Genomic DNA, 72089 nt, shown 5'->3' on the forward strand with positions numbered 1-72089 from the left:
ATGAGGGATTGCAACAAAGCCATGGACAATGCAGACGACTCTCCTGTAGCTCTACGCTTCTCCAGGAGTGAATGCTGCTTGTCAGGACTTTGGTGCAATCAACTGGTTCCCTTATATAGGAAATGTTTGACCAAATCTGTATAAATGATTGAACTTGACATTCTAAAGTGCCTTGAGATGACATGTTTCATGAATTGCCGCTATATAAATAAAATTGAATTGAATTGTTGAATATATTCAGAATCACTATCAGATGATGACGATAAATCCACGGAGCTCCCATGGCTGTGGCTATTTAATCCATCACTCTCTGCCTCGCATTGAGCACTGGTGGTCGCCATCTTGGATAATAGCGCAGTGACAAACAACAATAGAGCGTTGGGACTTGCTCCACAGCCGATTCCCGCAACATGACGTCACAAACTGGGAGGTGGCAGTACTGATCTGACCAACATGGATGCCTCCAGTAAAGCACATTCAAATGAAAATTACTCTTAATTAAAAAAACGTCTCATTTATTGAACAGTATGTAATAATTTTATATTTAAAGTACTTTCAGAAGTTTGAATTCTGAATATGACCGTGACTTCTCCTTTAAATGTGTGTAGATGTTCCCTTTCCCTCTTCCTCAGTGGGTCAGTCTGCTCTGATCAGCCAGTGTTTAAGAACCCTTTGTTTGTTGTGTGTCAGCTCAGTTTGTTAGTTTGAGGTTTTGTTTAACTTTGATATTTTGCCTTGAGTTAGTTTCTTCATTTGACCTCTTTTAAGGGCCCTGTAATTATTGTGTGGACTTTTGTTACTTTGGGGAAATAAAACCCATTTTTCTTGAAAATCACCACTGTGTCCTCATGCTTGTCCGGCTCGGTCCCTCACAACATGTTAGTCTTGGATATTAAACAGATTAATTGTCACTGTTGTACACATTGTTTATTTTGCACATGTGTTTACACCATCTTCTGTTAAAAACAAAACCTATTCATATAATTAAAACAAATAAAATAAAACAAAATCATTATCTGTATGTCAACTCTGTTTAAGAAGACTAGTTACTGTTAGAACACTGCAAAAACTTGTCATCTAAAAACAGGTTAAAAATGCTAGATATTAGTCTGAATCTCCTCAAATTAAGTGAAATAATCTGACAGTTCAGTGAGACAATTGATAGAATTATTCTTACTATTTATTTACTATGTTCATTGCATTTATCATATATTTACTACTAAGAAGTTTTAAGGTTTTAGATATTAAAGTGTATTTCATGTGGCTGATCTTTCTCTCATCTTTGCAGAAGGCCTGCAGAAAGCAGAGAACTATGTTGTGACTATAATAAGTGTTTTTATGAACTCTATTCAGCCATCTGGAGTGCTTACCCATAACTGAACTGTGTGAACTGCTTGGTATTATCTCCAAGGTCACAGTTGTTTTGCTCCCTACCCCTTAGCTGGACAATTATTTTACCACTCAGACTTGGACATCCTGGACTAAACAGGACTTTATTCATAGCAGGGAAACAGCAGACAGGTTAAAGAGAGTTTGGGGAAGATGAGACAATAGAACAGTTTTTTGTTTTTTTTTGCATTGTAGAAAAATCAACTAATTCAAACGTGAATAATATGAAAATAAAAAAAATCTAACTAAATTTTATTGACTAATTTCAGAAAGACTCAAGAGTAAAGAAGTAAAAGCTACCAGGACACTTTCTTTTCTAGACAGAATAATTTGTTTAATAGGATCAGGTTTGTTTTTGAGTGACAAGATGGCGGCCAGCTGCATGTATCGCAGCTGGCTGTTGTCAGGTTAAGTCAATGCCCCTCTTCGCCAACACGCAGCCACGTCGCTCTCTTCTTTGTCCTTGTTTTGCTGTGAGGCCAGAAGCGGGAGTGTTGGTGAAGCTGGAAGAGAGCAGCAGCTGCTGCAGGTGATGAAGTCTGGAAAGAAGTCCAGCAGCTGGAGGCACAGCGGAGAAACTGGAGGGAAGCAGGAGCTCAAAGAGCGGCAGGACGCAGCAGAGGAGACACCAATGATGGGGGATGTTTTCCAGCCCAGAGTTCTGCTGCACCCATCAGGTTTGGAGATTTCCTTCTTCTAAAGTGACCAGATTTCTGAAATCAAATCTGGGGACATTTCTTGCTCGTGGATAAAAATCAATACATCTCATCAAGATGAAATTAGGAAACGGGGACAGCAATGGTTTATTTTTACATATTTATTAATATTTAAACAACAAAAATCAAGTGTAAAAGCCAGGAATGTGCCTCTCCACACTTTTAGTATATCATAAGATGAATGAAATTAATAAATAGTGTTAATAGAAAACTAGAACTGTGTCTTTGGGTTGGGGCAAAGTGATGGGGGGTGGGAGTGGAGGGGTCAAGGGTGGTTTAGCAGGTCTTTTTAATTTTGTGTAGCCCAAAGAGCTCTGCCACCTCCTAAGGGGAGAGTGACATGAGGAAAAGAAAAAACAATAAATACAAACATTTAGACTGTGGCTCTCTGTGAAGACAGAGTTCCCCAACCTTTTAAAAAAGTGCAACAAATACTTATTCTGTTCACATCTACATACCTATAAGCAATAGATTTTTCTGCACCAAAAAGAAGTAGTGGTCAAGCCCACAGGTAAAGGATGATACATGTTTCTTACTGTCACCTGGCCACATCAGGGGCCTGTGCATCTCAAAGAAGATTCATTTCTTTCCATAATGGGCTATAAACACAGCTCCACTACTGCCTGAACTTCAGCAGCTCCTTTGTTTCCTGTCTTTCATTACTGGACAAGCTGATTAATCCAGGTGTGTCTGGCTGGTTACTGAGGTCAGACACACCTGGATTAATCAGTGTGACCAGAAATGAAAGACAGGAAACAAAGGAGCTGCTGAGCTTCAGGAAGAAGTGGAGCTGTGCATAGAGCCTGTTTGGGACAAGAAAATGGGTTTTGGTGATTTGAGGTGAAATAAAGGCAAAGACTTGGGGATCTCCTTGACAAAAATGCAAGTGTTTGTGTGTGTAGTGCAGCATGAGCATGTATAAACTTACATAAAGTGTGTATAACTACATTATGTGTATGGTAGTAGTTGATGTGTGAGTATATTGTTTGCTCCTATAAGGTGAGTTAACTCCGGTCAGTGAGTCAGCTAACATGAGATCATCTCTGGTTTCTTCAAGGCGTTCTGTGTCTGAAGAGCCATCAGCCCCGGTATCCAGAGGTCTGGATAAAATAAGAGGAGAAGAGAATGTATTATGTGCAGAACTGACATTTTTAAGACACAAGAAAAATATAAAACTAATCTGCCTCTTAGTTCTGCCACAGCTAGGGACATGCAGTGAAACTCATGTTCAGTGCAGAGACTCAGAAAGAGGTTATATCCTCAGACAATTAGGCTTCTTAACTCAAACCTGAGTCACTCTGTTTTACATAGAAAACTTCACACACTACATTACTCAATACGTTACTTTATCACTTAAATCATGTCAACGCTTTATCACTTGAACTTTAATAATACTCTAAGTAAAATTTTATCTCTTCTCATCAAGTGTTCTTTCCATCAATGTTCCCATTTTCCTCCACCCATTTAATCTCCTTGCTGACTTCCTATCCTCTTCCTCTCTCCTCTTGTATCAATCTTACATTATTCTAAAACAGACATTATATAATTAAAATCAGTTCCAAAAACATTAGAATGTACAACATGAAAACTTCCAATTATTGTTATTTTTATTATTATATCATCTGATTTAATACTATAAATCTAATTACCACAATATTAGGAGCTACAAGCAAAAACAACATAATAAATGGACATTAAACAGGTGGTTATCTCTTCCTCCATCGTTCTCAGATCATGTAGATCTTGTTTCATTCAGTTCTCCTGTTACTGACTCCTATTTTTTCATGAGGAACTTTTATATATCCAAACTGAGCAGTAGAAAAGCTAAACCTAAGCCTGGAAGTCTGTGCTCATAAATCCCAACCATAGATCAGCAAAACAATCTTGTAATAACTCTCTACTCCTAACTATCTGAAATATAAACTAAAGCTCATCAATCAGTTCTAAATCCTTTTTAAAAGTACCCTTGTTGATCCCTGGAGAACCAGCGTACCAGATTAGCGCCTTACAAAGAGTTTTCAATCATTCTGTTACATTTTATCCGAGTGTGTTTTACTCATGTCAGCAGCAACTCGTAGTCTTGTCTTACTTTTTATTGATAATTTTTAACCTGGACAAAAACCAAACATTTATCACAGGATCTGCCCGATCCAAATACTTACCATGACACAGGGCAGCTCCCCCTGTGACAACGAGTTTCCACTTCTTCTTCTTCTTCTGTTTTAAAATGGTGCGCTCTTCCTTCTTCTTTTTCTTCTTCTTCTTCTTCCTCTTCGTGTTTTAATAGCATCTGACATCCAAAATGATCACTACCGCCATCTAGTGGTGCGCGCAGCGCAACCAGCTACCGTAACACATTTTCCCCCGCGGTAAAATCGGGGACATTTACGGGGACAGCTTTAACCGGGGACAAGTGGTCCAAAACGGGGACAGTCCCCGGAAATTGGGGACGTCTGGTTACCCTACCTTCTTCGTGCTGTGTGGATGGAGCTAAAGTTTAGGGGCCGTTTTCAGCAGCTGATGGATTCCTCCTCTTCATCAGAACTCGTTGCAGGGTTTCCCCCAGAAAACTGGCTAAGCCTGCAGCTCTGCTTAGGAAGTGCTAATGCTAGCTTAGCATCTAGCATAGGAGGTGCTAATGCTAGCTTAGCATGTAGCTTAGGAGGTGCTAATGCTAGCTTAGCATGTAGCATAGGAGGTGCTAATGCTAGCTTAGCATGTAGCTTAGAAAAGCTAATGCTAGCTTAGCATGTAGCAACATTCAGCATCAAGTTATTTTTTTTTGTGCTTGGAAAAATTCCCCCGACAAACGCTTTTTGTCTTATCTTGTTTAGAAAGAGGGTTGCATGTTTTCTTCTGGCTGTTTTTTATGGAGGACCAATCCTGGCAAAATAGACCCCTTGCAACCACGTGACTCCGTTACCCAGAACCTCTTGCGTGGCGGCCATATTGGTTGGCACGCCATTTGACGAAATGACGAGTTCTCCAGGTATTTTTCTTCTTTAGATAACGTATCACAAGATCGTTTTAAGAGTAAGTTGATGGTTGATGGTATCAGATTGCCAGATCCACACAGCAAAAGCCTGAAGGGACGGAGCGAGCCTGTGAAATGCTGGCCAAGGGTTTCGTACCGCGACACAGCTGCTTTATAAACACGCAGGCCAGTACGGACAAGAGAGCACGAAAGCCCCTGAAACCACTGGACGGCTTCAATTATTTTATATCAGGAAAAAGGCTCCAGCAAACGCCCGCGACGCCATGAGGGATTAAGCGGGTCAGAAAATGGATGGATGGATGTTCAGACATGTTTGTGCAACAGCACAAAGCAGAGAGGAAGACCCGCCCGGTAGGTAAAAAAAAAACATCACTCACTACGGATTATTTTGGTGTTTTTGTCTTGTTAAAATGGGTGGAGGTGTCGGCGACATTGCAGCGTAAACACAGAAGTACTAGCGCCCGTGAACGGGCGGAGGGGAGGTGGCGATCGTTACACTGGCCGGAGAGCCGCCGCTGTCTGGAGCAGCAGGAAGCGGGTGCTGCTCCAGACAGCGGCGGCTACAGCAGCAACAGCGGCTTCTCCGGCCAGTGTAGCGATCGCTACAGCAGCCGCCGCAGCCGCCGCTGTCTGGAGCAGCACCCGCTTCCTGCTGCTTCAGATAGCGGCGGCTGTAGCGATCGCTACACGGGCCGGAGAAGGCCCGTCTAATCGCCACCTCCCCTCCGCCGCTATTTAAGTAGAACAATGACTAGAGCAGAATTAAGTTGTATTTACCGGAGATGAAGTGTAGACTGCAAATTCTGTTGTAGAATGATGGCTCCCCCAGTCCATTGGGAGGGTCTGCCTGCGCTCTTTTCACTGAAAATATCCATTTCTATCTTCGTCCTTCCTCCTTCGGTAAACGACAGAAACGTACATCCAACGATTTGGAATGCCTCTCTGTGCAACCGGGAGCACAACAAGTCGTAGGCATTGTTTAGATTCCAAAAATAAACTAACTAAAAGTACGCTCTAAATCACCCGTTTTGTCATGTTGTAGACGGGCTGTCAGGCTAGCGTGCCCACCAAGATGGAGGCGCGCACCCCCGATCACGTGACTGTGACGTCAGATGCAAGGGGTCTATTTAGAATAAATCCTCAAAAACATCAGTGACTCACTTAAATAAATACTGGGCCAAAAGTAGCTAATAATATAAAACTTTGTGTCATTAAATGCATCAAAACAATAACAACACATTTACTCAATAACTGTTTAATTAATCAGCTACGAGTATATATTAATATAACAAATATGTCCTTATAAATCAATGTTTAAATGTCATATTTTATCTCTTGTCTTTATTTAACTATCTAATTTAGTCATTATTAAATGTTTTAACAGAATATTTACAACAAATTTCCACACCAGAATGACACTAAAGTTACTGGTGATCATTTCTAGGGTGAAACTGTCAGTTCCTGAGGTTCAGTTTTCTCTTCACTGCTGATCAAATTTTTTCTTTAAACTGAATCTTTCCCATCGTTGTAACATTGTAAAGATCTAGTTGTTGATAAAGCATGTAATGTGTTTCAGTGTTGGCTGCAGATGTTAAAGAAGAGGCTCCTGAAGAACAGAGTCCTGAGGGGGAGCAGCAGGAGTCAGAGCTCCTCCACATAAAGGAGGAACAGGAGGAACCCGGGGCCCGTCAGGAAGGAGAGCAGCTCCTTGTGAAGGAGGAGACTGATAGCAGCTTTCCATTAACTGCTGCTCCTATCAACAGTAAGGATTGCTTTACTTTGTTTCTGTGTCCTGTGTTGCAGCTAAAGGCCAAAACTCTCTGGATTCATCAGACAAAATATATGAGCTAGAAGTTTTTCCTGTAACTGGTGGGTTGGCAGTTTGAACCCCCACACCGATCCTCTGTCGTTGTGTCCTTGAGCAAGACACTCCACCTGCTTTGGTTGCTGGTGGTAGTCAGAGGACCCGGTGGCGCCGGTTGCCTGGCAGCCTTGATTCTGTCAGTTTTTTACGTGTCCTGTCTGCTTGTGGAGCACCAAGAATTGCTGTCTTGATGCCAAGGAGAGGCCAACAGGTTTACTTTCACAAGTGGAGCATTACTGCTTTCACTATAGTGCTCTGTGTGATATGTTTGATAAAAACTTTATTAGGAGTTATTTTGGGCTTATTTCACATTCAATGAACACAAACTGAAAAGTGGAAGAGAAAGAAAGGAAGAGAAAAATTATTCAAATAATTTTTATTCATGTCAAAGATTTAAAAACAGCATAAAGAACATAATAGACAGGGAAATACAATCCCAACAGCACGTGCTGACAGATGAGATTCAGCTATCAGGTTCAACAAAGAGGTAAAAAGGAGGGGCTGGGTAAGATGTTACTTAGGGTGACCATATTTTCATTTGGGAAAACCAGGACACCTTGGAGCGTGGGGTGGGGGGTGGGGTGGGAGGGGAGAATCTCCGTTCCCATGCATAGAGATGTCTGTGGCATGCACTCACTTAACATAGGCCTACGTAATCCTACAATAACATGATATTTACAGTTGGTTTATTAAAAATGCTTTTCAGTAAAAGTCAACAGCAATAACTCCAATAACAAATGATAATTTTATTCAAAATTTATTTATTAAAAATTGCTTAACAATTTCTGTAATGAATGAATAGCACAATAAAGGCCTCCCATTTGTCTCGACCCGGTCTGAAAGCGGGGAAACTCTTTTATAAATCGTCGGTAAACATACATTTGCGCTTCGGCATGTTGTTGGCGTACTGACAGCCACGCTATCTATCTTCTGATTAAGAACAGGGCTGCCCGCACTGACGCGGCTCAGGGATTACGTCACACGCAGCGCTGTGCGCAGTGCCCTAGTGCCTGTCAATTTAATGGTCCAATAAAGGTAATTTAAAAAACAGGACATTTCCTCACTTTCTAAAAAAAACCCGGGACGCCCGGGACAGGACGTGAAATACGGACATGTCCCGGGAAATACGGACGTTTGGTCACCCTAATGTTACTCTTAAGAGAATTAAGTCCCAAAACATGAAATAAATGGCTGCCAGGTTACTCTAAGTCTATGAACAATCGCTGACAGTATGTTTCAAGCTTTAGATGGTTCATAATGCACCTTAAACTGCAGCTGGCCATGTCTGATGCAGATTGATGAGTGAATTCTTTCAACTGCAGCCTGCCAGACTTCATCCATGAAGGATTCCTCTAGTTCTTCATGTCATAGGTTTTTCAAACGGCCAACTGATGGAGTTGCCATATATGGTTGACACCAAGCCTTTACCCATTGTGTTCATGTCCAAATATTCAAACAAGTCATGTTTTTTAGGACAATGTTAAAGAGAAATTAGTCTTTATTGTTGTTATTACACATTGTTTTAAGTTAGTTATTGTTTAATAAATAACTTTCTGTCTGTCAGGTATTGTCTGGTGAATATCAGCCCAAACAACTGATATCAGGACAATAGTTGAAAGGAATGATTCGAGCACTGGCGTTCTTTTAACAGCAAACTCTGCACACATATAGAAAAAAGGAGTGACAACTTCTCTTTAAGATCAAGAATTTATTAACAGAAATAAATTTACATCCAGAGAACATTGCTGTCACTTATGCTTGCTCAGTATGAGGGATTGCTGCAAAGCCATGTACAATGCAGACGACTCTCCCTGTAGCTCTACGCTTCTCCAGGAGTGAATGCTGCTTGTCAAGACTTTGAAGCAATCAACTGGTTCCCTTATATAAGAAATTTTTGACCAATCTGTATAATATGATTGATTTTGACTTTGTAAAGTGCCTTGAGATGACATGTTTAATGAATTGGTGCTATATAAATAAAATTGAATTGAATTGAACATCAATATATAATGCTGTTTATCTGAATTAACTCTATATTTCATTCAACAAATCCTCTCTACTAGGCTAGAAAACCTATTTATCGATGGTGGAGTGAAGCGAAAGCAAACCAAATGTTTACAACGAACCGTAGTCTCTTGGTTGCACAAATGATATCCAGGAAGCTAATAGCATTATGCCAAGTGACATGCAGAGCTACTTTTAAAAGGCCTTAAGCTCTATTTTGGTCATAATGAGCAGACCAGACAACACAAACATTAATATCCAGACAATATATAAAACCCTTGTGGAAATAAAGTCTGTCATAACTTTAACACTCATACTACATCAGCATAGCACGGTTTCAAAATAGCTAGCAGGAGCTATCCTGTAAGCTCCCGAGCTTTTTACTAAGTCATACCTTAAAAAAGTAAAACCATTTGTATAATATTTATTTCTGTGCCAAACCTCTCCTGTTTTCTCTGGTGTTGGTGACTCAGCTTTCCTGCAACAGCTGAAAAAGTTTTACAAGCAGATGTTCTCCAGGGCAGTTGGCTATAAATTCCCATGTTGGTTTCCCAGAAAACAGACAGCTTAGCCTGGTTGGCACTGCAGATGTCTGTGGGAGTCCAAAGCCATTCAGAACCAGGTGGCTGTAGCTTGAAGATGTGGGGTATTGTCTAAACAATTGTTACTAATATCATAGTTTATATAACTGTGAAACAGCCAAACGTATATATGCCACTAAAAAAGGAAAAACTGTACTAAATAATTCACTTCCTGGATTGCATTGATGAAATCAAAGCATAGAAGTCACAGAATTGTTCACATTTTAATTACCTAAAAACTGAGCTATTGCCCTGTAATGTTTTAAAAGTTCTGGCTGACCTGGGATCTTTTTCAGATTATTTGACTCAGACGGACACAAACCTGAATGAGGGACTGGACAATAATTTTAAACTTGATCCACAGATTAAATCTGTAATCTAGTCCAGTTTCTGTCGTCTGAGACAACTGGCTGAAGTTAAACCTCTTCTTTCACAACACCATCTAGAGATTTTAATTATTGCTCATATTACGACCCATTGAGATTACTGTAATGGTCTTTATGAATGTCTTAGCCAGTCTTTAATCTACTTCAGCTATTTCAAAACACTGTTTCACATCATTTAACTGATGCAAAGAAATGAGAACTTATCACTTCTGTTTAGATATCTCTACATTGGCTTCCAGTTAATTTCCAAATTGGTTTTAAAGTTCTTTTATTTGTTTTTAAGTGTTCACATGGTAATGTCCTCAGTATCTGACCTGATTCAAACGTATGCTCCGTCACACTCATTGAGGCTGGCAGTGTAGTTACTGTCAGTTATCCCAAAAGCCTAAGAGCAAGTTGAGAGGTAAGCAATGTTTTCAGCTGCTACCCCCAAACTGTGGAATAAGCTGCTATAACAAATCAAACAAATGTTTTTAAATTGGCTCTTGAAACATTATTTCTTCTTGGCTTTTAGCTCAGTTTGAGAAGTTTATTTTAATTTATTTTATATTATCATTGTATCTATTTTGTATTAGTTGATATTGTTCTAACGTTTTATTAGAACAATAACCTCCCCGTCCTTAAAACCTAGTGACTCCTCTGGTAATGTTACAGACATAAACTGAATAAACAACCAGGCTAATTGTTTCAGCTGCCCTCTGTAGTTTTATTCTCACCATTCTCAGAAAAACAGTTTTTGATGTCTTGGGCCCCTGCTCTGCTAGTCTCCTAGCCTCCTTCTCTTCTCTGGTGTCTGGACTTTAGCTTTTTGGGGCCCTTCCACCCCTGCTGGAGGAGGAATGAACTGCGGTGTGGCCCAAACCATTTTTTAAGATGGGACAAGGAACCCAGCACCTGTAGTAATTTATGAGAGTGCACTTTTGTATGTAAAGTTTATCCAAAAGAAAAATGCTTAATAGTGGTTGTGAAGAGCCAAAGATCGGTCCCCCCAGAGCACCGAGGCAGGCACCGGGGGACCCAGAACCCCAGACGCCCAAAGGGACCCCCAGAGCACTTAGCCGAGACTTGAGATGTTCTTGGGAGAGGGAACAGTTCAGACCCGAACCTGACAAATAAACAAAAAGTACACACACACAGTCTCATTCACACCTTCCCACCCTAGTGCCCCCACTCGCAACGCACAGACTTTAAAAAAAAAAAAAAAAAAAAAAAGGACGACATCGTACACACAATAATACCAGGCCCCGGCACCGGCAGGCCCGGGCACCGGCACCCCAAAGAGGTACCAGGCCCCCAGACCCAGTAGGTAATCCCAGAAATTGATTCACTTCCATACAGAAAGTCCATATTTTTTAATTTCAGCTACCACATTATGCATGCCAGATTAAATAATAATACATACAATTCAGCAATGGTATCAGGGTGTTACTTTATTGCATCTGTTATACTATATCCGATGGTTGTGCTGTTCTTTTTGTGTCTCTCTTTGCAGGTGATGAAGCAGACTGAAGACGTTTTATCATTCTCTCCCTTTTATCTCCTCTTTCTTTCACCTTTTCACCTTTTTTCTTGTTCTTCCTTCGCTCTCATACTTTCCCCTTGTAGTGTCCATATAATTTGAGATATTCCCCGCTTGAATTATAATAAAACTATTCACATGCATAAATCAAGCGGAGGACTATGGCAAAAGCCGTACTGCTCCACTTGTGAAAGTAAAACCTGTTGAGCTCTTTTTGACATTAAGACAACAATTCTTATTGCCACATTGCTAGACAGGACACTGGGGAAAAAAATAAGATGTGACAAGGACAGTTGCCATGATTGTCTAGGTGGATTATACCATCAATATACTTGGCTTTTAAGTAGCTTGTGGTTTTTGTTTGGGTGGTGTTTTGTGTTTTATCGTCCACTAATCGTTATCGAGGAGATCTGCTCATTGTATCGCTTTATTGATTGTAGGACGTATCGCCGAGTTTTCTTTTGGTTTATTTAGTTTTTTACTTGTCTGCATGTTCTGTAAATGAAATGGTGTAAACTAAATCAATCAAATAAATCATCCAACAATCTATTTTATGTGGCAGGTTGTGAAGCAAAAGAACATGGAAAATTCAAAGGGGTGTGAAAACTTTTTCAAGGAACTGTAAACAAACAAGACATAAGAAACAATTATACAAAATAAACACTAAGAATAAGTAGTAGTTAAATAAATTAATTAAATCTAACTAAATTACCTAAATATATATTTATTAAAAAATATTTATATATAAGATCAAAATACTGTCTAATGTGCATAATGTGTTTCAATGTTTCCTGCAGATGTTCAGCAGAAGCTGATTGTTAAAGAAGCTTCTTTAGACCACAGACCTACTGCTGACCTGCATGACCCAAAGCCCCCCCACATCAAGGAGGAACAGGAGGGAGTCTACATCAGTCTGCCAGGAGAGCAGCTCAATGGGAAGGAGGTGATTAATGCCATCAGGTTTCCAGTCGCTGCTCCTCCCATAAAGAGTTTGGATGATGAACAGTCTCTGCTGCTCTCACAGCTTTATCCAGACCAGATTAAAGGCAGAGAGCTTCCAGAAGAGAATGATGGAAAAGAATCCATCAGGATACAAGATGATGGAGATGCTTCCACTTCTTTAGAGGCTGAAGACACTGAGGAGGATGAAGAGGGCAGTGTTGTAGAACACCCTCTCTCTGAGCTGAAACACTTGCCAGACTCTGGATATAAGAAATGTTCTACAAAGAAGAAACATGTGGACTCACTAAGGAAAGTCCAGAAAGGAGTGAAGCTTAGCTGCAAAGACTTTGGTAAAATAGTTCTTAAAAAATCAGCTATAAACATACACAAGATAATACACACAGGAGAGAAGCCTTTCTGCTGTGATCAATGTGGACAAAGATTTATGCAAAAATCATATTTAAACACACACATGAGAATCCACACAGGAGAGAAGCCTTTCTGTTGTGATCTATGTGGACAAAGATTTAGCCTTAAACAACATTTAAACAGACACATGAGAATCCACACAAGAGAGAAGCCTTTCTGCTGTGATCTATGTGGACAAAGATTTATGCAAAAATCTAATTTAAACACACACATGAGAATCCACACAGGAGAGAAGCCGTTCTGTTGTGATCTGTGTGGACAAAGATATGTGGAAAAATCACATTTAAACACACACATGAGAATCCACACAGGAGAGAAGCCTTTTTGTTGTGATCTATGTGGAAAAAGATTTAGCCAAAAATCCACTTTAAACACACACATGATAATCCACACAGGAGAGAAGCCGTTCTGTTGTGATGTATGTGGACAAAGATTTATGCAAAAATCTAATTTAAACACACACACGAGAATCCATACAGGGCAGAAGCCTTTCTGCTGTGATTTATGTGGACAAAGATTTAGCCAAAAATGCCCTTTAAACAGACACATGAAAATCCACACAGGAGAGAAGCCGTTCTGTTGTGATCTATGTGGACAAAGATTTAGCCGAAAATCACATTTAAACACACACATGAGAATCCACACAGGACAGAAGCCTTTCTGCTGTGATCTATGTGGACAAAGATTTATGCAAAAATCTAATTTAAACAAACACATGAGAATCCATACAGGAGAGAAGCCTTTCTGCTGTGATCTATGTGGACAAAGATTTAGCCAAAAATCACCTTTAAACAGACACATGAAAATCCACACAGGAGAGAAGCCGTTCTGTTGTGATCTGTGTGGACAAAGATATGTGGAAAAATCAACTTTAAATAAACACATGAGAATCCATACAGGAGAGAAGCCTTTCTGTTGTGACCTATGTGGACAAAGTTTTAGCCGAAAATCAAATTTAAACAGACATATGAGAATCCACACAGGACAGAAGCCTTTCTGCTGTGATCTATGTGGACAAAGATTTATACAAAAATCTAATTTAAACACACACATGAGAATCCATACAGGGCAGAAGCCTTTCTGTTGTGATCTATGTGGACAAAGATTTAGCCAAAAATCAACTTTAAACAGACACATGAAAATCCACACATGAGGGAAAATGACTCTGCTATGACTATTTACTCAAACTGCACACTTGTTATTGATTTGGGATGTTTGTTGTCATTAAAGGCAACAGATTTCACTTGCTAGTTTCAGCGTTTCTCTAGCTGCTCTGTTTTAAAACATTTAAAAATAATAATTTGTGTTTAATTTTTCAGACAAGCTGTGACACAGTCTACAGAAAACTTCAGAATTTAAGTTGTAGAAACATGAATTTTTATCCTTGACAGGGGAGTGACACGCAGAGATGTAACGATGCAGTCAAGCCCCGATTCCATTTTAAGTTCCCGATTTAAATTCGTTTTTTTTTTACCTTTTTTAATAAAATGAATATCTCATATTGTCAAAATGTTTCTTTGTTTTAACATCTGAGTTTTTATCCTTGTTTATAACTGTAATTTTTCACTAAGAGAGCTGAAATTACTAAAAGAGATTCATGAAAATTAACTAGAATTTCTTTTTACCTTTTTCACACTTATTTCATTGTTTATCAAATCCTTTTATGATCTAAAGTTATTTTTATAACTTCAGCATGTGTGTCTTCATATCAACTTAAACCTGTTCTAGAAATAGAACTTTCTATAACTCTCTGTAACCGAAAATTAAAACAAAACTTATACTCAGCAGCACCAATGTTCCCCCTAATTCTTCATGTAATAATAGTATAGTAATATCATCTTTATTGTCATTGAAACATACATTGAAACATACATTACAACAAAATTTCTTCTCTGCTTTTAACCCATCTCCTTGGGGAGCAGTGAGCTGCCATGTGCGGCGCCCGGGGAGCAATCTGGGGTTAAGGGTCTTGCATCCTTCTCTGAGTGCAAGCGCGATGCTCTAACCACTCAGCCACGACCCCCATTGTTTCTGAGCAAACATACAAACTCCCTGAGTATTCACTTGATCTCTGTTAGCAACATCACATGTTCACACTGAGGCGACATTACTCTCCAAAACCTGAGATTATAACAAGTTACAAGTTACATAGTTTACTAAAATAATCAAATTACAGCAATAATCTTTTTTACATTACTTAGTGATTACTGATTTAGCATGATTACATGAAAAGAGAAGAATCTTGGATTTTTTTTTAGAGCTGTGCTTTTGTTTTATTTCAGAGTAATGGTCCTTCTAATGAAGAACTCAGACATGTATATCTGTATGCTGGAGGAAAAATACTCCTCAGGAATCTCTGCTTGGAGAGGCTGATCAGGTCACAATTAAATGTCTAATCATTTCTGGATTAATATATTTTCCAACGTTACCGCTTTCTGCCACTTTAAGTTATTTCTATATTGTCAGCCGCACAGCGATTTTCTAAAACTAGCGGACGCTCTCAGTTCTGAAAAAAATCATTGTGTTGCTGATCATTTTTATGCGTAGTCAGTGGGCCAGAATCTGTAGGACGCTTCCTCAAGAAGTTTCGTATGAACTGTCAGGGGGCAACTTTCTTCCACCGGAAAAAGTTGCTACACATAGCAGTGATCTCAAAACACCAATGTTCCCATGTTTTCACTTGCACATTAATAAGTTAAAGCCGATAAAAAAATCTAAACTGTGGCGCTCTAGTCCAATAGGTCACGTGATTCGGTTTTTGCTGCTCAGCCAATCAGATCGCTGTATTGTCAGCTGAGTGAGTTCACCAGTTCATCATGGCTGCACCTGTAAGATGTTTGTATGCATTTGTTTCCAGACAAAGAAAGCCCAATAATAGCATTTTATGGCGCCAGTTGGCAGAGATCTTGATGGCAAGAAAAAAGAAATAGCCCAGACCATCCATCATCCATTTTCTAACACGCTTATCCCCGCTGGGTTCGCGAGGTGCTGGTGCTGTCAATGGGCGAGACGCGTTGTATAAACTCGTTGTGCAAAACGAGTTATCCCCTCCAGAATTTGTAGAATTTTGTATTGTATTTTTGAAATCAATAAAACTTTTAACCTCCAGCTTTGTGAAGTCTAAATATTTTAAACATCACATTCTAATAAAATGAAATTGATTTTTTAAACTCCTAATACATTGTTCTATTTTTAAAAGCGACATATCTCGTTTTCTTAATATGGTATATATATGGTTAGTGGTTGAATTCAAATCTTGTTAAATCTGATAATTTTGGCTGTACCTTTATTCAGTGTTCATTTGATCACACGTGAAATCCGCTTTATATGATCTATTCATGCGGGTCAAAAAGAAAAAGACGAACCAGTAAACAGCTGTAATGAACTCAGGAAGGTGGATTTTTGGTTTAAGCAGACAGACATGCGACAATCTAATAACATGAAGCTAATATTTTTGTGACACATGTGAAAATGACCACAGAGCCGTTTACTTTCCCAGAACGTGTTATATTGAGTGATCAATTGAGTTTTAACCGACATAGCAATCCCCTACAATAGCACTAACAAGTGTTACATTTTCAGTTTTTTCACAGTAACTGAACGATAATGTAACAACACCATTGCTATATTTCGTTAAGAAAAGTAAAACATCTTCATTTCCAAGCCTAATAGGTTGGAGATGAGGCGGAGTTGACTGGATTCATTCTTCCAGCTGAATGCGCTCCCGACGCAGGGGATACAGATTCTGCCAGGGATAAGTCGTTTGGCACAACGACACCTGTGGAGCAGGTCTTGGTGATATCACAGTAAATTGGGCAAAAGTGTGGACTATTTCTGCCCTGCGATGGACTGCCGACCTGTCCAGTTTATACCCCGCGTCTCGACCATTGACAGCACCAACACCTCGTGAACCCAGCGGGGATAAGAGTGTTAGAAAATGAATGGATGGATGGATGGATGGTCTGGGCTATTTCTTTTTTGTTGTCATCAAGATCTCAGCCAGCTGGCACCAGAAAATGCTATTATTGGGCTTTCTTTGTCTAGAAACAAATGCATACAAACATCTTACGGGCGCAGCCATGATGACGTAGTGAACTCGCTCAGCTGACAATACAGCGATCTGATTGGCTGAGCAGCAAAAATCGAATCACGTGACCTCTTGGACCGGAGGCTACAGTTTAGATTTTTTTATCGGCTTTAACTTATTAATGTGCAAGTGAAAACGTGGGAACATTGGTGTTTTGAGATCACTGCTATGTGTAGCAACTTATCCCGGTGGAAGAAAGTTGCCCCCTGACAGTTCATACGAAAAGTCACCGTACAGATTCTGGCCCACGGCCTAACGGCAGCTATTTAATAACGTAGGAGACGCAGAAAATATTTCAGAGGCAACTGTATGTTGCTGTCAGGAATGTCACTGACCAACAGGATCAATAAAAACCAGACAGAATCAAAGCAATTTATTCTGTATCACACTTTGACACTTGCAGCTCTAATTTCCATTCATGTATTTTAATTTCTATTAATATATTTTCCCCCCAACACCATTAGGGCTACAGCACATTTCTTCACTTAAATAACCCCACCTTTACTTCAGCTGAAAATATAAATATAGCCTATATTATTAAGTATATAAACCCCTACAAGAAAATTTGTGTCAACACACTTTTAGGAAAGATGGTTGAACAATGCTGGCAAAAAAGATTAAAATATCAGTTATTTGCAATTGTTGAATATAGCCAATAGTGTACCGCGAGCGAGCTATTTTTAGAACGTGACGTCATATCACGTGGTACGAAGCAGGGAAAACATGCGTTTTCCTCCACTCTTTCGCTGTACGTTACCCTTGGTTTTACTCAGTAAAACTACCGCTTTTTCCAAGTCTAAGACGTCTCCTAACCATGGTTTTTAAACATTGTTGTTATGGAACGTGCAACAGCGACTCGAGGTACGCTGATAGGCCGCATATGAAGGATGGTAAAGATAAGATAAGCTTTAAGATAAGATGAGCTTTATTGATCTCACAGTGGACAAGTGAATTTCTCCACTGTGAGATCAATAAAGCTTATCTTATCTTAAAGCCGCAAGCGGCGTTGATATGAAGGATGTTAAAGCCGCAAGCAGCGTCGATCGGCCCTCGCAGCCAAGCGCAGCTCCGGCCTATTGGCCATCGCTGCGGTGGCGGGTGGCCGGCGGGGTTTGCGCGGCTCCGCGGCTCCGGCCAGCCCAAAATGTCACGCATTTTCCTCGCCCGTCCACCGGGCGATTCCCACAAACGCGTCCCCCATGACTCACAAAAAATCTGGTGCTGATAATGCATTTGGCCACCGGACCGGACTAAATTGTTCGGCGGGCCGGACAATTTATTCCTGGATGGTGACTACAAACAGAAAGAAAAACGGCTGCTGACGCCATGAACGCCGAGCAGGAGGAAAAACACCACTCACCGTTCTATCAACTCGGCCCGTTTTCCAGTCTTTCTAAGCCCTCGACACTCAAGCCATCGTTTGAGCTGAACGTTGGTATGTTGTTCCACAGTTCTACCAGTAAAATGGAAGATGATCCATCTGGACCTAAACTCTTACCCCTCGATCCAACAACAGTGTCCTTCACCACCGGCACCGGCCCATGACCCTGAGCTACAGCAACAGAAAACTGCACCAGTCACAATCTTATGACTTGCAGCTCAAGATGGTGAGGCTGTCACTGCCCTCCATGACGTGCAGAAGAAGAAATTTTCCCACCAGAATGGAAAGCAGGGCTTTGAAAGCTGTTGTACAGGGTCCTGCTGAGCTGATTGAGGACTTTCTTAATTGCATAGAAGAAGCCTTCAACAAACTCAGACCTCAGATGCCTTGATGACTTGGATGATGAAGCAGGCCCCCTGCATCTCCTGTGCAGTTCCATCATGGCCAGACTGAGACCAGATGTGAAAACCCAGCAGATAGCCGCCCCATAGCAGCGTGGAGCCACAGAGATTAGCTTCTTATGGTGGTCTCCCAGCAGCAGGCGGCTAAAAACCCAAAACTCAGAAAATTAGAACGCTGTGAAAAAGTTCATGATTTGAAACTCATGGTGTCGCTCCCTAATCAGCCAATTAACTCAAAACATCTGCAAAGGTTCCCTGAGCCTTTAAATGCTTTCTCATTCTGGGTCAGTAGGTGAAAACTGCTGACTGGACAGATTTCCAGAAGACAGTCACTGACACCCTTCTAAAAGAAGGAAACCCCCAGCAGGTCATTGCTAAAGCTGTTTTTCTGAGTTCTGGATCCAGGCATATTAACAGAAAATTGAGAGGAAAGAAGAAGTGTTGTAGGAAAAGGTGCACCAACCACAGCCTGAAGAGGATTGTCAAGAAAAATCCATTAAAGAACTTGAACTGGACTGAGACTGGAGTCAGTGCATCATCAGCTAAGACACACAGACGAATCCTAGACAGAGGCTGCAGGCGTCTTACTTAGGAGAAAAGGAACTCAATTGTCCAAAGTCCTGTTTATAGATAAAAGTAAATTCTGCATTTAGTTTAGAAATCAAGGTCCCAGAGTCTGGAGGAAGAGAGGAGCAACAGTCGGCGGTGGTTTGGGGGGTCATTTTTAATCTGCTGGTCCTGGTCCTGTCATAGTTTGGGTTTTGTTTTGAACTTCCCTTTATTTAACCTGCTCATCAGCCATTAATCTCATTGTCCTTAAAGGTGTGTTTTTTATGACGTTCATTTGGCTAACTGAGTCACTGGAAATTCTGCTTTCAAGTTTTTAAGTGTGTCAAACAGTTCTTCTGGACCTTTGTCTTCAGGGTTGTCAACGTGAAAGTTGAAGTCTCCCACAATAAACAGTAGTAATTAACACATATCAAGAACAAAATACACTATCACAATTATACTGGTGACACACAATTGTATATCAGTTTTACACTCCAGTAAAATAACTTTTTGATTCCAACAAACAAATGAATACCTGTATGTGTCAAGATTTTCTCCAGCTAAACAAAGACAAGCTGATTTTCTTCATTTTTGGTCAAAAGAGCATAGATTATAGGTCAGTGTCCATCTTCACCCCATTGGTTTAAAGAGAAATGTTGAAGTGATCATTGAACCTGACCTGAACCAATCACAAACTGATAATTAAAGGTATAGTGGATGATCTACTTTGGCTTCAAATTCTCCCTTCAACGAATAGGCAGAGAAAAGCAGAGCCGGCCGGAGGCACAAGTGAACTAAGCGGCTGCTTTGGGCACCCAATCATTTATTTTTTTTATTTTTTAACAATTAAATAACTTAACAGAGTGCTTTAAATGATTGAATGAATGATGATGAAATAATTAATTTAACATGTTTTCTGACAGTTTGTATTTAGAAGTTTTAATAAGAGTGAAGTACTTTAAGCATTGTTTATTTATTTTGTATTAATACATAACCGCACTGTATTCGTTTATAATATTCGCTATAACAAGATAGTGTGACATTTGTTTCAATAATCTTCTAGCATAGGTGATTCTGCATGGGGGGGGGGGGGTCAAATTTTGCTTAGGGCCCCCAAGAGGCTCGGGCCGGCACTGGAGAGAAGCAAAGGTGGAGGCTTAATAATGTACATTCACAACAGCTGGTGCACAGCTGCTAAAGCTCCCAGAAGCCTTTGCTCCCCCAATCTGGAATACCTAGACGTTAAGGGCAGATAGAAATGAAAAGGAAAACAGTTGGAGCTCCAGAGCGGTTCGTCCTGAAACAGAGAAGCCTGTCCTTGCCTTGGTGTGACTGACCGTAGCCACCGCTCAGAGTTGGTCCTGCTGGAAAAGCAGCACTAATTCTGTTAGACAATCAGCATGTAGAGTGGATCCCCCACACTGGTCCATTAGAGAGAGCCAGAGGTGAACCTCCTCGTGGCCTTTCCTCGTCTCCTTCAGCCTCTCTGTGCAGTGTGCAGGGCTGCAGCCTCTTCTCACAGCAAGCAGGGCGTCTGCAGCTGCAAGGCGCCGATTCCTCACACAGTGACATGACAGCTGCTGGTCAGGTTAGAGTGAACATGACTTTATTCTCTCAGAGATTAAAAAACAACATGAAACTATGTGTAAAAACAATACAAAACCAGACTTAATTAATTAATTATTATTTGGTAAGTTTTAGAATTTAGATTATTTGGTTCATTATTGTTCATTTGCTTATTTGTTTTATTAATAATTTTCTACAAATGTAGTTGTTTAGAATACAGTTATTTGTTAGTAATTTGTTTAGTTGATTGATTTTGTTTGGGTCCTGGGTGTGTAGACTTTAGGTAGCTGGGGATGAACGTGGGTGGTCACATGGTTTCTTAGCAGTCCTTCAGGAACCAGCAGTCAGTCACCTTAGTCAACCAGTGACTGAGCGGGTGAGACAATCAGTCAAGCCAATGCAGGAACCAGAGCAGGAGAGGCAGCAAAGGATGGTTTCAGGTTTATACCATGTTGTCTGCCTGCAGAGACCTGGAATAAATCAACACAGAACTGCATTTGGACGTGTTTTTAGAATTGTTGGACTGCGTAAACCAGAAAGCCACGCTTCATCAAGTGATTATTAGAGTTACATTCACTTTTAGTTTGTTCACCTTTAAGTCTTGAGTGTTTTGGTTTTCATGGACAACTTAGTCACTACAATTTATTTTATTAGATTTTAAGTAGAAGATTTAAATTAGAGGAAAGAGGCAACTTTGAAATAATTGTGTTTCATTCTATAAACAAGTTGATGAGATTTTCTGAGAAGACTGTAGAATCCGCCTCTGGCATCCTGGTGCTGTTGGCAGGATGACCGCACCAAGATGGCGGCCGTAATTTTTGTGCCGCAACAGTCAATGCGCCTCTTCCCCAACGCGCAGCCGCGTTGATCACTTCCGGGTTCTTTGTCCTTGTGTTGCTGTGAGGCCAGAAGCGGGAGTGTTGGTGAGGCTGAAAGAGAGCTGCAGCTGCTGCAGGTGATGAAGTCTGGAAAGAAGTCCAGCAGCTGGAGGAACAGCGGAGAAACTGGAGGGAAGCAGGAGCTCAAAGAGCGGCAGGACGCAGCAGAGGAGACACCAATGATGGGGGATGTTTTCCAGCCCAGAGTTCTGCTGCACCCATCAGGTTTGGAGATTTCCTTCTTCATGCTAACTGTGTGGATGGAGCTAAAGTTTAGGAGCCGTTTTCAGCAGCTGATGGATTCCTCCTCTTCATCAGAACTCGTTGCAGGGTTTCCCCCAGAAAACTGGCTAAGCCTGCAGCTCTGCTTAGGAGGTGCTAATGCTAGCTTAGCATGTAGCATAGGAGGTGCTAATGCTAGATTAGCATGTAGCATAGGAGGTGCTAATGCTATCTTAGCATGCAGCATAGGAGGTGCTAATGCTAGCTTAGGTTGTAGCTTAGAGGTGCTAATGCTAGCTTAGGTTGTAGCTTAGGAAAGCTAATGCTAGCTTAGCATGTAGCACCGTTCAGTATCAAGTTTTTCTTTGTGCTTGGAAAAATTCCTCCGAAAAACGCTTTTTGGTTTATCTTGTTTAGAAAGAGGGTCACATGTTTTCTTCTGGCTGTTTACTTTGGAGGACCAATCCTGCCAACATTTAGAATATATAAAGAAAAAAATCAATGACTCACTTGAATAAATACTGGACCAAAGTAGCTAATAATAGGGCTTGGGCGTCATGACGTAATTATTTGCGTGGCCGCCATATTGATGGCTTCCTTTACCGCTACTCAGACTACTGCCTATGACTACTGCGTACTGTACTCCCTCTCTCAGCCGTGTTTTAATTTGATTAATTTCACCTTAACATGATTTCAACCATGGTAAACTGTTGCTGTATTGTGGGCTGTAACAGCGCAACACATGATCGCCATGGGAAAAATATAGAAAATGGGTTAACTTTCCACCGCTTTCCTGCCTGGAGGCGTAACCACGGAGAACAAGTGTCAGAGATAACGAAGAGTCATCGGCTCGCTTGGATAGCGGCTGTAAGACGACCGATCATAACTTTCCACAGTATCCCGATGTCAATGAGAGTGTGTTCCCTGCATTTTCATTCTGGTGAGTTAAAGATGCACGGTTTTATTTTATAGCCTACATTGTTTCTTTCCTTCAACCACGACACCACAAACATGCATGAATGCTCGCCCAGAGACGGTTGATATAGCATATGGATCTAAATTATTAATAATGCTGATTTTGTCAACATACCGGTCCCTGGCTTCTCTATTTAATGTGTCCCGGTAAATTCCAGATCCTTTTCAGGATGTTAACATCTTTTTTCTATCTATTCTACTTCGACGTCTCTTTGTTCAACAACGTTATGTCAGCGTTAAGTTAACGTTCGCGTAGCCATCAACATGGCCGCCACGTCCCACAATGCAACGCGGATCCCAAGCCCTATATAAAACTGTGTGCCAATAAATGCAACAAAACAATAAAAAGACATTTACTCAATAATTGATCAAATAATCAGCTACAAATATATATTCAAATAACAAATATATACTTATAAATCAGTGTTTAACTGTCATATTTTATCTCTCGTATTTATTCAATTGTCATATTCTACCCAATTTAGCCGTTATTAAATGTTTTAAAAGGAATAATTACATTAAATTCCCACAACAGAAAGACACTAAAGTTACCGGTGATCATTTCTAGGGTGAAACTGTCATTAAATGCAACAAAACAATAAAAATATATTTATTCAATAACTGTTCAATTAATCAGCTACAAATTGATACATATTCATATAACAAATGTAATACAATGTATTTCTATATCAAATATATTTATATATCAAATCTATGTTTATATATCAATGTTTAACTGTCATAATCTATCCAATTTACTCATTATTAAATGATTTTAACAGAATAATTAAATTAAATTCCCACAACAAAATTACACTAAAGTTACCGGTGATCATTTCTAGGGTGAAACTGTCAGTTCCTGAGGTTCAGTTTTCTCTTCACTGCTGATCAAATCTTTTTCTCTAAACTGAATCTTTCCCATCATTGTAACATTGTAAAGATCTAGTTGTTGATAAAGCATGTAATGTGTTTCAGTGTTGGCTGCAGATGTTAAAGAAGAGGCTCCTGAAGAACAGAGTCCTGAGGGGGAGCAGCAGGAGTCAGAGCTCCTCCACATAAAGGAGGAACAGGAGGAACCCGGGGCCCGTCAGGAAGGAGAGCAGCTCCTTGTGAAGGAGGAGACTGATAGCAGGTTTCCATTAACTGCTGCTCCTATCAACAGTAAGGATTGCTTTACTTTGTTTCTGTGTCCTGTGTTGTAGCTGAAGGCCAAAACTCTCTGGATTCATCAGCTTCCTATCAGACAAAATGTCAGCTCAGTCTGACTCTACGTGCTCCCATCCTATTTCTTCAACCTCTGACTAGAGGCTCCAGTTCAGATCTCCTGACTCTCTAGGTCAAGTGTTCATGCTAGAGTCTGCTGGTCTGTGAGGAAACACAAAGCTGCTCTTGCTGCTGGAACAAACTCAGCCAGGATCCCAGTTTCACCATCAGATATGGAGGCAAAGTAAAACTCATCTGCTTTGGGGGAAATACTAAATAAATCTTCAGATCCCAACCTGAACAGATCCCAGTTTCTGATCAGGTTGGTCCACAGATGTTTTCACCAGGAACCACAAAACAAGCTGGATCTCCCAGATGGTTGATGGACAGTGGGGGAGGAGCTAGGAGTTTTTCCTGGAACTGGTGGGTTGGCAGTTTGAAGCCCCACACCGATCCTCTGTCGTTGTGTCCTTGAGCAAGACACTCCACCTGCTTTGGTTGCTGGTGGTAGTCAGAGGACCCGGTGGCGCCGGTTGTCTGGCAGCCTTGATTCTGACACTACAATGGGAAAGTAGGAGATGAAAGGAAGAACAAGAAGAAAAAAAGAAAAGGTGAAAGAAAGAAGAGATAAAAGGAAGAGAATGTTAAAACAATTATTGAAAAAAACATGTACCGTATTTTCCGGACTATAAGTCGCAGTTTTTTTCATAGTTTGGCCGGGGGTGCGACTTATACTCTGGAGCGACTTCTGTGTGAAATTATTACACATTTTTACCGGTATATCATTACACCTGTTATTTTCACACCAAACAGAAGACAAGTTTTGCGCAGAGCGGGGGGAAGAAGACATGCTATGCAGGGGGGGGGGGGGGGGGAGCTTCGCTGGATGACCAGAGGAGCGGAGCGCCTGTTATTTCACTATATGCACGCGCAAAAGCAACAACAAAAAACGGCTGTTACCGTCAAATAAATATGCAAACATATCGACTTAGGTTTTTTTTTTTTTTTTTTTTTTGGAATGTTGGCGAGACGGTTGCGTGAGCGCTGCGGGAAACACTGGTACAATTATTCAGCCTGTTGTTGCCTCCGTTCTGTTGTTATTTAAAATTGCCTTTCAAGATGACATGTCTGTTTTTGATGTCGTATATTATCAAATAAATTTCCCCCAAAAATGCGACTTATACTCCAGTGCGACTTATAGTCCGGAAAATACGGTACTTCGTTTAATGGGGAACCGCGAGTGAGCTATTTTTAGAAACACAACGTCACGATGACGTCACATCACGTGGTACGCAGTGGGGCAAACTCCGGAAACCCGCAGCTGTTTTGCTTTAAAAGAGACGTGCGTTAGCCTAGGTTTTACTCGTTAAAACGACTGCTTTTTCCAAATCTAAGACCATGGTTTTTAAACATTGTTGCTATGGAACGTGCAACAGCGACTCGAGGTACGCTGATCGGCCGCATATGAAGGATGTTTTCTTCAAGACTGCCAAGGAGAAATGTGTGCGCTGGTTACACCGGGGCGGTCGGCCTACACAACAGTTCAACCCGGAAAAAGTTACCAAATTCAAGTACATATGTAGCAAGCATTTTGTCGGAGGAAAGGGCCCAACCGAAGAACATCCTGACCCAATTCCAGCGACATCAAGTCAAGGTAAGAGTATTTTGGTGGCCGACATGTTAATAAAGTAGCGCCTGCTACCATGATCGCATATAGGCTATCATGGTAGCAGGCGCTAACATGATACCCTGCTACCAGGATAGCCTACTCAAAAACATTTCAAATGAGACAAACATTAAACATATACCCATTCCTGGACGGTGGTTACAAAAAAAAAAAAAAAAAACGCTGACGCCGCCATGATCGCCGCGCAGGAAAAAAAAACAAAGCTTACCGTTCATCAACTCGGCCAGTTTTCCATTCTTTTTAAGCTCGAACCTCAAGCCATCGTTTGAGCTGAAGGTTGGTGTGTTCTTCGACAGTGCGACCAGTAAACCGTGCGCCTGGGACACCGTCTTGGGAAAGTTTAATGGCTGCAAAGTCGGTCATATCGCTGGTTCTGTTGCGCGTGTAATAACTGGCTGCTACGGGCGTTCTGTAACTGTCTGCCCTACCTAAGCGGCAAAAGGGGCGTTGCTCTTGAGACGGTGACGTCACGTTCGCGGTACCCCATTGAAAATCTGCAGTATCTATATTGTCCACGAGGGGCGCTGTGTTTTAATCAGCAGATGGTAGCACTGAGCTTCAGATGTGGAAATTTGATTTTAAATCATTTCTTAATTTTATCTGTTTGATGTATTTTGTCATGCAGGACAGTGTTTTTAAGTTCCAAAAAATGTGAATAAATGTTTTTCAACATTGTACAATCACTGTGATCAGTTCCTATGCATAATGCACAAGTAAATGTTTAACTGAGTAAAAGTATTGTTGAAATTGCACATACTTTTCTTAAGAACGCTGAGGTTATTCATAATATATTGTGTAAAAGTGGAATTCATTTAATATAAAATCAACAACAAGCCCACTTTTATTAGTTCTATTTAATCTTGCAATGAGTTTACTCGTGTGGCCCTCTTGAGATCAGATTAAGCTGAATGCGGCCCCTCAACCAAAATGCTTGAGATGGTTCATAACATCTTCCATCCACCGTTTGAGTTGGAGGGGCAGCTTTTTTCCAGCTCAGCAATATAACCTTCATCATGTCTTAAGTCCCAAAACGATAGGAAAGGGTTAAAACAGGGTAAACCGTGTTAGAAATTATTTTTAACCTTATCGTACTCTGGGGCATGATGAGTTTGGGGTTGCTTTTGGATTTTTGTTAAACACGTCAAAGTCTGTGAGAAAATCTCTGCAGATACTTTCAAGGTTTTCCTTGGTGATCACTTCTCTGGAATGGCTCCACCTTTTACCAATGTTACCTTTTGGTTTTGCATTGTGATAAGGTTGATATTTATCTGACTCTTTAGGCATTTGCTGCAGCCTGTCTCCACACCTTTCAGTCTGCTGGATCACTGGAGAACTGAATTTGTGTCTTTTCTTAGGCCTTTTTCCTGTTTGAAGGTCTAAGTCTCTAAACTTGCTTTGTTTGCTGTCTAAATGCCAACAAGTGCTCCAAAGAAACTGAGCATATCTGCGCATCTCCAGCATGGAAAAGTTATTTTCCCTGCAATGCATGGTCACATTATATCGTATCATATCGTACACTTTCATGTAGATCATGAAGGAACAAAGACTTAAAAAGTGGGTCCTCTTCAGGAGAATTACATCCTTGAGAATAAACGTTCCACGCCTGATCACTGCCACCTACCACCGAGTCAGTCAAGTCAGACTCAGTCCACCTGTCAACCTGCCTACATAATCCCTCCTCAGTCTGCTCATCCCCGCCGGAACGTCTTCGCCCTTCATTCTACCTTTCACCAGCCTTCTTCCTTGTCTTTCGTCCCTCGTCGTTTGCCTCGCCGTCTCCTTCGCCTCACGTCCGCCTGCTCCTGCCATCATCTCCCACCTGCTCCAGTCTGGGTCAGTTCCTTCCCCACCAACCATCGCCTTTAATAAACTGTTGAAAACCAAACTCTGTGTGGCTGAATTCTGGTTCACCAATCTCAGTACCTGACAGTTTATTACGACCCATTTAGATCACTAATCTACTACCAAATTGTAGAATAAGCTGCTACAAATCAAACAAATGTTTTTAAATCTGCTATTGAAACACATTATTTCTCCTTGACTTTTAACTCAGTTTGAGAAGTTTTTTATTTATTTTCGTTCTGTCATTGTATTTATTTTGTATTAGTTTTCGAATGTTTTATTAGAACAATAACGTCCTCGTCCTCTGGTAATGTTACAGACATAAAATGAATGAACAACTAGGCTAATTGTTTCAGCTGCCCTCTGTAGTTTTATTCTCACCATTCTCAGAAAAAAACAGTTTTTGATGTCCTGGGCCCCTGCTCTGCTGCTCCTCTCCTAGCCTCCTAGCCGCCTTCTTCTCTGGTGTCTGGACTTTAGCTTTTTGGGGCCCTTCCAACCCTGCTGGAGGAGGAATGAACTGTGGTGTGACCCAAACCATTTTTTAAAATGGGACAGTCGCCATGATTGTCAAGGTGGATTATACCATCTATATCCCTGGCTTTGAAGTAGCTTGTGGTGTTTTGTTTTATCGTCCACTAATTGTTATCAAGGTGAACTGCTCGTTATATCGCTATATTGATTGTAGGACATATCGCCCAGTTTTCTGTTGTTTTATTCTGTGTTGTACTCTGCTGCATGTTCTCTAAATGAAATGGTGTAAACTAAATCATCCAACAATCCATATTACGTGGCAGGTTGTGAGGCAAAAAACATGAAAAATGCCAAAAAAAAATTTAATGTAACTAAATTACCTAAATATATCTTTATTAAAATGTGCCTCAGTTCAGGCAGAGATCAAAATACTTTCTAATATGAATAACGTGTTTCAATGTTTCCTGCAGATGTGCAGAAGAAGCTGATTGTTAAAGAAGCTTCTTTAGACCACAGACCTCCTGCTGACCTGCATGACCCAAAGCCCCCCCACATCAAGGAGGAACAGGAGGGAGTCTACATCACACTACCAGGAGAGCAGCTCAATGGGAAGGAGGTGATTAATGCCATCAGGTTTCCAGTCTCTGCTCCTCCCATAAAGAGTCTGGATAATGAACAGTCTCTGCTGCTCTCACAGCTTTATCCAGACCAGATTAAAGGCAGAGAGCTTCCAGAAGAGAATGATGGAGAAGAATCCATCAGGATACAAGATCATGGAGATGCTTCCACTTCTTCAGAGGCTGAAGATACTGAGGAGGATGAAGAGGACAGTGATGTAGAACACCCTCTGTCTGAGCTGAAACACGTGTCAGACTCTGAATATAAGAAATGTTCTACAGAGAAGAAAAATGTGGACTCACGAAGGAAAGTCCAGACTGGAGGGAAGCTTAGCTGTGAAGAGTGTGGCAAAACATTTATTAGAAAATCAGCTTTAAACACACACATGAGAATCCATACAGGAGATAGGCCTTTCTGTTGTGATTTATGTGGACAAAAATTTAGACTAAAATCTAATTTAAACACACACATGACAATCCACACAGGAGAGAAACCTTTCTGTTGTGATCTATGTGGACAAAGATTTAGACTAAAATCTAATTTAAACACACACATGAGAATCCATACAGGAAAGAAGCCTTTCTGTTGTGATTTATGTGGACAAACATTTAGCCAAAAAGCACATTTAAACACACACATGAGAATCCATACAGGACAGAAGCCTTTCTGTTGTGATATATGTGGAAAAAGATTTAGCCAAAAAGGAGATTTAAACATACACATGAGAATCCATACAGGACAGAAGCCTTTCTGTTGTGACCTATGTGGACAAAGATTTATCGATAAATCAGGTTTAAACAGACACATGAGAATCCATACAGGACAGAAGCCTTTCTGTTGTGATCTATGTGGAAAAAGTTGTATCCGCAAATCACATTTAAACACACACATGAGAATCCATACAGGACAGAAGCCTTTCTGTTGTGATCTATGTGAAAAAAGATTTAGCCAAAAATCAACTTTAAACAGACACATGAGAATCCACACAGGGCAGAAGCCTTTCTGTTGTGATTTATGTGGACAAAGATTTAGCCTAAAATCAACTTTAAACACACACATGAGAATCCATACAGGAAAGAAGTCTTTCTGTTGTGATTTATGTGGACAAAGGTTTAGCCTAAAATCAACTTTAAACACACACATGAGAATCCACACAGGAGAGAAGCCTTTCTGTTGTGATCTATGTGGACAAAGATTTATCGATAAATCAAGTTTAAACACACACATGAGAATCCATACAGGAGAGAAGCCTTTCTGTTGTGATCTATGTGGACAAAGATTTAGCCACAAATCAGCTTTAAACACACACATGAGAATCCACACAGGACAGAAGCCTTTCTGTTGTGATCTATGTGGACAAAGATTTAGCCAAAAGTCTCATTTAAACACACACATGACAATCCACACAGGACAGAAGCCTTTCTGTTGTGATCTGTGTGGAAAAAGATTTAGCAGAAAACCTAATTTAAACAGACACATGACAACGCACACAGGAGGGAAAATTACTCTGCTATGAGTATTTACTCAAACTCCACAGTGTTGTTTAATGAGAGATGTTTGTTGTCATTAAAGGCAACAATCTTTACTTGCTATCAATCCATTTTCTTACTCGCTTTATCCCTCATGGGGTCACGAGGGGTGCTGGTGCCTATCTCCAGCATTTCAATGGGTGAGAGGCGGTGTACACCCTGGACAGGTCGCCAGTCTGTCACAGGGCCTTTACTTGCTAGTTTCAGCATTTCTCTAGTAGCTAATTTTTAGTTGACTTAAAAAGATTACAAGTTTTTTTAATTTGTTTAATTTTACAGACTGAGCTACAGCGAATTTCAGAATGCGGTACCGCGCACGTGACGTCACCGTCTCAAGAGCAACGCCCCTTTTGCCGCTTAGGTAGGGCATACAGGAGAGAACGCATACAGGAGAGAACGCACGGATAACAGATATGACCGACTTTACAGCCGTTAAACTTTCCCAAGACGATGTCCCAGGCACACGGTTTACTGGTCGCACTGTGGAAGAACACACCAACCTTCAGCTCAAACGATGGCTTGAGGTTCGAGGGCTTAAAAAGACTGGAAAACTGGCCGAGTTGATGAACGGTAAGCTTTGTTTTTTTTTTCCTGCGCGGCGATCATGGCAGCGTCGGCCGTTTTTTTTTTTTTTTGTTGTTGTTTGCAATCACCGTCCAGGAATGGGTATATGTTTAATGTTTGTCTCATTTGAAATGTTTTTGAGTAAGCTATCCTGGTAGCAGGCTATCATGTTAGCGCCTGCTACCATGATAGCCTATATGCTGTCATGGTAGCAGGCGCTACTTTATTAACATGTCGGCCACCAAAATACTCTTACCTTGACTTGATGTCGCTGGAATTGGGTCAGGATGTTCTTCGGTTGGACCCTTTCCTCCGACAAAATGCTTGCTACATATGTACTTGAATTTGGTAACCTTTTCCGGGTTGAACTGTTGTGTAGGCCGACCGCCCCGGTCCCAGCGCACACATTTCTCCTTGGCAGTCTTGAAGAAAACATCCTTCATATACGGCCGATCAGCGTAACTCGAGTCGCTGTTGCACGTTCCATAGCAACAATGTTTAAAAACCATGGTCTTAGATTTGGAAAAAGCAGTCGTTTACCGAGTAAAACCTAGGCTAACGCACGTCTCTTACAGCGAAACAACGGCGGCTTTCCAGAGTTTGCCCCACTGCGTACCACGTGATGTGACGTCATCGTGACGTTGTGTTTCTAAAAATAGCTCGCGCGCGGTACCGCATTGAAGCTTACCTCAGTCTGCCATTACCCGCCGGATCATCTGCTAACAACCGCTCTGGAGCACCTCTCGTATCCATCCTTCCTGCTGCTCCCCTGCACACACCAGCCTTCGTCCCTCATCGCCTTCCTCGCAGTCTTCTTCGCCTCACCTCACCTCAGCCTCACTCACCCTCCTGCTTGCGTGACCCCAGCGCTCTCCCGCTTTCTCAGGAGGCTTCCTGGCTCCCAGCGTCTGCCTGGCTCCACAGCGCAGCACCCGTAGTCCTCCAGTTACCTCCGGTCCACCTGCTCCTGCCATCTCCATCATCCCTTCCCAGCCTGGTAAACACTGTCCGTCACATCCTCCACCACTCATCAGTTTTCTAGAAAAGCTCTTAAACAAGGCTCTGTGTTTGGGTTCATCAGAATGTTTGCTGACAGTTTCTGATTACATTTTAAGTTCCCAAGTTAATCTTTTTTTTTTACATTTTTAATCAAATGTATAGCTCATATAACCAACACATTTTTTTTGTTTTAACATTAGCGTTTTTATTCTTGTTTATAACTGTAATTGTTCAGTAAGATAGATGAAATTACAAAAATCAATTACAAGACATTATGAAAACTAATAATTTTTACTTTTTTCACACTTATTTCATTGTGTATCATAAATCGTTTTATGATCAAACATTATTTTAATCTCTTGAACATGTATGTCTTCATATCAATGTAAACCTGTTCTATAAATAAAGCTAAACTTATATTCAGACGCTGGTGAAGATTCTCAGTCATCCAGGTCATGATCATTCCAAAAAAATTAAAAAACAAAACTGGACTTTTTTTCCAAAGTTTGAAGACATTTTGCTTTCCATCCAGAAAGCTTTCTCAATTCAAATGTCTGGAGTTGTGTGGAGGTCCAAGCTTTATATTATTAACCAACAAAGGCCTTTTTATGGCTTTGATAACATGTAAAATGAACAGAAACTGGTCCCCCTTAGTAACGGGGAGTCGTTAGGGTCATTATTGGGCTTACAGGAGTGATCTTGTGCTCATTGTATGGAGGTGAGCATTGAGGTGAAGTTTGGTAGGAATCAACCCTGTTGCTGTTATAAATTTTAGAGAGTTGGAATCTAAGGCCTCCTCCTCTGTTTAGGGTTGTTTTTTCTCTCTTAACGTAGATGGCTTCCTTCACACCCCTTTTAAACCATCTGTCTTCTTTGTCCAAAATGTGAACATGTTGGTCCTCAAAAGAGTGTCCTTTGTCCTTAAGGTGTAGGTGGACAGCAGAGTCTTGTCCTGAGGAGGTGGCTCTCCTGTGTTGAGCCATGCGTCTGTGGAGAGGTTGTTTGGTTTCTCCAATATAAAGATCAGAACATTCCTCACTGACTGAACTGCAGACACCACTCCGCTCATCTTAGGTTTGGGGGTTTTGTCCTTGGGATGCACCAGCCTCTGTCCGAGGGTCCTGTTTGCTTTGAAATGTTCTGGGATTTTGTGTTTGGAGAAAATCCTCCTGAGTTTTTTAGAGACTCCAGCAACATCTGGGACGACGATGGTTTTGAATTTATTCTTCTCACCATTATGTTCTGCAGCGGGTCTTTTGGATTTTCTTGCTGATTTGACAAAAGCCCAGTTAGGATGATCACAGGATTGGAGGGCATCTTGATGTGTTTCTGTTCCTTGTGCTTCCCTTCTGTTTTAGTAGGACATGCTCGGTCCGGCGTTGTAAGGTTCTGATGACAGAAAGTTTGTGCTCCAGTGGGTGGTGTGAGTCAAAAAGAAGATATTGGTCTGTGTGAGTGGGTTTCCTATACACTTCAATGTTGAGGTTTCCATCTCCTTCCATGTTCACCAAACAGTCCAGAAAAGGTAGCTTGTTGTCGTTGGCATCCTCTCTGGTAAACTTGATGTTGTTGTCCACTGAGTCCACAGAGTTGATGTGTCTTGTGAAAGCTTCCACTTGAGCAAGAAAATAATTATTAGGCAATGATGTAAAGCCTGGAACTCAACACTACTCCAGACATTTGATTTGAGAAAGCTTTCTGGATGGGAAGTGAAACGTCTTCAAACTTTGGAAAAAAATTCCAGTTGTTTTTTTTATTTGGGGGGGATTATATTCAGCACCAATGTTCCTCCTAATTCTTCATGTCTCTGAGTAAACACACTAACTCCCTGAGTATTCACCTTACCTCTGTGAGCAACATCACATGTGCACACTGAGGCTACATTACACCTGTCCAACACCTGAGATTATAACAAGTTACATGGTTTACTAAAAGAATCAAAATACAGCAATAATCTCTTTTAGATTACCTAGTTTAGAAACAATTAATTTAGCCCGATCACATAAAAAAGACAACAGTAGACTCTCACTATTGGACTGTAATGTAGCCATGGGGAATGGTGAAAGCATTTCTGCTGGAATGTCAGTCCTTTTTGTGATACTTTGTGTTTCTATACACTGAGGATGTGGTTGGTATGGCTTTGTCCAGTGAAGAAGATCTGAACTAAAGCATGCTGGATCCCTTCCCTTCCATTGCTGGCAGTAAGGTCATCATGGTCTGCTCCATCCTCCTTCCCTGTGTCGGATCTATGAACAAGGAAACATTTGTGACTCCATGTCCCAGCAGGCTTTGCACCTGCCTTTCTGTTCTGTGTACAGGCTCCAGCAGTCTTAGCTCCTCCCACGCAGTATAAAGAGAGTGGAGCTCAAACCATGCTCTTCTTTAGCTGCTGATTTCTGAGAGCACATTCTGACTGCTTTTGAGACACTTCCTGGCAAATCCTCCTCCCCACCTCACTGGAAGCCATCAATGCACGGTCTTGCAGTCTTTGGCTCTATAATTACTGCCAACACAACATGGATACCAGATTGAATGCTCCTGTAAGAATGCTAACCTCTGATCAAGATTTCTTTCTCTGGACCCAGGACATTGTGACAGTGGGTGAGGTTTGTTTTGTGTCAGACGTTGTTTGTCCGGCTCTTTCTCCACAGGTTGGTGAGGTGTCCTGATTGCAGCAGTATCATCAGTTACATTTATTTTAGTCTTCCTCAAATTGTTGCCATACACAAAATTAGTCTCTTTTGGTCAGCAAACAACTTCTTTGACTTTTGTTTCTGCTGTGATATGCTCCATCAACCGTGCCGTCTTACAGAACTTTATTTGGTCCTAAATTAGGTTTAATCCACTAATCAAGTTGCTGAAACATGAATAATTAGTGGGAATCAGATTAACTCACATTTAATTCAGTGTCAAAGATGTGGGAGTGAATATTCAGCCATTATGGTTTCATTTCAGTCACAAAACAGTTAAAACATTTTCCTTTGTTATTGTGCTTTTTGTGTAGGAAAATAGAAAATTATAATCCAGTCAGTTTTAGAATAAACCTGTTAGCACCAAAATGTGGAAAATGGAAAGGGTTGTCTATATTTTCTCTGCTGCTGCTCTTTATGCAGAAAATGAATCCACAGAAAACTTAAATCTATTTATTAACTGGTGGTCCATGAAAAGCAAAATGCAAACATTTTTCTGTAATGAGAGGAAAGGTGGAATCTGAGCCAAGTAGCTTTGGTATCAAAAATAGATTTTATTGGTTTGACAAAAGATTTTTATGTAGAAAATAAATGACAATAGTTAAAATAAGGCACCCTGGAAACATGAAGTTCTTTTTTCCTTGGTCTTCTTTTAGGGGCACGCTTTGAAGGTTGTGCTGTAAACAAAGAAAGACAATCTTTCTATTTCAATCAGGTCTAACTGTGGCAGGATACAAACAGCCTGAAAGCTTCCCATACCTCCACCCTCACCAGACTTCAGCTCCTTGGCCTCCTGGATTTGAGCAACAAGACTTTGGAGCCTTTGTGACGCAGCCGTTCTCCGCTCCTCCAAAACACTCCTTTGTTCTCTTGAAGGTAGAACATATTGTCAGTTTACTCCTGGGCTTTTCATGCGGCACACAGCACTTCCAGTTAGCTGTGCAGAGCTGCCTGCTCAGCCCGCTTTTCTGACACATCCTGTTCCTCTGCAGAAGTCTGCCTACTTGTTGCAGGGCTTCTACTATCTCCTCATTCCCCGTGATCAGCTCCATTCTCTGCTGAAGTTCTCTCCTACTGCAGATGAGACCAGAGTAAAACCCACATGAGGTCCATGTACCGCTAATCACACAATAAATCAGGTCAAAGAAAAGGCATGAAGCCTTGTAATGTGTAGCCTGCTGCATGTTTTCATTACTTTGCTTGTCCGTTTAGCAAACTTTAAAAAAAAAAAAATTATGTTTTATTGACCATCTTCCAGCCAAAATATGTCAAGACATTACTTCTTTGTGAATTTTGAGGTCCTTCCACAGCTAACTGCAGCAATTACCTGAGTTGACAGAATTTATTTCTTATAAGACCATAACAGAGATGCTGTTCATAACAAATTAAGTAATTTTTCTCCAGACTGTAAGAAAATTATTTCTGGATGTTATGACAGAAGTTCTCACTAATGTAGGAAGACAGTTTTTCTAAAAGGGGTTTGCTGATGGGCTCACCAGTGGGGGTTCTAGACCAAATTTAGCAGGGGGTGCAGGGTCAGGCCAGTGTTTTTTCACAGGGGCACAGAACAAAAGATTGGGGGGGGGGGGGACTTAACAGGTCAACATTTAATCGTTTAATATATTAAGTAAGCCAAAGAGCCAATTGTGGCTCTGGAACTGCAGGTTGCAGTCCCCTGATCTTTTCTCAATACAGCGGGAGCTTAATGTGAAACAGCTTAATTTTTAATTATTGTTATCTTTTAATATGTATTTTTTAATATTTTTATTTTATTATTGGGTAAAAACAAAAGAAAAAAATACATCTGATCCAAATGACCAGTCAGTCACGGTATCTTTGTCAGCATTTATCACCCTAAGAAGTTTAATATGCTTTTAGTACAGGGGCCATAAGAGGGACCAGGAACAGTTCTACAGGGGCACAGGCCCTGTTGGCCCCTGTCTAGAACCGCCCCTGGGGCCCACCCTCCCCACATTACAGTAGAATCCATTAAGATTTATATTTAAAAACTGTTTAAATGCATACTTTGAAACATAGAAGTTACAGGAGCCACATGCATTTTGCTGCATTTCAAGAACTATGTAAATAAAGCAAGTTACACATTCCCAGGCAGGTTAAAGTAAAGTAACGAAGATTAATTTCTTCTAATATATCTAACCACTCTTATTTACATTTTTGCCTATATTGCTCCTTTTGTGATTCTTGCAATCATCTATTGAGTCTACTTTTATATCTTTAAATATTTTAATTTTCCTGAACTCCTTGTAAAAAGTTTGTAAAATATAGTTGCTTTTTAAAATAAAATAAGTGTGTACAAATACACTTAATGTGACTTAACCCCAAGACAAACGTTTGTGACAAAGAATATTTTTTTAAAAATTTGCTGAACTGAAAACAGTTTAAATACTATTACTATAATCAAATCAAATGTAGTGCATATTTTTTGTTTTAGAGGTAAATAAAGACTAGTTTTGGTGGCTCCTTAGGGGGGGCCCGGTGACCTGCGTCCGGGCGAGGGAACACTACGTCCATTTATTGTAATCATCATAAGGAGGCATTGGGTTGATCTTTGTCTGGTCCCTCACCTAGGACCTGTCTGCCTTGGGTGACCCTACTAGGGGCACAAAGCTCCTAACAGCATAGCTCCTAGGGTGATTGGGACACTCAAACCCCTCCACCACGATAAGGTGGCAGCCCAGGGAGAGGTCGCCTCCCTGGTGAGGTGTTCCAACCGGGGAGGAGACCCAGAGGGAGACCCAAAACACGCTGGAGGGACTATGTTTCTCAGCTGGCCTGGGAACGCCTTGGGATTCCCCCAGAGGAGCTGGCCCAAGTAGCTGAGGAGAGGGACGTCTGGGCCTCCCTACTGAAGCTGCTACCCCCGCGACCCGACCCCAGATAAGCAGAAGAAAACGGATGAACGGACAGAATTGTGATGTTATTACTCTGCCTAAAAAGTAATTGCAACTCAACGGTTCTGATGCTGCTATTGAATGACCCACCAACATGTTGCAGTTAAAACTGCTTATATTGAAAAAGGAGAAGAATATTCCAACACTAATCCCAAGGTGTTCCCAGGCCAGCCTAGAGATATAGTCCCTCCAGCGTGTGCTTGGTCTTCCCCTGGGCCTCCTCCCAGTGGGATGTGCCCGGAACAGTCAAAGCCCTCCACCAGGATAAGGTGGCAGCCCAGGGAGAGGTCGCCTCCCTGGTGAGGTGTTCCGGGCCCGTTCAACCAGGAGGAGACCCAGAGGGAGACCCAAGACACGCTGGAGGGACTATGCCTCTCTGCTGGGAACGCCTTGGGATTCCCCCGGAAGGGCTGGCCCAAGTAGCTGGGGAGAGGGACGTCTGGGCCTCCCTACTGAAGCTGCTGATCAGATTATGGATCATAAACCAGCCTTTTCAATTTAATTGTGATGGTCATAATTTGTTGATTAAGGTTTAAGTTTGAGTTAGGAAGGCCTTAAACTAAATTTTCAAGAATCAAGAGTCTTTTTTATTTTTATTATATAACCATAGTGAAATTTTGGTGAGACACTCAGAATGATAAGAGGCGGACCAAAATTAAAAACACTTACAGAAAAATGAGACATAAGCATCCCTAAAGGTCACTCTCAAAAATGTTAAAACTATCAGAAAAATAAAAAGAATTAAATGTCTAAAACTTTTTGGACTCTTTAAAGAAAATTTTGAAAAACTTACAGAATAAATGTTCTAAAATATGCAGAAGGACAAATGCAGCATGTAGTATTTACATAAATGCAGCTTGTGCTGAAACAGTCTATAAATGGGCTGCTGGTTTATTTAATATTCAGAAGTGCTGCTTTTGCTCTGGTTTCATTGTTATGCCCAATTATTTCTCCAAGGTGCACAAGGGTGAGATTCAGCCAAACCACATTTAACACCGGTTATCTCCTCTGTGAAGAAAAGTCAAACTAAGGGGTTTTTGTCGTCCACAGATGAGTTCAGACTTTCAGGATGAAAGCTGAAGACGTCTCCCTCTGCTGCTGTTCCTGCATCCGTCTTTAAGGCTCCAAGCCCACTTCCTGCTGGTGGTTCTGCCCGTACGCTCTGTGTTCCCTCATCATGTTCAGGTTCCTCTAGTTGGGTCAACTAACCTCCTTCACTCTGCTGAAGACTAACAAAACTCAGTTTTTACCTGTTTTATTTTCTATGATGAAATGTGACTCTGCATGCCGTGCTGGCCTTTAAATGTTTCATTCTGAGGTTCTGGACTAGTCCAAAAAGAAAACCTATTTCTATTTATGTAAACATGAAGTAATATACTGAGGAAAAATGAAGGCTTTTTCTGTAAGAACCGGGCTCCTGGTGGTTTGAAGAGCTTCAGTGGGTTCAAGAAGCAGAGCCGTGTGAGGAGACTCTGCAGGTGATGATCTGAGGAGCAGAACCAAGAGCCTTCAGACCAACAAACCACCTCCTGATCAGCCCTCTTCCTCAGCTGGAGCTTCAGCTTCTGGCTCGTTCCTGGATTTTTTTTTTTTTTTTACCAAAATCTGTCATTTTTATGACACAAATGGTGCCCGAGAACCCTTTCTGGTGTGATGAGCGGTGGCTCAGAGGAGTAAGAAGTGAGCTGTGGAGTCACAGGTTGCAGGTTCACCTCCTGGACTAGACCGCTTTTACCTCCATTTTCCCTCTATTGAAAGCAAAAAGCAGCAAGATGTCCTCTGGAGTTGAACCTGCAACCTTTAGGTAACAGTAAGCCAAGTAGCATGTCTTCTTACTCCCTGAGCTACTCGCTCATCTACCAAAACATCCACGTTTCTCGTATTTGACTTAAATTTCGGGGTGTTTCTGCAAAAAGAGGCGTCGACATCCCAAAAAGGGGCGTCGACATCCCAAAAAGGGGCGTCGACATCCCAAACCTTCGTCTCCTCCTGGAAAACAGCCCAGCAGGTCCAACCAGAACTCTGAGCAGCTGGGTTCTGCTCCACAGCTTCTGCTCTGGCTTCACTTCAGAAGACAGTTTCTTCTCAGAACATGAAACACTGGGAGATCATTTCTCCCAGTCTGTCCTCACGTGCTGGAAATGGACCATGTTTTAAAATGATCAGTTTAAACTCTTAAAATCTTTCCATCCAGTACATTGAGTTTGAAGCCTGAGAAGGTCCAACACCGTCTGGAGCTCTGATTCTGGTCCAGTTCATGAAATACAGATAAAATAGGTGGATATTTGCTAAATATTGAAGAACTATTCACCTGGTGAGGAAACAGACGTGTTGAAGAGGAATAAAAGTCCAATTTAAATCAAGTTACAATAGTTATGCATTTAAAAAAAAGTTAAACTTTGAATTAGCTCTAAAACAAGGGTTCTGAAACTTTTCAGATAACAACAGATAGATAGATAGATAGATAGATAGATAGATAGATAGATAGATAGATAGATAGATAGATAGATAGATAGATAGATAGATAGGAGAATCACGTTATAATAGTAAGAGATTAAAGTCATAAAATTTAAATAAAATTTAATAGTCGGTTTCACAAATAGGGAAATATTTAATCTTTTTAGCACATCAGCAGAAAATCATCTCATATCCCCCACTTTGGAAAACCTGCATTGAAATATACAACAGGTCCAGTTTCTGATACATTTGCATCAACATAATGCAAATATAAAATAAAGTCCTGGAAGCCAGAAAACTTTTAAAAGCGTCTATCTCAAGTTAAAATAATAATAATAATAATAGAAGTAGTAGTAGTAGTAATAATAATGAAATTAAAAGTCATGCAGTTAGTTTCCATTGTTTTATTAGATTTTTCTCCAGTGTACATAAATATATCTCACTGAGGCGTGGCTCCATAAATACACATGAAGAAGAAGAAGCAGAACAAACACGGTCCATTCAGAAAGCTGCAGCAACACAAACAGAACGTCACACGACTCAAGGAGCTGCAGCTCAGAGCCGCTCTCATCGTCCGTGGCCTCCTGCTGCAGCGCTGTGCTTTATCACCAACAACCCATGGAGAGGCTGGTTCTGACCCGAGGACTGGAACGCTGCACAGCTTGTTCTGCTGGCTTTGGGAACCCAGACAAAGAGGAACACAGGAGAACGTCTGCAGGGCTCCTCAGAAACAACCCAAGGTAAAAACTATCTGAGTCTGGGGGTCCTGAGAGGAACCAGCCCCCCCCACACTGTACCCAGCCTGTGTGGTTACTCGGTCCCAGTCACCAAAACATGCAGACATCTCACTGATTCTCTGCTGGTGTCCTCGTTTCCCAGTGAAGCAACTAAAGAGTCCCCAGGTTTTAGTCCTGCTGACTTAGTGTTTGGACATTCACCTGCTGCTCCACTTAAAGCCCTGAAAGAGGAAGTTTAAATTCTGAGTACTGGATCAAATCAAAGGTTGCTCCATGTGCTTCCTCCATCCAGACCAGGTCAGGTCAAAGGTCAGACTGTCAAACAGGAAGTAAAGGCCTCCACTTCCTTTTATAGGGCGGGGCAAAGCAGGCTCTAGTAGCAGGGCTGGATTTCTGGGTAACTGAGGCCAGAACACGTCTCTACAGTCTGTCTGTCCATCTGATCCATGAAGAAACTGAAGCTGACATCAGGGAACACCAGAATCACAGCTTTGTCATCAGAACCTTCACAGTGGAGCAGCTGCTCTTTAGACCAGGGTCTCAGGAGAAACCTGTCTCTGATGGTTTTACTCTGAATGGAGATCAAGAAATGTTGGCTTTTGTTCTTCATTTGGTTGTCTGAGAACTTTACACTTTGAAATCATCATGTCCAACAATTTATCAGCAACCAGAACTTACCAGAACCATTTCAGCTTAACTTTGGTTTCATGTTGTAGTGACCATCCAACAGGTCAACACTCGTTTCAAGCTTTTTATTGTTGCTTTTCCTTGTTAGCTTGTTAGTCTTCAGGAGCCTTCAGAGAAATGAGCCTACAGACCACACAGAATACTTTCTACAGACTGAGCTGTTTGATCACACAGCTGAAACACTTTCCCTCTATGACCAGTCTTTGTTTTCACTAAGTCACTTCGCAGCGTTAGAGTTTAAGTAACCTGAGCTAAACAAGTGTAAAGTTGCAGGAGGTCTCACATTTAGTGCACATTATTTTACACATTTTATCAGGAGAAACATGAATGAATAATACATGTTAATTTAAACAGACTCTGCAGCCTGTGGAGGAAAATAAAGAAGGTGCTTAAAGTCTGTGCAGGGTCCCAACTCAGTTACTGTCTGCAACAACTACCCCGTCCACTAGAGGGAGCACTGATACTTCCACCAGCTCTGCTTCAAAGTTAAACAGGAAATAACTGCATTCACTGGTTTTATCAGACTGTCAAATCTGTAAAACAACAAAATAAAGCTATTATTCAACTTGGTTCATTCTTTACCTATTGGTTTAATATTTTGGTTTAATTCTAATCTACTTTACAGATTTTACCCAGCTTACCCTCTTCCTGGGAGGCTTCTAGTAACTTAAATGTTCTTCTAATTCCTGAATCTTTTTGTTTTCCATCTTCTTTTTATGAGATTAAAATGGAATTATTTTTACCTCATCAATGATTTCCCTGCCTCCCAGAGGTTAGATGCTGAGGTTCCTTGGTGATCATTGTATTCCAAATATGAAGCCCACTCTGCTTTAAAATGTTTGATAAATTCTTCCTCCTTAAGCAACGATGTATTAAATCTCCAGGTTTTGTTTTGTGGGGTTACTTTTTTATTTATTAGGGTTAAATAAACAGGAGCATGATCACTGACAGCAATAAGATGTATTACAGCATCTGAAATGTCAGACAGCAGCGAGTTTTTGATTAAGAAGTAGTCCTAACGAGAGTAGGAAAGATGGACATTTAAAAATAAAGTATATTCCTTACTGTTAGGATGAAGAGATCGCCATATATCACAAAGACCAAAATCACTCGTGTTGTTTGACTACATTTATTGACAGCCAACCAAGCTGAGACCCTGTTGTAATCAACCTTTTTCCTCAATTAGACCAAAGTTGAGGTCACCCCCAATAAAAGGAGAACAATCCAACTTCTTTGAAAGTGCATAAAAGTTTGTAATAGAATGAGGGGTCATCAACATTTGGACCACATAAACTGACAATACATAACTTTTGTTTGTGAACAGATGTTATTGTAATGAATCTACCTTTGGGATCTATAATTTTGTCTAATATTGTAAAACTAACGTTTTTGTGGATTAAAATAGCTACTTCTCTCAATCTAGAGTCAAAGCAGAAGAAAAACACATTAGGGAACTCAGGAGAGTTTAGATTTTCTAACAGGTGCAGCTGATTCTATAATAATCAAGCTCCATCATATATCAGAGCTCTGATTACCCCGTATGTTCCTAACAGAGCACTTCGCTCTCAGACTGCAGGTCTGCTGGTGGTTCCTAGAGTCTCTAAAAGTAGAATGGGAGGCAGATCCTTTAGCTATCAGGCTCCTCTCCTGTAGAACCAACTCCCAGTTATCAATATCTGCTTTAGGCTTTGTTACACAGTCAAGCCATTCATCAATGACCTCTTGACAATTAGTGAGAAGGATGAGCCTGTCTCTCCCCACACAGTTTATTCTTGGAGGCATGGATGACAAACAAACTCTAAGATCATCTTCCACTTGTAAACCAGCTCTGCATTTGTTCTTCATTACAGTCAGAGTTGAAAATGTTGATCCACAGAGGTAAGTGGTTGGAAACATGTCAGGTTCAAATACCTAAAACATTCATTAAACAACACAAGGGAAGAAAGACAACAAGCGTTAGTTTGGTTTTATTTGAGAGGAGAACAGCAGAGATGTGCTCAGTTACAACTCCTTACTGCTCTGAAAACACCCTGTGCTTCCTCTCTCTTTATTGTGTTCAGGGAGGTCCCTAATTAGAAACCATTTATGATGTGACATTCAAGATAATACAACGCCATTCACACAGTTCAGTTCAGGTCTTGGAAAAAGAGTCATATCTCTGCAGGCCTTCTGCAATGATAAGAGAGACAGTTGAAAAACTTAGTATGAGCTAAGATGAAGCATGGTATATGTTCCAGTAAATAAATGACAATAATAATAAACACAATAATACATAAGAGAGATATTAGTCATCTGAAAAACACTTTGTCTGAATAAACTCAAACCTTAAAACCTTTTTAATAGTAATGAGTAAATATGTGATAAATGCCATAAACATGGTAAATAAAAGTAAACATGTAGAGAATAATAAAAATAATTCTAACAAAACAGCAGCAATATTTTCATGGCCTCAGCAGCCAGTTCAGGATACTCATGTGAGAGGGAGGCCCAAAAGTTTGCATGATTTTCCTGTTGGAATCTGGCCTTCAATGTTCTGTCACAAGATAACTCCAAGAGCTGTTCTTCTGTTTTACCTCTTAAGCCATTTATTGTTGCAGCAGGTGAAAATGGATCAGCATCCAGTCCCAGGCATCAGTGTTCACATCAGAGAAATATGAGCTGAAGTTCTCACACAGTGATGTTAGGTGTGAAGTCACAACATCCCTCACAATAGCAACAGACAGCTTCTCATTGATTAAAAAGTCAGTCAGTTGGGGGAACATGTCTGTTATTCCATCTTTTATTCTTCTTCTTCATAAAGGCGGTGATTTTGTCACTAAATTCAAGGATAGATGTGTAGCCTCCTTGGATGGAGGTTGAGGCTGTTCAATATGTTGAATATGTCTGTTAGACAGGCTAACTTGGCAATGCAGTCTGGATCATGAAAGAAATGAACAATGTCCATTTTTATCAATGTCCATTTTTTCCTCTCATAAATTTAGCCATTTCTCTGTGTATCTCAAAAACTCTGCAACATTTTCCCACGAGACAACCATCACACCTCAGTTATTAAGCAGTGCGTCATGTTCAGCATCCAGAAAAGTTGACCTAAAAGCCGTGATTTCAAAGCTCTGGATAAAGTTAACTGCAGTGATAGCTGTGTTCAGAACAGAAGATCTGGGTCCATGTCTCTGGAAGCTAGTGCCTGCTGATGCAGGACACAGTGGGTAGCTATAACGCATGGATTGATGGATTTTATCCTCGCTTCAACTCCACTCTTTGGGCCGGTCATCACTGCTGAGCCATCCGTACAAACAGAGACATTTTTCCAGCTCAGTCTCGCTTCAGTCAGAAAAGCATCAACTACCTTAAATATTTCCTCACCAGTTGTCTTGCCTTCACCTGAAGAACATTCTCAGGATTAAAGGACTGATGTCTCAGCAGGTTATGGAAAACTAATCCATGCATTTAATTTTAGTAGAAATCAAAAACTGAAATTGTTTTCTCGCAGCTTCACCAAAAAAAAAAAAAAAAAAAAAAAAAGACAACTGCAGTTAATCCAGAATGCTGCTGCTCGCGTCCGCACTAAGACTAAGAAAGCAGAGAACATCTACCTAGTCCTTACGCTGGCTCCCTGTATCTCAATCAATAGACTTTAAAATACTTGTTTTAGTCTATAAAATCCCCGCATGGCTTAGCACCTAAATACATGACAGATTTGTTATCAGCGTTTCAACCCTCCAGACCACTAAATTCTTCTGATTCATGTCTAATCTGGTAATTTGCTTGTACTTGTATAGCACTTTAACTGGACTGACTACCCCAAAGCGCTTTACAACTTGTTGTAGGAAGCTGACTTCCTATATTCTACCTCTCTGGAACAAACATCCAGAAGACTGAGTTCTTCTAAATGATGATTATAAAGACATTTGCTTAAGACTGACTTTAAATGTTCTAGTTAAACTTTTAATTGAAACATTAGTTTATATTTGTAGTCCTATTGATTATAAAATCATTATTTACTCTTAGTTTCTGTTTTCCAGTTTTATTTTGTATCACTTTTATTCCAACTATTTTTTTTATTTTTTTCATGTAAAACATTTGCATTGCCCTTGTACTGAAATGTGCTATTCAGAAACTTTCCTTGTCTTGCGTTTTATGGTTTCTCATATGTGTCTTTAAATTATCTTTTAGGCTAAATGTTTGTCCACATAGATCACAACAGAAAGGCTTCTGTCCTGTATGGATTTTCATGTGTGTGTTTAAACAAAATTTGAGGCTAAAGCTTTGTCCTCATAGATCACAACACAGAAGCTTCTGTCCTGTATGGATTGTCATGTGTGTTTAAATTTCCTTTTTGACTAAAGCTTTATCCATGCATATCACAACAGAAAGCCCTCTGTCATGTATGGATTCTCATGTGTTTAGTTAAAGCAGATTTGTCTCTAAATCTTTGTCCACAAAGATCACAACAGAAAGGCTTCTGTCCTGTGTGGATTCTCATGTGAGCGTTTAAATTTCCTTTTTGGCTAAATCTTTGTCCACATAGATCACAACAGAAAGGCTTCTCTCCTGTGTGGATTCTCATGTGAGCGTTTAAATTTCCTTTTTGGCTAAATCTTTGTCCACATAGATCACAACAGACAGGCTTCTGTCCTGTATGGATTCTCATGTGTCTGTTTAAATATCCTTTCTCGATAAATCTTTTTCCACATAGATCACAACAAAAAGGCTTCTCTTCTGTGTGGATTCCCATGTGACTCTTTAAACCTCCTTTTTGGGCAAATCTTTGTCCACATAGATCACAACAGAAAGGCTTCTGTCCTGTATGGATTCTCCTGTGTATGTTTAAATATCCTTTTTGGCTAAATCTTTTTCCACATAGATCACAACAGAAAGGCTTCTCTTTTGTATGGATTCTCACGTGTGTGTTTAAATGATTTTGTAGTCTAAAGCGTTTTCCACATAGATCGCAACAGAAAGGCTTCTGTCCTGTATGGATTCTCATGTGTGTGTTTAAAGTTGATTTGTGACTAAATCTTTGCTCACACTGATCACAACAGTAAGGTTTCTGTCCTGTATGGATTCTCATGTGTCTGTTTAAATGTGATTTTTGGCTAAATCTTTGTTCACATAGATTACAACAGAAAGGCTTCTCTCCTGTATGGCTTGTCATGTGTGTGTTTAAAGTTCCTTTTCGACTAAAGCTTTGTCCACACAGATCACAACAGAAAGGCTTCTGCCCTGTATGGATTCTTATGTGTGTGTTTAAAGTTCCTTTCTCGCTAAATCTTTCTCCACATAGAACACAACAGAAAGGCTTCTGTCCTGTATGGATTCTCATGTGTGTGTTTAAAGTTCCTTTTCGACTAAATCTTTGTCCACATAGATCACAACAGAAAGGCTTCTGTCCTGTATGGATTCTCATGTGTCTGTTTAAATGTGATTTTTGGCTAAGTCTTTTTCCACAAAGATCACAACAGAAAGGCCTCTCTCCTGTATGGATTGTCATGTGTGTGTTTAAATTACATTTGACGCTAAATCTTTTTCCACATAGATCGCAACAGAAAGGCTTCTGTCCTGTATGTATTCTCATGTGTGTGTTTAAAGTATGTTTGAAGCTAAACCTTTGTTCACATAGATCACAACAGAAAGGCTTCTCTCCTGTATGGATTCTCATGTGTGTGTTTAAAGCTGATTTTCGACTAAATCTTTGTCCACACAGAACACAACAGAAAGGCTTCTCTCCTGTATGGATTGTCATGTGTGTGTTTAAAGTTGATTTTCCAGTAAATGTTTTGCCACAGTCTTTGCAACTAATCTTCACTCCTCTGCGGCCTTTCGTAGATGACTCCACATTTTTCTTCTCTGTAGAACATTTCTTATATCCAGAGTCTGACAATTGTTTCAGCTCAGAGAGAGGGTGCTCTACATCACTGTCCTCTTCAGTGTCCTCTTCCTCTTCAGTGTCTTCTGCCTCTGAAGAAGTGGAAGCATCTCCATGATCTTGTATCCTGATGGATTCTTCTCCATCATTCTCTTCTGGAAGCTCTCTGCCTTTAATTTGGTCTGGACAAAGCTGTGAGAGCAGCAGAGACTGTTCATCATCCAGACTCTTTATGGGAGGAGCAGAGACTGGAAACCTGATGGCATTAATCACCTCCTTCCCATTGAGCTGCTCTCCTGGCAGACTGATGTAGACTCCCTCCTGTTCCTCCTTGATGTGGGGGGGCTTTGGGTCATGCAGGTCATCAGGAGGTTTGTGGTCTAAAGAAGCTTTTTTAACAATCAGCTTCTGCTGAACATCTGCAAGAAATATTGAAACACATTATGCACATTAGAAAATGTTTTGATCTAAGCCTGAACTCAGGCACATTTTAATAAATATATATTTGGAAATTTTGTTGGATTAAATTCTTTGAAAGAACATGCAGAACAGTAAAACACAGAATTAAATGGCATGACTGTTATAACCCCTACAAGAATTAAGTTCTTAGAGCTACCTTTTTTACCTTAAAGTGCTGATGACAGAATATCGACCTTTTCAGCCATGCTTTAAAACAAAATGTTAGGCATTGTCCAATATGCCTCATGTGTCCATGTGGAGACATCCAGCGCAACGGTGCACCATCAATTTTTGAGAAAACTTAAGGACTTTAAGTGTCTTTTATAGTCCAAAAAATACAGTAATAAAATGAGTGCAAGGAGATGTCTTAATTTAAATGTAGAAGTTTTGACTATTCTGCCACAACTGATTAATTCAATTCAATTCAATTTTATTTATATAGCGCCAAATCATGAAACATGTCATCTCAAGGCACTTTACAAAGTCAAGTTCAATCATATTATACAGATTGGGTCAGATTATACAGATTGGTCAAAAATGTCCTATATAAGGAAACCAGTTGATTGCATCAAAGTCCCGACAAGCAGCTTTCACTCCTGGGGAACCGTAGAGCCACAGGAAGAGTCATCTGCATTGTACATGGCTTTGCTGCAATCCCTCATACTGAGCAAGCATGAAGCGACAGTGGGAAGAAAAACCACCCATTAACGGGAAAAAAAACCTCCGGCAGAACCGGGCTCAGTATGAACGGTCATCTGCCTCGACCGACTGGGGTTACAGAAGACAGAACAGAGACACAACAAGAGAAACAAAAAGCACAGAAGCACACATTGATCTAGTAATCTGTTCTACATTAGATGGTAGTAGCGGGTGAGCCGTCTTCTCTGGATGATGTCACAGTTAACAGAACGCCAGACCAGGTGTACCTACTATGAAGAGAAAAGAGAGAGAACAGAAAGTTAAAGCAGAAATGACAACACATAATGCATAATTGAAGAACAGTAGAACTCAATATAGTGAGAAAATTAGATCCTGATATACTCCAGTAACCTAAGCCTATAGCAGTAAAACTATAAAGGTAGCTGAGAGTAACATGAGTCACTAGTTATAATTTTTGTCAAAAAGAAAAGTTTTAAGCCTAGTCTTAAAAGTAGACAGGGTGTCTGCCTCACGGACCAAAACTGGGAGTTGGTTCCACAGGAGAGGAGCCTGATAGCTAAAGGATCTGCCTCCCATTCTACTTTTAGAGACTCTAGGAACCACCAGCAGACCTGCAGTCTGAGAGCGAAGTGCTCTGTTAGGAACATACGGGGTAATCAGAGCTCTGATATATGATGGAGCTTGATTATGAAGGGCTTTATACGTTAGAAGAAGAATTTTAAATTCTATTCTTGATTTAACAGGAAGCCAATGAAGGGAAGCTAAAATTGGAGAAATATGATCCCTCTTGTTGATTTTCATCAGAACTCTTGCTGCAGCATTTTGGATCAGCTGAAGGCTTTGAACTGCATTTTGTGGAATTCCTGATAGTAAAGAATTACAATAGTCCAGCCTTGAAGTAACAAATGCATGGACCAGTTTTTCAGCATCACTCCTGGACAGAATGTTTCTAATTTTGGCGATATTCCGGAGGTGAAAAAAGGAAACTCTGGAAACCTGTTTAATATGGGATTTAAATGACATGTCTTGGTCAAAAATAACACCAAGATTTTTTACTTCATTACCAGAGGCCAGTTTAATGCCACCCAGATTAAGTGATTGGTTAAGAAGTTTATTTTTTGAGGACTCTGGCCCAAAGATTAAAACTTCGGTCTTGTCAGAATTTAGATGCAGGAAATTTAAAGTCATCCAGCTTTTGATGTCATCAAGACATGACTGCAGTCGAAGTAATTGATTGGATTCATCAGGATTTATGGATAAATATAACTGAGTATCATCAGCATAACAGTGGAAATTAATCCCATGCTGTCTGATAATTTTGCCTATCGGAAGCATATATATAGTAAAGAGAATTGGTCCAAGGACTGAACCCTGTGGTACTCCACAGGTGACCCTAGAGTTTGAGGAAGATTTATTATTAACATGAACAAATTGGAATCTGTCTGACAGATAAGATTTAAACCAGCCTAATGCTTTCCCCTTAATCCCTACAGTATGTTCAAGTCTTTGTAGGAGAATATTGTGATCAACTGTATCAAACGCAGCACTGAGATCTAACAGGACAAGTATAGACACAAGTCCATTATCTGAGGCCATGAGAATATCATTAGTGACCTTCACCAGAGCTGTTTCAGTGCTATGATGAGCTCTAAAGCCTGACTGAAACTCCTCAAGTAGGTCATTACTTTGTAAATGTTCACAAAGTTGATTAGCAACTACTTTCTCAAGAATTTTAGATAAGAAAAGAAGATTAGATATAGGTCTGTAATTTACTAACTCATCTTGATCAAGAGAAGGTTTCTTAAGTAAAGGTTTAATAACAGCTACTTTCAAAACCTGTGGTACATATCCATTTACTAAGGATAGATTAATCATGTCTAAAATAGTGCCACTGATCAAAGGGAATATGTCCTTAAACAACTTGGTTGGGATTGGGTCTAACATACAGGTAGAAGGTTTAGATGAAGCTAAAATTTTAGATAGCTCAGAAAGCTCTACTGCTTCTAAACAGTTCAAACACTGCGCAGATTCTAAAGATTCCTCCAATGCTGCCTCACTTACTGAGGACGAGGTAATCATGTTTGGGAGGATGCCAATTATTTTATTTTTAATGGCATCAATTTTATTTATGAAGAATCCCATAAAATCATTACTACTGAGAGCTAAGGGAATGGATGGATCAACAGAGCTGTGGCTCTGGGTAAGTTTGGCAACTGTACTAAAGAGAAATCTAGGATTATTTTTATTCTCTTCAATTAATGATGAAAAATATGCTGCTCTAACTCTGCGGAGGGTCTTGTTATACAACAATAGTCTGTCCCTCCAGATTAAGTAGGATTCCTCGGGGTTCCGGTAATGGCGGCTTGCTGAGAGGACGTGTTCGCTTCGGCTCCACTACCTATATGTAAAATCCTGGAAAATACTCGTTACACGTGACATTGAACGACGTTTGGAACAGCTGTGATGCCTCTCTCACAAAGGAAGCCTAGTAAAAACCCCAGCAAACCGACTCAATCGAAGTTATCTAACTTCACTTCTAAGGTGAGCTCTGAAGCTAGCTGTGAAAATAGCGAGGCTAACACCACCGCGTGCGAGTCAATGGAGGAGGAAAATTGCGAGTTGAATGAGGGAAATAAGACGGTTGAGACTGGTTCAGAGGCAATACTGGCTGCAATTGCAAATTTGAAATCAGATTTCTCCTCCAAACTGGATGGTATTCTATCAGCAATAGAGAATGTTAAAAAAGATGTTAACGAATGCGTCGAGCGGGTTGGTGAGGCGGAGGTGCGGATATCTGCGGCAGAGGACAACGTCACCAGTCTACAAGCTAAGGTCCAGGTCCTCGAAAATAAAAATAAAGAACTCGAAGAAAAAGTGTTGGACTTGGAGACCAGATCGCGACGATCTAACCTGAGACTGGTTAACCTTCCTGAGGGCGCGGAGGGAGAGGACGCCTGCGCCTTTCTGGAAAACTGGTTACCGGAGGCTCTGAACCTGGCACCGCTACGCACCACTCTGACACTGGAAAGAGCGCACCGGCTTGGCCAGAAAAACACATCTAACACCGCTGCACCAAGGACTCTTATTATGAAGTTCTTAAACTACAGGGATAAAGCAACTGTAATAAGAGCTGCCAGGACGAAGGGACAGATCCTATTCAAGAACCATCCGGTGAGATTTTATGAGGACCTCGCAGCTGGTGTGCATAAAAAACAGAAAGAGTTTGACGGTGTGAGACAACAACTCCGTGCCATGGGGATACGATACGGCATGATTCCTCCCGCTCGACTGCTGGTGACACACAACGGTCAGTCTCGGATCTTTAACCAACCAGCTGAAGCAGAGAACTTTGTAAGGACTCTGAAAACAGAAAGTGGACCTGGGTGAGACAATGACATCAATACATCGCAAAGTATTAAAAGGGATGGACAATTACAATACCTAAAGTTAAGCAAAATAAGTAAGAATTAAACATTTGTTTATTATATTCCCTGTTTGCTATCCCAGAGGCTCATAGATAATAGGCAATAGTAACGAGTTTCTTATTGTAGTGGGGTGGGGTAAGAGGGAAATATTCAGGCACAGTCGGCTGATCCTCACTCTTGTGTGGACCAGCCTTCAGCTGTTAGATGGGTACCAGAGTACTAAAGGGGGGGGAGGAGGGTGGGCAACAGAGTTCGAAAGGGGTTTACTGTTCAATGTTCATCATTACCTTGGGTAAAGCTTTTAACATTCAAATGTTCTTGGTTTCTATGTTTTTTAAACAATTTGAAAATAATAGGAAGCCCATTGAGTGTTATACAGTATGTCTGGTGGATTAAGAATTAAAGTGTCTTCTTGGAACTGCAGAGGATTACAGAAACTAAAAAAAGTTAAGCAAATAATGACTAGGGTGAAATCTATGCACTCTGATATTGTGTTATTTCAGGAAACTCACCTGTTGTCTGGACAGGAGGCAAGGATTGGCAGGAGGTGGCAGGGCAGCATATATTCAGCACCTTTTACTTCCCAAGCAAGAGGGGTTATGATTCTGATTCATAAATCCATACCATTCCGTGTGACAAGGGTTATTAGAGACAAGGCAGGGAGGTACATTATTCTGCAGGGCACACTTATCTCAGAAAAAATAAATCTGATAAATATTTATGCCCCAAATGTTGACGACCCAAAGTTTTTTCAAAATCTCTTTCTTACAATTTCATCTTTATCTGGCAGCTATATTATAGCAGGAGATTTTAACTGCACAATGAACCCAGAACTGGACAGAAGTTCAGGTACTGACAACTCTCACTCTAAAAGTAGACAAACAATTCAACACTTTATGAAGGAACTTAATTTGATGGATATTTGGAGAGACATGGATCCAAAGAGTTTAAAATACTCATGTTATTCAAATACACATAAGTCATATTCACGTATCGATTACTTTTTAATTTCGGCCTCTTTGAGACATAAAATAAGAGACTGTCAATACGATAGCATCTTAATTTCTGACCATGCACCAAATCATCTTCTCTATGAGGATTTAAGACTAAGGAGAGACCCTCCTAGGTGGAGATTTAAACAAAAATGGCTCTTGGACCCAGAATTTATATTTTTTGTAGATAATCAAATTAGCATCTATTTTGAAATCAATAGAGATGAAACACCACCCTCTTCAAGGTGGGAAGCCTTCAAGGCCTATATACGGGGTCAAATAATTAGCTTTACGAGTCATAAGGCAAAACAAACTTATCAAAAAACAAAAGAGCTGGCAGCAGAGATTGAGCGGCTTGAGAGAGATTATTATCAAACACTATGTCCAAACATCCATAAAAAACTTCTGATATTAAGAACACAGTATAACGAACTTTCTGCCTCAAAAGCCGCCTCACAACTTTTGCGTCTTAAGCAATCGTTCTATGATCAAGGGGAAAAACCTGGAAAATTATTAGCCTGGCGACTCCGACAATTACAAAATGAGAAAAATATTACCTCAGTTGAAAATAATCAGGGAGAGATTATTACCGATCCGTTAGAAATCAATGAAGTATTTAAGGTCTTTTTTGAAAAACTATACAGCTCAGACATGACGCATAAGGAACAAGAGCAAAATGTTTTCTTAGGATCTCTCCAAATGACCAATATCTCAGAATTAATGAGTACAGATCTCAGTGCAGCTATAACCAAAGAGGAAATATCTATAGCAATAGATCACTTGAGAACAGGTAAAGCCCCAGGCCCAGATGGGCTGCCAACAGAATTTTATAAGAAATTCAAAGCTAAACTGCTAGCCCCCCTTTTTGACATGTATTTAGACTCATTTGAAAAGGGAATTCTTCCTGCCTCACTAAGAGGAGCCCTGATTACTTTATTACCTAAACCTGGCAAACCTTGCAACAAATGTGAAAATCTAAGACCAATAAGTCTTCTTAATGTCGACTTAAAGATTCTTTGTAAAGTCCTGGCTCGAAGACTGGAGAGAATATTGCCCGAAATAATTAGTTGTGACCAAAATGGGTTTATTGTAGGAAGACAGGGATTTCACAATGTGAGACGAGTGTTGGATATCATTTATAATATGGAAGAAAAAACAGACACTGCTTTGCTATCATTGGATGCCGAAAAGGCCTTTGATAGAGTCGAATGGCCCTATTTATTCGAGATACTGAAAAGATTTGGCTGCGGGGACAACTTCTGTCGATGGGTTAAACTTTTATACAATGAGCCTTATGCTGAAATAGTAACAAATGGAGTTATATCTAAATCATTTAAAATTAAAAGGGGTTGTCGGCAAGGGTGCCCCTTGTCCCCTTTATTATTTATTCTAGCAATAGAACCGTTTGCCATTGCGGTGCGGTCCCATAAAAACATAACCGGTTTGACAATAGGCCAACAGGAACATAGAATTGCTTTATTTGCTGATGACGTCATCCTTTTTTTAGAAAAACTGAAAGACTCTATTCTAGCCTTGTTAGATCTAATAAATACATTTGGAAAAATATCAGGATATAAAGTAAATAAAGATAAGTCTTCATTAATGTTACTTAATTCAGAAGAAAGAAACAGTGTTGGGAATCCTTTCCAATTCAAAAAGGTAGACTGTTTTACATATTTGGGGATTAGGATAGTACCACATATAAATGACATTGTTGCAGTTAACTATAACCCAATGATAGACTCAATTGCTGCCTCTGTGGATAGATGGAATCACCTACCTTTGTCACTTATAGCACGAATCAATGTCCTTAAATCCAACATAATGCCCAAACTTCTGTATTTGTTTCAGAACATTCCATTGCCACCTCCTGCCAATTTATTTTCGGCCCTAAAAAACATTTTCATACGTTTTCTGTGGAATAACAGACGACCAAGGCTTCGTTTAACACTTCTGTATCTACCGTATGATAGAGGAGGCCTCAGGTGCCCCAATCCACTTTGGTACTACTGGGCAGCTCAATTGAGGACTATGATGTATTATTTTACAGATAAATGTCTCTTGCCATGGGTGATTATTGAAAATTGTTCTGTTCCTCTCCCACTACCCCAGTACATTTTCTCAGCAAACATCAAAATGCTAAAAAAAAAAGACAAAAAACCCTATAGTCAGAAATATGATCTTGGTTTGGTATCAGGTCAAGAAGTATTTAGGTGATTCCTCCTCTCTATCACGCTTCAGTCCAATATGGGGTAACCAATCCTTCCCTCCAGGTAGGGCAGATCCTGGCTTTAGAAAATGGGCTGAAAAAGGTTTAAAGACAATAGGAGATCTGGTGGAATCGGAGGACGGGGCTTTGATGTCATTTGAAGAGTTAAAGGCCAGGTACGATATCCCAAGCAAACATTATTTTAAATATCTGCAAGTGAGAAATTTTATTAGATCATCTCAAAATCAATGTGAGTCCATCCCTCTGATGTCCACCTTGGAAATTGAAATGAAGACTGATTGCTTTAGAAAAGGAATCATTTCTAAACTATATAGCATGTTAGTGGAGGGATCCTCTGAGTCATCTCTATGGAAGCTCAATGCCTGGAGGGAGGATCTACAGGAGAACTTGCTTTTGGAAGACTGGGAGAAGGCGTGTGCTGTAGCACAAACACAAACCATCAATACACGCCTCAAAGTACTGCAATACCATTGGCTAATGAGAACTTATGTGACGCCTGAAAAGCTTAATAAATACAATGGTGCCATCCCAGACTTGTGTATTAGATGTGGAGAAGAGAAGGGAACATTCTTCCATTGCATCTGGAAATGCAAGAAAGTTATACAATTCTGGAGGGAGATAAAACAAGCTTTAGAGACGATACTGGGTATAAAGCTAGCTCTTGACCCCAAATTGTTCATCCTAGGTTTATATCCTGACAAACATCATATGTCCAGAAAAATTATTACTGCCATGGATTTATGTTTACTTCTTGCAAAAAGAGTCATAGCGCTCTCATGGAAGAGTACCAGTAAACCAAAATTCACTAAATGGATTACTGAAATATCCACAACCTTACTAATGGAAAAGATCACTTTCATTATAAAAGGGAAACTATCGCTATTTCAAAATATTTGGGGTCCTTTTATGGAATATATAGAAAACATAGATATGAGTGTGGCGGGTGAGTTATAGTAGCGGTTGGTCTTCTGCAGTGTCCTAAAATAATCTTCTTTATTTGTATAATTGACTACTTTACTTTGAATTGTACATTTGAGTTTGTGTTCTCTGAACCATGTACAATACTAAAATAATATGGGCTAACTCCTGGAAAATAGAGAAACCGTTATTGTTGTATTTGTTGTTTCTTCTCAGGGTGGTTGGGGTGAGGGATATTGTTTTTCTTTTTCTCATATATTTTGTATGTAATAAGTGTTGCTCTAAAATATCCTATAAAAACCTGGCATGCAAGGAAAAAAGCTGAATATTGGACATTAACTTAACTACCCTGGACTTTCCTCTGATGTGGGAGCACACTTGTGCCTTGTGTATTGTTGGAAATACTGTTGAAAAAACCAATAAAGATAATGTTGGAAAAAAAAAAAAGTAGGATTCCTCTTGGTGTGTAGAGCGCCATTTTCTCTCCAATTTCCTAACATTGCGCTTCAAGGAACGCAGCTCTGAATTAAACCAAGGAGCCAGCTTCCTGTGAATAATCACCTTCTTTTTCAAGGGAGCTACATTGTCTAATGCAGAACGCAATGAGGAAGTCACATTGTTAGCAAAGGTATCGATTTGTGAATGGGAAGAAACAGCAATGCTGCCATCTACAGGGCATTTCTGCAATACTGAGGATATTAAGAAGGGGACAGACTCTTTAAGTTTTGATACAGCATTATCCGATAAAAATCTACTATAATGGAACCCTCTTTTGGGGGTGGAGAATTCAGTTAGAATAAACTCAAATGTTATTAAAAAATGATCAGACAGGACAGGGTTGTGAGGAAATACTGTTAATTCTTCACAATCAATGCCATATGTCAGCACAAGGTCTAAAGTATGGAGCAGAGAGTGCGTCGGTTCATGCACATTTTGAGCAAAACCAATTGAATCTAGGATAGTTTTAAAGGCTACACTAAGGTTATCACATTCTGTGTCAACATGGATGTTAAAATCACCCACTATAATAACCTTATCAGTATTTAACACCAAATCAGATAAGAAATCTGACAACTCATCCAAAAACTGAGTGTAAGGGCCTGGTGGACGATACAAAACAACAAACAGAAGAGGTTTTATTGCTTTGCAGTTTGGATGAGGGAAACTGAGGGTTAAATGTTCAAAAGAACTGTAATTATTAGTTGGCCTGGGACTAATTAATAAATCAGACTGAAAGATAGTTGCCACTCCTCCTCCTCTTCCCACAGATCTGGGAATGTGGAAATTTGAATAACTGGAGGGGGTTGACTCATTTATACTAACGTAGTCCTCTTGTAGCCAGGTTTCTGTGAGACAAAACAAATCAATCTGATTATCAGAAATTAATTCATTAACTAACAAAGTCTTTGGAGGGAGAGACCTTATATTTAATAGACCACATTTTATTATTTTATTTTTAGGTTCAAGGTGAACCATATTGATTTTTATTAGGTTTTTATGATTTGTTCCTTTTAGATCAGTTTTTGATCTGTTAAGTTTTGGCCGTGGGAAAGACACCGTCTCAATAGGATAATGGGTGGGTAACAGTACAGAAGCTGCAGAGAGGTGTGTTAAACTACGGCTCTGCTTCCTGGTCTGGACCCTGGGTTGTCAGCATTTAGGAGAACTAATAAATCCGGCCAGATTCCTAGAAAGAAGAGCTGCACCATCCAAAGTAGGATGGATGCCGTCTCTCCGGATCAGACCAGGTTTTCCCCAGAAAGTTCTCCAGTTATCAATGTAGCCCACGTCGTTTTCTGGACACCACCTAGACAACCAGCGGTTGAATGATGACATGCGGCTAAACATGTCATCACTGGTCAGATCAGGCAGGGGACCAGAGAAAATTACGGAGTCCGACATAGTTTTAGCAAACTCACAAACCGAAGCAACACCAACTTTGGTGACCTCTGATCGGCGTGACCGGGTGTCATTACCGCCAGCATGAATAACAATTTTGCGGTATTTACGCTTATCCTTAGCCAGTAGTTTTAGGTAGGATTCTATGTCGCCTGTTCTGGCCCCTGGTAGGCATTTAACTATGGTCCCTGGTTTCTTTAGTGCCACATTTCTTATTATGGAGCTGCCAATAATTAAGGTCGGCTCCTCGGCGAGATTGTCGCTCAGAGGGGAAAATTTATTAGAAACGCAGATGGGTTGGTGGTGATCTGGGGTCTGTAATCTAGAGCTATGCTTCCTACGAACCGTCACCCAGCCAGCCTGGTTACCAGGCTGCTCGGGTGCTACTGCTTTAGGTTCGCTACGTGAAGTTACTCTATGCGGCTCCGCGCTAGCAAAAGAGCGGCTATCAGCTGGTTTTTCAACAGCACGGAGCCGGGTCTCCAATTCTGACACCCTCGCCTCCAAAGCTACAAAAACACTACATTTATTACATGTACCATCATCACTAAAGGAGGCAGAGGAATAACTGAACATCTGACACAGAGAGCAGCAGATAGGAGACTAAGTCAGACACGGAGAAGCCATTATGAGGCTAAGGCTTGGCTAGCGCTAGGCTAACGCTAGGCTAAAGCTAGGCTAACGCCCTATTATCACGCCAAAGAACAAACCGTGTGAAACACGAGGAGTTCCCAAACGTGATGAGCAGCCACAGACAATGTTTTAAAAGTGCTTATGTTTGGAAACAGATGTTACAGCAAAGAGGTTTAAAGATAAAAAGCGAGAGAGCCTGGAGCAAAGCTCCGTCGTTCACACAGCAACAACAGGAAGTGACAGAATACGCCTTACCGCAAACAGGAAGTCCGTTCCAAAATTCCTTCCAAAAACTCACTAAATGATGTGAAAATGTTAACTCACCCAAAGCTGTTTTCCCAGTCCTATATGTTCCAAATAACCCAGGTTAGCAACACTTTTTATTTTGGGATTTTCTTGAGATTTTTTTTGCAGCACTGTAGAGTGGTCACACAGCCTTTCAGGCTGAAGCAAATAAAATGTTTGCGCAATAACTGTGTACCCTAGAAAAAATAGAAGGCCCCCTTAGTTTGTGTCTACAGCTGGGTTGGAGCACATTCCATGAGCAACGGGGACTGTCTGCAAAAGTTTTATCCATCGTCCAGTGTACCAATCACCTGCATTTCTTGTGGCAAATTCCTACATTTCTCACACTTTCTGCCAGTGGCATGAAGCGGGAGGATAGTAGCATGTTTGTTAAGCTAGCTGCTCTGAGAGCCGTTTCTTGTGCAGAAGGCACCCACCATAGGGCACAGAAGAGCCCATTGTACGACCATGATTGCTTGGAGCACCTCGGTGGATTGGTACATTTAAAACAGTTTGATGGGAAGATTTCTTCCTGCCGAGCAGATATCTAATTGACCACGGTCGTAAAAACAAGAGCTTTACGTGCCTGGACTCCTGTCAGCGAGCATGAGGGAGAGAGTCTTCATTTGGCTGCACTATTTTTGTTCAAAAACATGATCATCTCTTTGCTAACACACATATTTCAATTTGAAGGCGTGTGCGCTAAGCCCCCCGAACTGTTCTGGTCACATGGTAGATTCGGGATTTAACTTTCTACTGTAATTAATGCAATTCTCTCCGTGTTTCAGCATCGAGGTAATTATGGGTCCCAGTGTTACACCATTTCAGGAAGTGACAGGCCACATTTTCCATGATGCAATATGGTCAAAATGGCCACCAACTCCCATCATGCAACACGGTCAAAATGGCCAGCGGCCATAACAATGAGATAACGTTGCTAAGTAGGGTTTTAAAAGCACTGGGCACACTGAAATCTGCCTACTTTACTTGCACTCTGCCAGACTGGGAAGACACACACAGCTGTTCATCCCGTTGGGATTTTCCCCACGTGCCACTAGCTCGATTTCTCGCTGGATCGAGAAGCTCCGAAGCAAATTAATCCCTGCTTTAATGTGCAGGAGGTTGACTTAAAAAAGTACTTTTGAATCCACTTCGATCAAAGACTGAGAGCTGCTTATCTCCCAGTGGTCGTCAAAGTGACCACGCTTTCGTCTTTGGCCGAACAAAGCGTCTGAAACGTCCAGAGAGATGAAGGGATTTCTCCTCCCGTTTCTTCGCTGACTGAAGGACCGGCCCCGCCCAAGCTGAGACCAGATACGCGGACCCGAGACCAGGACACCCGCTGAGGCAACGTCAGAGTAAAGAAAAGATTCCCCTTTTTATTTCTCTTTTCACCCATAAGGTGATATATATTTTGGGCAGAACCTATTAGGATTTAGTTTAATGCTTAATCACTCCAAGACAGAGTTTAACTGCTGGATATTTCTGATGCATGTGTATGCATTTTGTAAGTGATTTTGGCTGTGTTTTAGTTTGTGGTTCTTATAAGTGGCTCCGCCAAGAGCTGACCTTTTCATTCTTTTCTTCTTCTTATCTTCAGTTTCAATCTCTTTGTGCATCCCTCTTCTAGTTTGCACACTTTCTTTGAATTCCTCATTTAGACCGCTTCCATGGTCAAGGCACACCCCACATTAGCGTAGGCGCTGATTACGTCATTAAGACCTCCCCCTTTTCGCATCTCACAAGGTTGTAGGTCGTGTGTCGTCATAGTGGCCATCTTGGGAAGGTGCAGCGTTGCTAAGCTGTTAGCTAGCTTGTTGAAAAACAGGGAAGTGTCCATCGAGTTCCCGAAGCTTTTTTTGTCTTTCAATGCTGCTACGTCAAGTGCCGACATCTTGAATGTGAATTGCTACCTTTCATTTTAATCCATTTTTGACTTATTTTCATTTATTTAAAATGATCAGATCACCCTGTTCCAGCATAAATTAGTTCATAACAGCTAATTAATAAACACATTATTGGTATTAATCATTACAAGCTTATAGCCCTGGGATCACCACCATTTCAACCATATTTATTATAGCTACCATTTGAGTTTGAATGACCAATTTTTAAAATTATAACAAATCATAATTAATAATAATAATCATATTCAAACACTTTTCTGGCATAACAGTTCCGCTGCAAACTAAGAATCACACGTGCAGAAGATGACACCAAAGGCTTGAAGGATTTTATTAGTAAATATTTTTTAAAAACTGACGAGTCAGGAACAGGTCTAGGAACAGAAATGCAGAGGAATGATGCCCATCCAGAGCCAGGTAAGAAGCAATGTGTTTATCAATGTGACTTTAAAGCAGGGGCGGATTATGCCAGAAGCTGATTGAATATGATTATTATTATTAATTATAATTTGGTATTATAATTTTAATAATAAGACATTTAACTCAATTTATAGCTATAACAGATATAATTCCAATGGATAGTGATGCTGGAGCTATAAGCCCATAATGATTTATACTACAAATGCATTTATTAATTAACTGTTATGAACTCGGTTATGCTGGAACTCAATGACCTGATCATTATATATGAACCCCACAAAAAGACTAAGGGCGACGATGAGGTCAGTTCTAATGCATCAAATGCCAAGATTTTAGAAGCAGTTGAAAATCTACAGAAAATTATGCTGAACTTTGGAGAAGAAATGAAACAAAACAAGCAGAACACACATGAAACAGAACACGCAAATATTGCCAAAGCGGTGGAGTTCAATAGAGCTGAAATTCAATATTTTAAGAAAAAAAAATGATGGAAAATGAAATTGCTCAACTTAAAATCACAAACGCCGAGCTGACAAAGGTCCAACATTTTGAAAAAAAAAAGCGGCAGAATCAGAGCGCCATATTACGAAGATGGAATCTGCGCATTAAAGGCTTAAAAGAGCAAAAGGAGGAAGACAAGACAGGAAGTCGTGAATCTCATTAAACAGATTATGCCGCATTGGAAATAGAAGATGGACACTATCCTCGACACTGTACACTGTCTTGGCCCAAACAACACCAACCACCCACGGCAGATTATTGTACAGTTTTCAGGACGAGTCTTCGTGGATGAACTCTGGCTATCCACTAAACAACACCCCATCTGCAGGAAGCTCAACATGCGTTTCTCTGAGGACCTCACCAAAGAAGACCGAGAAGCCCCACTGGCCCTGTGGCCCAAAGCAGAGCAAGCACGGAAAGCTGGAATAAAGGCGGTATTTAAAAATCCATATGCCATATATCAATGGCCAAAGAGTTTCTCCTAAGAGACACAATAGTTCTACAGGACATTTCTAACTTCAAATAACCTTATCAGTGCAGGAGTTATGCTACTTACAGTTTAATTTATTCTCAGGTAAAACCCATTCAAATACTGGTCAACCTTATTTGAAAAAAATTTCTACCATTTTGTTATTGTATTAATTCCTTATGATTAACTTAAAAAGTGAACTCTCGCTTATTTCTGTTAATGCAAGGGGTCTAAGAGATTTGACTAAAAGGAAAGGTTTAGTTTTATCTTGTAAAGGGCAAAATGCAAATATAATATTCTCACAAGAAACTCACTCAAAATATGATAACTTCTGGACTAAACAATGGGGAGATGAAGCTTATTTTCGTCATGGTTCTTCAAGATCAGCAGGACTAGCTATTCTTCTAAAAAACTTCCAAGGTCAGGTAATCTCGGGTAAAATGGATGAAATGATCACTGGTTATTCCTCACTGTCTGTCTGGATAGCATAACTCTTATTTTGATGAATATATGTGGTTATAATAATCCAAACCAGAACAAATTATTGCTAGAAGAAATAACCCCAAACTTAGACCACCTAAAATCACTTTACTCAACAAACAATGTTGTAATCGGTGGAGATCTCAACCTTGTCCAAGATGAATTTCATGATAAATGGCCTTCTAAACATAACTCAAGTTATCCAAACAAAATATTGAACAATTTTTGCAATGAACAAAATCTAGTAGACGTGTGGCGTCATCTTAATCCCAATTGTATAAAATGTTCATGGTTTAGTTCAAATAGCAAATCAAGACTTGATCATTGGCTTATAACAAATTAATTATTAATCAGTGACATAAACTCAGACATTTCTGCTGCACCATTAACTGACCATAGTCTTATTTCCTTACAAATAAAACCTCAAAACTGGAAACCAGGCGCAAATAAATATTGGAAAGTTAACTACAGTCTTCTAAAAAATGACACCTACTGCCAAAAAATTTAAGAATTAATCCAGAATATAAAGCACTCTGAAAAATTAAATGACCCAGTTCAAAATGGGAATTCCTAAAGTACAGCATCAGGCAATTTTCTCTCTCCTTCAGTAAACAAATTAAAAAAGAACTCCAAAGAAGAGAACTTGATATTGTACAACTAAATATATATATTGCAATAAACCCAACCCCTCAATTGAAGACAAACAAAAATACGAATCCTCCAACCTAAACTGGATGAAATGTATATTCAAAGGGCCAAAGGGGCCTTTATTAGATCAAGAGTGAAATGGATCGAGGAAGGAGAAAAAAAAACCCACGGCCTACTTCTGTAATCTGGAAAAAAGAAGACAACAGAATTCTATCCAATCCTTAATAATAAACAATGTTGAAACCAGCAATGAAAAATGGGGTACCGCGCGCGAGCTATTTTTAGAAACACAACGTCACGATGACGTCACATCACGTGGTACGCAGTGGGGCAAACTCCGGAAACCCGCCGCTGTTTCGCTTTAAAAGAGACGTGCGTTACCCTTGGTTTTACTCGGTAAACGACTGCTTTTTCCAAATCTAAGACCATGGTTTTTAAACATGTTGCTATGGAACGTGCAACAGCGACTCGAGGTACGCTGATCGGCCGCATATGAAGGATGTTTTCTTCAAGACTGCCGAGGAGAAATGTGCGCTGGTACACCGGGGCGGTCGGCCTACACAACAGTTCAACCCGGAAAAAGTTACCAAATTCAAGTACATATGTAGCAAGCATTTTGTCGGAGGAAAGGGCCCAACCGAAGAACATCCTGACCCAATTCCAGCGACATCAAGGGAAGGTAAGAGTATTTTGGTGGCCGACATGTTAATAAAGTAGCGCCTGCTACCATGACAGCATATAGGCTATCATGGTAGCAGGCGCTAACATGATACCCTGCTACCAGGATAGCTTACTCAAAAACATTTCAAATGAGACAAACATTAAACATATACCCATTCCTGGACGGTGATTGCAAACAAAACCGCCGACGCTGCCATGATCGCCGCGCAGGAAAAAAAACCAAAGCTTACCGTTCATCAACTCGGCCAGTTTTCCAGTCTTTTTAAGCCCTCGACACTCAAGCCATCGTTTGAGCTGAAGGTTGGTGCGTTCTTCGACAGTGCGACCAGTAAACCGTGTGCCTGGGACATCGTCTTGGGAAAGTTTAACGGCTGTAAAGTCGGTCAGATCGCTGGTTCTGTTGTGCGTGTAATAGCTGGTTGCTACGGGCGTTCTCTACCTGTATGTCCTACCTAAGCGGCAAAAGGGGCGTTGCTCTTGAGACGGTGACGTCACGTGCGCGGTACCGCATTAATATCAACAGAGATCTTTAAATTTGATAGCAATTTATATACCTCCAAATTCTCAGAATCAGAATCTCACACCTTTCTTAATCAAATTGAAACATTTATCCCTAAAATAGATAACTACAAAAAAAACCTGCGACAACAATATTATAATAGAAGAAGTTGAAAAGTATGGAGGACCAATCCTGCCATAATTAAAAATACACACAGAAATAAATGAAGGACTTAATAATATAAAATGGCTTAAGAAAAGTGTCTAATAATATTAATTTGTGTGCCATTTAATGTGACAAAATAATAAAAATAAGATATTTCTTCAACAATTCATCAATTATTCATCAAAAAATATATATTTAAACTTACACTTTTATTTTTACTTTTCTTCTTGCTTTTATGCTGACTTATTTTTAACCCTTGTATTTCTGAAACAATCATTTATTTCTGCCTCTAACATTTCTAGCTGTTTTTTTACCCAAAGGATTTACACCTGCCCTTTTATTTCCTTTTCTCCTTTTTCCACTTCGTGTATTTCTAGTTCTTGTATTTAAAGCAACATTTTTAAAGCATGTTTTTACTCCACCATAAATATTTCTTTCTATTTTATTTTAAACTTATATTTCTGAAACATATATTTATTTCTGCCTCTAACTTTTCTAGCTGTTTTTTTACCCAAAGGATTTACGCCTGCCCTTTTATTTCCTTTTCCCCTTTTTCCACTTTGTGTATTTCTACTTCTTTTTTTTGAAAGCAACATTTCTAAAGCATGTTTTTCCTCCACCATAAATATTTCTAATTTATTTTAAACTTATATTTCTGAAACAATCATTTATTTCTGCCTCTAACTTTTCTAACTGATTTTTTACCAACCCAATTTTTGCCTGCCCTTTTTATTTCCTTCTCCCTTTTTTCCACTTCTTGTATTTCTACTTGGTGTTTTTTTACTTCCTCTTTTTCCACTTTGTGTATTTCTACTTCGTGTTTTTTTACTTCTTCTTTTTCCACTTCGTGTATTTCCACTTCATGTATTTCTACTTGGTGTTTTTTTACCTCCTCTTTTTCCACTTCGTGTATTTGTGCTTCGTGTTTTATTACTTCCTCTTTTTCCGCTTGGTCTGACTGCAGCTGTTAATGTTAATACGATGGCAGGGAGGGAGGGGGGAGAGGGGGGCGGTGTCACCGGCAAAGCTTCACAACTATTGGCTAAGGCCTGCCTCCCCGGAAACGAGCCTGCGTCAGCTGGCCGCTTTCCCAGAATGCACCGCGGCCGCAGCTTGCTTATGGACAGCGCTAACAGAGATCACAGTGGTAAGTTAAAAATTACCTTTTCTGCTGCTGTTCTTTAAAAGTACGTTTGAGGCGACAGCATTATACTTTTAAGCTTCCCTATATGGCCTGTTTACAGAGTTAGTGTGTAATTAAAAAAGAACAAGTCCGACATGAGTGGACCACAGTGAACCGCAGATTCATTCGGGAGCGTCAGAAAGCTATGGTGCATTCAGGAGCATGGGACATTTCATATTTACAAGGAAAGAGGCATAAAACAGAACTCACTCATACAATATTGTGTCTATCCAGAAACAGTGTGGGCTTTCTTACAATACTGAATGCTCTATAATTGTATTTCTGTTATTTTTTGATTATGCACACCTGCTAGCTTTTTATTCTGAAACTTCTAATGTCCCATGCTCCTGAATGCACCATAGCTTTCTGTATGCGCTGTGCTGTGTAGATAGATGCACATCTGATCTTCCGCTTAAGACAAAGCTTTGCAGTTTCAAAACTCATGTCGGCTCTCACGGTTTACTGTTGTGTGAATGACAAGAGACCACAACAAATAAATCAGCCATTCCTCTAAGGAACGCGAAAACCTTTGCGAGGGAACGCAAAAGTATTCTGAGGTAACGCAAAAAAATATATATTTTCCCCATGTCCCCTAAAGGGCTCTGTATACACTTCCCTCGGCCTTGTCTCAGGTATCTTTTCTGGTATTAGGCCGTGTTGCATGCTGGGAGCCGTAGTCCGATCATTCAACAATCCATTTTACCTGGCAGGTTGTGAGGCACCAGAACATGAAAAATGCCAAGACATTGTGTCTTGTTTTAACAAACAAGACACGAAACAAGAAACGATGATGCAAAATAAACAATAAGAAAGTAGTAGTTAAATCAAAGAATTAGCTCTATCTAAATTACCTTAACATCCATCCATCCATCCATTTTCCAAACCGCTTAGTCCCTCATCGGGTCACGGGGGTTTCTGGTGCCTATCTCCAGCGTTCACTGGGCGAGAGGCGGGGTACACCCTGGACAGGTCGCCACTCTGTCGCAGGGCAACACAGAGAGACAAACAGGACAAACAACCATTCACACACACACTCACACCTAAGGACAATTTGGAGAAGCCAATTAACCTAACAGTCATGTTTTTGGACTGTGGGAGGAAGCCGGAGTACCCGGAGAGAACCCACGCATGCACAGGGAGAACATGCAGACTCCATGCAGAAAGACCCAGGGTGTACTTGAACCCAGGACCTTTTTGCTGCAAGGCAACAGCGCTACCCACTGCGCAGCCTATATATATATATATATATATATATATATATATATATATATATATATATATATATATATATATATATATATATATATATATATATATATTTTTTTTTTTTTTCTTTTTTTTTTTTATCTGAATTCAAGATATATGACATCTCTTAAATGTATGAAATCATACAAATACCTGACGGAAATACTAATGAATTGCCCACTGATGTACAACAATCCTAACATATGAATTCCCCTGTTGCTGTGTTAATTATTGTTTCATTATTATCATTCACTTATTCTTTTTTTCCTTATCAATGTTACTTTGTATTTCCATTTTTAAATCTGCCTCTACTATGGATATCACCTCTGTGCTACATGCTAAGCTAGCATTAGCACCTCCTAAGATACATGCTAAACTAGCATTATCACCTCTGTGCTACATGCTAAGCTAGCATTAGCACCTCTGTGCTACATGCTAAGCTAGCATTAGCACCTCCTAAGCTGCATGCTAAGATAGCATTAGCACCTCTGTGCTACATGCTAAGCTAGCATTAGCACCTCCTATGCAACATGCTAAGCTAGCATTAGCACCTCCTATGCTACAGACTTCCGGTGATGGCGAAGCGGCGCTCGGTCGCATCCACAGAGCGGCTCGCTTAATAACAGTTTTCTGTCCTCCCAACTTCTCCATCAACGACGGAGGAACTACATTGTTGCTGTCGGTAAAGTTTTTTCGCCATAATATGTCCGAACAAAAGCAAAATAAAAAACAGAAACGTAAAGACAGAGCTCAAGTGCTGAAGCTAACGGACCACAATTACATTGCTAGCCAAAACGAAACCAACGGCGGGAAAATGGACGACGACTTCTCAACGGACTCGGAGGCTGCTACACCGGTGGGTAGCCCCTCTTCCAGCCCTGCCTTCAAAGTAAAAAGAAAGGGAAGAAGCGACTTGTCCCTGGAGGATCTTCAGGCGAACATTCTGGCTGCAGTCAACCGGAGAGCTGATAACCTGGAACTGATGGTAAAAGATAACAAATCTAGTATCGAAGAACTGAAAACCTCCCTGAATTTTGCCTTCGCTGAAATTGAAGCTTTGAAAAATGACAACAAAAAGTTATCTGAGCTTTGCAACAGTCATGAAAAAACTATAAAACTTATGGACACTCGGCTCACTGAGAACGAAAGATACAAGCGGAGATGGTCTCTAAGACTGTATGGGTTACCAGAGGAAAGGGAGGAAAAATGTTAAAGCAAAAGTGATTGACATTTGTCAGCAAATAGCCCCCAACCAACATATGAGTCAAGCCATCGATGTCGTGCACCGAATTGGAAGGACGGACGCCGGCATCACACACCCTCGCTCCGTGATCATCCTCTTTGCCTTCCGCACAGCGAGGGACGACGTCTGGAAAAATGCACGAAACCACACTTTCCTGAGGGAGAAGAGGCTCCGCTTTGGCGAGGATCTCACTCAGTCCGACAAGAAAACCCGAGAGAGGCTGTGGCCCCGCATCGAAGAAGCCAGGAAACAAGGAAAGCGAGCTTTTTTTAGAGGAACCCGAGCCTTCATAGAGGATACGGAGATCTTTTAAGATGGTTCCTACTGAGCTACACCAGGAACTTGTTGTAATCTCTGAACCTGTGCCCGATCTTTCTATGGCTGTTTTAAAAGGGTAAGAGAATCTGTTCAGGTACCTGTTCTAATACCTGTGTTGCCTATATATATTCAGAGGATTGAATTCCATCCTCTCTCAAGGTTCTGTTATATATTAATAATAACTAACAAATTTTATATTACACATTATATTAACCCATTCATTCATGAATAACACAAACACTTTCCAATTGCTTTAAAATGTTCCAGATCTACTTTAAAGAGGCAGAAGCTGTTATTGCTTAGGTTGTTTTTTTTCTCTCGTAAAGAGAAGTATTCTTTAGAGACTGATGAAACTACTTTCTATAAATGCCAGAGGACTACGTAACATTGTCAAAAGAAAAGCTGTTTTTATTTTTTGTAAGGACTACGATGCTGATATTATTTTCATCCAAGAGACTCATTCATGCAAAGAGGACGAAAAGTTATGGAAGAGTCAATGGGGAGAGGACATCTGGCTGACTCACGGATCCAATCACTCAGCTGGGGTTGCTATTCTCACTCATAAATTTAAAGGGAAGATCGTTAATACTGTTAGGGATACCAATGGTCACTGGATTATTACTATTACCTGTTTGGAAGATGTTTTTTTTATTTTAGGCAACATCTATGGGTTCTGCTCACTCTCACAAAATTCAAAACTATTGGAGGAACTGGACTCGATGTTAAATGAGTTGATGTCTAAATATCCTACAGCTAAGGTAATTTTGGGCGGTGACTTTAATATGGTTATGAATAACCAATTAGACAGATGCCCGCCAAAACTAGCTCCAACCTCAAAAAAACTAATTGACTTTACAAAAAGACTGGATCTCATTGATATATGGAGGGAAAAAAATACATTATTAAAAACATTTACTTGGAGTAATAAAAACCATACGCTACAATCCAGGATAGATTTCTGGTTGATCTCAGCTGACTTAGAGCCCTCTGTTGAGTCAATGCTCTGTTTCTCCGGCTGTTCTAACAGACCATAAGGCCATTTCTTTATCTATTCAGAACAGCAAGGAACAAAGGGGGAAATTTTCTAGTGGGTATTGGAAATTAATAATTTCTCTACTGTCTCATGAGGAACTAAAAATGCAAATAGAACTCCTTATCTCAGAACAATGGGAAGATGCAAGAAAGGGAATCATTTTGGGACTTCGTGGGAACTTCTCAATACCAAATTAGAAGCGTCTGCTCGGGTTATGGCAAGATAGTGGCACACAAAAAGAGGATTGTAACATACACGCTAATCAACAATATTAACATGTTTACTGAAAAGAACAGCTGAGCCAAGAAGATTAATCATGCCTTATTAGACTTACAAAACCAATTAGACGTTTTATATGAGAACAAAGCAAAGGAGCTTTTATAAGGTCACGTAGGAACTGGATGGAACAGGGAGAGAAAAACAGCAGATACTTCTTTTCCATGGAAAAAAGAAGACAAGAAATCAATGTATAAGAAAACTTAAAATTGGAGAAAAAATTAGCGAGGACAGTAAAGTTATTTCAAACTATATATCGGCTTTCTATGAAAAACTTTACTCAAAAGACAATAATCTTAAAGACCCCAAATGACATCTTTAGCCTCATCAACCCACCTAACTATGTAGATGAAGAATATAATCATATCTGTTGTCAGGACATAACTCTTGAAGAGATTAATTGGGCAATAACTCAATTAAAGGACAATAAAATCACCAGGCTGTGATGGTCTGACTTCCGAGATGTATAAATGCTTCTCTGAGTCATTAGGTAAATTTCTTCTGGCCGTCTTTAAAGAATCTCTGGACAGAGGGGAGCTTCCTCCCTCTCTGAGGCAGGGCGTCATAACACTTATTCCAAAACCTCACAAAGACTCTCTATTAATCGAAAACTGGCGACCCATTACTTTACTAAATAATGACTATAAGATACTAGCATCTATCTTAGCAAAACGTCTCAAATCTAAATTACACACTTTAATTGACGATTGCCAATCTGGTTTCATGAAAGAGCGTCACATAGCCAATAATATTCGCTTAGTGCTGGATCTAATAGAATACAAAGATTTTCTAAAAGATGAACACCTTATCTTATTCTTAGACTTTCAAAAAGCGTTTGACACGGTAAGCCACAAATTTATTATTGACTCCTTAAACTTCTTTAATTTTGGTCAGACTTTTATTAATGCTGTGAAAACTCTGTACATGGGAGGAAGCAGCAGTATGAAATTGGCGAATGGAACCTCTCCTAGATTTTACATAAAGAAAGGTATCCACCAAGGCTGCCCCACATCGCCTCTTCTATTTTTAATTGTAGCTCAAATTCTATGTAACCTAATTCACAAGAGTCCATTCAAAGGAATTACACTAAATGAAAGAGAAATAAGATATCACAGCTGGCTGACGACACAACATTGTTTCTAAAAAATGAATCCCAAATAGAAGATGCACTAAAGGTTGTGAACAAATTCTCAAAGAGCTCAGGTTTGAATCTAAATCTATCAAAATGTGAGCTGTGTTTTCTCTTAAAAATAAGCACTCGGGTCAAATTTGCGGGATAAATATTAAAGAACTTAGTAACCTATCTTGGAATTAAAAATTAGTCATAATCACAATTTAATAACAGAGAGTAATCTTTCTTTACTGTACAACTCTATTAATAAAAAATTTGATTCTTGGCTTACAAGAGATTTATCTACATTTGGCAGGGTTCTGCTTTCTAAAGCAGAAGGTCTCTCAAGAGCAGCATATTTATTTACATCTATAGAAATACCTAAAGTTCACTGTGCTAATCTAGACAAAGCTATTATATAACTTTATATGGAGGAAGAAGCCCCATAAAATCAGAAAAAACATCTTGACTAATAAAATTGAGGAAGGGGGGTTTATCGGTAATAAACTTCTCTCTTTTTAATGAGATATAAAAATTAACTGGTTTAAAAGATTCCTGAAAATCCAAACAGTCTGTGGAACATTGTTCCAAACTTCATCTTGAAAAACTCGGCAAAATCACATTCTTACTTCAGTGCCCGTACTCCATCAACAGACTGCCAATCAAACTGTCAAACTTCCATAAACAGGCTCGAACTTGCTGGTCGCTTTTATACAAACACAATTTCTCCCCTCATAAATGTTTTATCTGGGACATATGCACATCATACATAGAAAAAAGATTTCTTTATAGAAAACTGGTTTAAACATGATATTGTTCTGGTAGCCCCAACTGTTAAATAACTCAAAACAAATTTTAACATATGACGAATTCACTCATAAATTTCACTTCCATCCTCCAAGAAAAGAATTGACGTTTGTAACCAGAGCCATACTCCATGGGATCATCAACCCTACTTAGAGACGAGAAAGATTTGGATCAAATGACTGTTTGTGTCTCCAGCAATATTCGATATAATGGTTTATCTTTTTCTAGACAGAAAAGTCAACAACAAAGTAATTAAAAACCTTATATGTGCAAACTCTATCCCTGCCTCCAGTACAAATGGTCCCCCCTGTATGAAAACATTAACTGGAATAGAGCGTGGGAGTAACCCACATACATTTTTAATTTACAAACAAAGTAAAAGAAATAACATTTAAAATCCTTCACCATTATTACCCCTGTAATGAGCTTATTTCAAATGTATCCCCACTGTAGATG

At 40.2% G+C, this 72089-nt stretch overlaps 3 long non-coding RNA genes across 3 annotated transcripts; 1 reads left to right on the plus strand and 2 right to left on the minus strand.

Annotated features, from left to right (window-relative positions):
• Positions 1-24001: 24001 nt before the first annotated feature.
• LOC118561311 lies at positions 24002-27996 on the plus strand. Its single transcript, XR_004929940.1, has 2 exons — positions 24002-24045; positions 27303-27996. It is a non-coding gene; the product is annotated as an uncharacterized LOC118561311 (long non-coding RNA).
• A 7134-nt stretch (positions 27997-35130) lies between these two features.
• LOC118561310 lies at positions 35131-35389 on the minus strand. The gene is made up of 2 exons (XR_004929939.1): positions 35250-35389; positions 35131-35167 (listed from the first exon to the last, which is right to left on the minus strand). It is a non-coding gene; the product is annotated as an uncharacterized LOC118561310 (long non-coding RNA).
• A 4863-nt stretch (positions 35390-40252) lies between these two features.
• On the minus strand, positions 40253-41302 carry LOC118561309. The gene is made up of 2 exons (XR_004929938.1): positions 40657-41302; positions 40253-40533 (listed from the first exon to the last, which is right to left on the minus strand). It is a non-coding gene; the product is annotated as an uncharacterized LOC118561309 (long non-coding RNA).
• Positions 41303-72089: the final 30787 nt, after the last annotated feature.

The sequence above is a fragment of the Fundulus heteroclitus genome, unplaced genomic scaffold (genome assembly GCF_011125445.2).
Source record: "Fundulus heteroclitus isolate FHET01 unplaced genomic scaffold, MU-UCD_Fhet_4.1 scaffold_606, whole genome shotgun sequence".
NCBI lineage: Eukaryota > Metazoa > Chordata > Actinopteri > Cyprinodontiformes > Fundulidae > Fundulus > Fundulus heteroclitus.